This window comes from Eucyclogobius newberryi, unplaced genomic scaffold (genome assembly GCF_026437365.1).
Source record: "Eucyclogobius newberryi isolate DKJ021-1_F unplaced genomic scaffold, fEucNew1.0.hap1 SCAF_1, whole genome shotgun sequence".
Taxonomy (NCBI): Eukaryota; Metazoa; Chordata; class Actinopteri; order Gobiiformes; family Gobiidae; genus Eucyclogobius; species Eucyclogobius newberryi.
The window spans coordinates 49041931-49113486 of NW_027315723.1; the positions used below are offsets into that span (position 1 = coordinate 49041931).

The 71556-nt window shown below is 42.1% G+C and overlaps 6 protein-coding genes across 7 annotated transcripts; 3 read left to right on the forward strand and 3 right to left on the reverse strand.

Moving 5' to 3' along the window:
- Window positions 1–1099: 1099 nt before the first annotated feature.
- Window positions 1100–9250, reverse strand: LOC140361983 (sodium/potassium-transporting ATPase subunit beta-233-like). The gene is made up of 6 exons (XM_072447959.1): window positions 9074–9250; window positions 5992–6120; window positions 4289–4444; window positions 3535–3719; window positions 2947–3030; window positions 1100–2541 (listed from the first exon to the last, which is right to left on the reverse strand). Exons 1-6 carry the CDS (start codon window positions 9162–9164, stop codon window positions 2281–2283), a joined length of 906 nt encoding a protein of 301 aa, XP_072304060.1. The 5' UTR covers window positions 9165–9250; the 3' UTR covers window positions 1100–2280.
- A 14777-nt stretch (window positions 9251–24027) lies between these two features.
- Window positions 24028–27932, forward strand: LOC140361993 (DDRGK domain-containing protein 1-like). The gene is made up of 8 exons (XM_072447969.1): window positions 24028–24187; window positions 24681–24836; window positions 25507–25628; window positions 25705–25806; window positions 25979–26101; window positions 26175–26213; window positions 26997–27102; window positions 27715–27932. The coding sequence occupies exons 1-8, from the start codon at window positions 24100–24102 to the stop codon at window positions 27873–27875; spliced, it is 897 nt and encodes a 298-aa protein (XP_072304070.1). The 5' UTR covers window positions 24028–24099; the 3' UTR covers window positions 27876–27932.
- A 3671-nt stretch (window positions 27933–31603) lies between these two features.
- Window positions 31604–40959, reverse strand: cars2 (cysteinyl-tRNA synthetase 2, mitochondrial). 2 transcript variants are annotated; one of them, XM_072447983.1, is made up of 15 exons: window positions 40736–40959; window positions 40607–40657; window positions 40258–40375; window positions 40104–40175; window positions 39925–40030; window positions 39731–39808; window positions 39446–39575; window positions 38691–38824; window positions 38104–38171; window positions 37864–37930; window positions 37607–37745; window positions 34970–35093; window positions 32962–33060; window positions 32235–32444; window positions 31604–31698 (listed from the first exon to the last, which is right to left on the reverse strand). In XM_072447983.1, exons 1-15 carry the CDS (start codon window positions 40942–40944, stop codon window positions 31618–31620), a joined length of 1686 nt encoding a protein of 561 aa, XP_072304084.1. In that variant the 5' UTR covers window positions 40945–40959; the 3' UTR covers window positions 31604–31617. The 2 variants fall into 2 exon arrangements, with proteins under 2 accessions (XP_072304084.1, XP_072304093.1); XM_072447992.1 differs by having other exon boundaries at window positions 39446–39566; window positions 39722–39808.
- Window positions 40960–41582: 623 nt separating this feature from the next.
- Window positions 41583–50397, forward strand: atg3 (autophagy related 3). Its single transcript, XM_072448006.1, has 12 exons — window positions 41583–41807; window positions 44475–44516; window positions 44588–44637; window positions 45092–45162; window positions 45277–45384; window positions 45534–45586; window positions 46688–46775; window positions 46854–46888; window positions 47034–47186; window positions 48668–48795; window positions 48928–48996; window positions 49083–50397. The coding sequence occupies exons 1-12, from the start codon at window positions 41736–41738 to the stop codon at window positions 49162–49164; spliced, it is 951 nt and encodes a 316-aa protein (XP_072304107.1). The 5' UTR covers window positions 41583–41735; the 3' UTR covers window positions 49165–50397.
- A 1091-nt stretch (window positions 50398–51488) lies between these two features.
- Window positions 51489–60631, forward strand: slc19a2 (solute carrier family 19 member 2). Its single transcript, XM_072448018.1, has 6 exons — window positions 51489–51629; window positions 54198–54755; window positions 55796–56057; window positions 56485–56677; window positions 59633–59774; window positions 60371–60631. Exons 1-6 carry the CDS (start codon window positions 51507–51509, stop codon window positions 60527–60529), a joined length of 1437 nt encoding a protein of 478 aa, XP_072304119.1. The 5' UTR covers window positions 51489–51506; the 3' UTR covers window positions 60530–60631.
- Window positions 60632–62930: 2299 nt separating this feature from the next.
- arl6ip6 (ADP-ribosylation factor-like 6 interacting protein 6) lies at window positions 62931–71535 on the reverse strand. The gene is made up of 4 exons (XM_072451935.1): window positions 71224–71535; window positions 71108–71161; window positions 63244–63367; window positions 62931–63177 (listed from the first exon to the last, which is right to left on the reverse strand). Exons 1-4 carry the CDS (start codon window positions 71357–71359, stop codon window positions 63096–63098), a joined length of 396 nt encoding a protein of 131 aa, XP_072308036.1. The 5' UTR covers window positions 71360–71535; the 3' UTR covers window positions 62931–63095.
- Window positions 71536–71556: the final 21 nt, after the last annotated feature.

Genomic DNA, 71556 nt, shown 5'->3' on the forward strand with positions numbered 1-71556 from the left:
TGTTAGCGGTCACCTCCAGAGTCTCGCTCTAAAACCTACAAACCAAATTAGAAATCTGGGGGTAATAATGGACTCAGACTTGAACTTTAATAGCCACGTCAAATCAATAACATCAGCAGCTTTTTACCATCTAAAAAACATTGCCAAAATCAAAAATATAGTGTCAAAACCAGATTTAGAGAGACTTATCCATGCGTTTGTCTCCAGTAGATTAGACTACTGTAACGGCCTGCTCACTGGCCTCTCCAAACGAGCTGTAAAACAGCTGCAGTACATCCAGAACGCTGCTGCTCGGGTCCTGACTAGAACCAGGAAGTATGAGCACATTAGTCCTGTTCTCAGGTCTCTGCACTGGCTCCCTGTGGCTCAGAGAATAGACTTTAAAGCAGGTCTGCTTGTGTACAAGTCTCTCCATGGCCTAGCACCAAAGTACATCTTGGATATGTTAGTGCCATATGAACCATCTCGGACTCTGAGGACCTCAGGGACCGGCCTCCTGCTGGTGCCAGAGTCAGGACAAAACATGGGGAATCTGCGTTTCAGTTTTATGCAGCTAAAATCTGGAACAGTCTTCCTGAAGATGTGAGACAGGCTTCTACTCTGACAATGTTCAAATCTAAGCTAAAAACAGTTTTGTTTAGCTGCGCATATGACTGAAAGGATTTTTTCTTTGCACTTCTCTTTTGTTTGTGATTTTATTAGTTTAGAAAATCAGTTGGATTGATAATTTTTAATTTAGTTAATTTTATTGTAGTTATTTTTTTATCTTTGCACTAGTCTCTTTTGTTTGTGATTTTATTAGTTTAGAAAATCAGTTGGATTGATAATTTTTAATTTAGTTAATTTTATTGTATTTCTGTAATTTCTTTGTGATTTGAATGCATTTTTCCTGCTGTGTGAAGCACTTTGAATTGCCTTGTGTATGAAACGTGCTCTACAAATAAACTTGCCTTGCCTATAAAACCGCTGCTATTTAAGCATTAAAGTGGAAGGTGGATGGACTACAACACTTCCTGTTTACAATTGCATTTACAGCAGGTTATAATCGTGTAATCATTGTATCTGTTGCTCATTTGAATAAAGCAGAGGCCAAACAAGATTTTTTTTTCCTCAGTTTTTTTATTTGGGAATTGGAAGAGCTCATTTTGACGCTCTTATTCTTTTTACATGGACATGAAGTCATGGAAGATATTGCCGTCATAATTCTCATTGGACATCAAGAGTGTCTTGCATATATTTATTTAATGTGGGCAGAAATATCTACCACTGCCGCAGTACATTCAACATTGCCTAGGAAATGAAGACTTGAATGTTATAATGAAACGCTGTCAGACGTACCATTCTCCATCGTCAGCACTTTGGTTTGCAATTATACATCACAAAAGGACAAAAAAAAAAAAACATGTACAGCTGCATAAATATAAAATTCATGTTTAATGGCTAAAACAGTCAGAGTAAGACGCTGCGATGAATCCAGCTAAGGAAGCGCTAGCACCGCGGAGGCGGTGGCTAACCAGGCGGACGCGAGGCAGAAGAACCATTAAAACAGCACAAAATGAACACAAAAATGAGAAGGTTTTTCCCTGGAGTGTGGCCTGTTCAGATCGAAGAACAGTTTAGTGTGCGTTAGGGTCACTCAGAACTTACAATGTACACAGTGACACAGATAAAACATGAGGGGAAAAGAACACGTTTGGAAGGCAAGACGAGTTAAAAGTGATGGAATGACACTTGTCCCATGGCTTCAAGAATCATTTATCTAAAATCAAAGACTTTTTTTAAATTCAGAAATGTGCTGGCTTTATTTCCCACACGATTAATGATTTTTCTAAAAAATAATAATAAAATAATTATGTATCTTTGACAACCACATTAAAATTCGTTCTGCGAGTTACTTTTGAAAGAAGGAGGCCTTTGGCTGCATTCAGGTGGTCCTCTGAAGCGCTGATTTCATGTCTAACTACTGTCGAAGCAAAGTGAGAGATTAGGATACATACAGGTTCCTAAGGGTGGAGTGATTCTTCATTTTAAAACAGGGTTAATAAATAATTCAATAAATAATTACGGAGCAACGGGACAGTCCTGTCTCGTTGCCCTCAAAGAAACCGAGGACCGCGTGAATGCAGTTTTACTAAAACGCCTATCGCTACCTGGAAGCATCCGGAACAGACAAGCTAGAGTTAAAAGCTAAAGATTTCTCAGTGATTGACTTAGCCGCTACAGCTACTACCTTTAATGATTTCGGTTTTAATTAGTATTTCCCCACTGCTAGTGTCCGGGTCATAGGTTGTTGATGGTGAACTTGATGTCGAAGCGGCCCTGGTAGCGGTCCTTCTCGTTGTAGTGGATGTTGGCTCCGAAAACCTTGCACTCAATGCGCAGCTCGGTGTTTATGGTCAGGTTGGTGAACTGGAGGGCCACCAGAGGCTGCAGGTACTGGGGGTGCAGCAGCTTGCCGTAGTAGGGGTAGTACTGCAGAGGGAAGCCCCCGCCAATGCCGTGGTACTTGATCTCACCTATTTTACCGGCGTCCTCTTCTCTCTGTCGGGGGGACGCACGGGAAGACAAAAGTAAATAACAGGCTTTGTAGTCGTGTGATGCTACATAGATTTTTTTTAAAAATATTCATTAAAAAAAAAGTACCACAAAACTGAAAAGAACTTCTGCAAAATAAAGAGAAATTGAAAACTTATTGTAAGAATTATTATTATCGTTTCAAGTCAACATTTCAATTTAGCCTTAGTGCCATTGATATGTAAACATAAGACGCCCCAGAGCTGAACACACTTTTCTGAATTAGTCATTAGTACACACTCATTAGTACATAATACAATGTACTTGAAATATACAAAAGTCATAGTAACAACTAAATTGGGATTTGTAAATGTCCTTTAATGAGAGTGTCTATTGCGCCTTCTATTCAGACCACGCAAACGCTGTTGGTACCTTGTTTGTGCAGTAGAGGGGAACCACATAGGGCTGCACTTTGGACTGTGCGTCCAGCGGGATGGTCTCATTCGACGCGGGAGGCTGAAATTACAAAGTACACAGAAGTCATTCACTGGTTCTTGAAAGCGGCGCACTGACGGGCAGATTGACATTCTTTCCACTGCTCTGTCCCTCTTCCCCCCTCTCCTGGTGGCACGTCAGTCAGAGGTAACAAGAGTACAGCCGACACACAGAACACGAACCGGGACCGGCCCAACAACAGATCAACTTCCCCCCGCACGCGTCGCCTTCACTTGCCTTCTTTATGACGTCTGACAATAGCTGAAATTACCCGTCCCAATAGCAGTGGGTCTTACATCTCAGCTATCTCGCTTTGGGACTGTTACATTTAACATTTAACATGCACCTGCAGTTTATGTGTGATAAGAGCACCTCGGACTAAAAGGAAAAGGACAATACTTTAACTTGACCACTATATGGAGTCACAATCCACTGTACTCTCATGTGGCGGGTCAAGGTGGGCAGTGGGCACGACCGCGTTCCTGGTGACGCGCTCGACAACCTGTTCTGTGTCGGGACACTTACCCTGGGCCTGAAGTTGACGATCCTGTTGAGCTTGACGATGATGCAGGGTTTGCCATCCTGGAAGCCGAAGGTGCGGTCCTCGATCCCGGAGCAGGGTCCGAGCAGGGTGCGGGAGAACCTACAGGCCCTCCGGCTGCCCACGTCGCTCTCCAGGTCTCCTCTGTGCTTGTACTCCCCTGGTTCCACTGACAAACACAGCACGGCAACGGTGTCACTCATGGATTTGTACACGTCTTTACACACCTTTCACTCGTAATATCGCATCATACAACATAAAATAATGTAGAAATGGGTATAAAAAAAATATTCTGTGGTTGTTTGAGTTGAGAATCCTTTTTGCCAAAACAGCAAAAGGAAGCAGCACTAAAACTGACAGAATGAGTTTGGACTTTAAAGTTTGTCAGCAAATGGAATGACTTTAAATGTTCTGGACGAGGAGAGTTAAACATCTACATTTAGTCTTACTGTGTCTCCTTTAACACTAAAGAGTTCAATGTGACACTTTTGAACATTTTTATCCACGCATATATCAAATAAAACCTAAATGAGGCTAAACTCCTGCTGCTCAGTGGACAGCACACATGCTGTTGTGATTGCTGCATGTCCTTCCCCAGCGTCATCGCCATTTCAAGCTGCTGTCAATAATAATAATAATAATAATAATAATAATAATAATAATAATAATAATAATAATAATAATAATAATAATAATAATAATAATAATAATAATAAAGTAACAGTAAACCAAACTCACTGCCACAGTCCTCAAACTTGGTCTGGTCCAACTGTTTGTCGTCGTTGTAATTGGTCAGGAACTCCCTCAGGTCCTTGGTGTAGGGCAGGTAGGACTCGATGTCGGACAGGCTGAAGGCTAGTTCACCCTTTTCTGAGCGCGGCGTGTGGGAGAGACCTGCAAATCCAGAAACGGGGTCAAGGACGAGGGCGAAAACACCACCGCAATATGAAGTGTGAGATAGAGATAGAGATATATACACAAATGCAATGAACTACAAGTGAAATCTACTTCCCTCAATACACGGGACTATTCTACGATCAGAGTGTGTGAGGAGGGATGACAGAGGAAGGAACAGTGAGAACGATAGAATAATGAAGTCATTGGCTGGATTGGTTGTGCAGGAACTTTGTGTGAAGTTGAAGTTCTGTCCAAACCGTTGGTCACGCCCAAGGATCATCGCGTCTAATCAGATTGTTGCCGGAGCCTTGTCTTTCACATGAGTCCGGTTTGTGGCGGGCCAGTGAAGCTAGAGGAAGCTCCACACAGGCCGGACACGCCGAGGCCGGACAAGCAGAGCACACGTGACACGCGTGGTGGACATGTCACTGGGCCCTGCTCCGGCTCGGATCCGGGCGCATGCATTAGTAATGGCTCCGCACCAGTCAGCTGACCCTGATGCCGAACAGCAGGCTTGTAACACCAGTCTTCCTTCAGTAAATCCACTATGACTAATTTGCACATGCTCAGTGCGTCCCAGCAACCCCCACCTGGGCTTTGTCGCCGCGGAGACCAGGTGACGGTGTGTACATAAGGGACAGGACCGTCAGCTCTGCCATGGGACATTCACGGAGTCAAACAATGAGACCAAATTAAGCCACTTCCACCACTATTGATTATGTGACTTTGGACGAGGAGCAAATAAACACCGCTTTGGACGTGCGTTTGATGGAACGAGCTGCAGGGCCGCTACATGCTACTGTTACCCTCATAGATATTGATATTATGATGGATTATAAGCCTAATTCATTTTGCATCCTCACCCACTCCAACACAACACCTTTCACACTGATGCTTTTCAATTCCTCGTGTTTTCTTTTATAAAATTAGGATAAGAATTGGCGAATCCAATTATGTGTAATATCTCTAATTAAAAAAATGTTTTTGGTGGATATTAAAAACGCATATGAAGTCACATCCAAAGACATGCATGTGTGAGGCAAAATTGGCCCTAGTGAATGAGAGTGTGTCCGTCTCTGTCTCTGTCTCTGTCTCTGTCTCTGTCTCTGTCTCTGTCTCTGTCTCTGTCTCTGTCTCTGTCTCTGTCTCTGTCTCTGTCTCTGTCTCTGTCTCTGTCTCTGTCTCTGTCTCTGTCTCTGTCTCTGTCTCTGTCTCTGTCTCTTGGCCACTGCCCAAAGTCACTGGGATAGGCTCCAGTCACCCGCGACCCCTGACGGGAAAAAGTGGTAGAACATGAATTGCTCTTATACGAAAAGCTTTTGTTTGAATTGGCTTTACAAATATCCTTCATCATGAGAATGCTATAATTTATGTCCAAAGTGATCATCATTCAGCAGTTGAATGGAATGCCACAAATCTAAATCAACCTTGGTTGCATTTGTGACATGATGAATCCTGGATATTGAAATGATTACATTGTATTCATCTGCACAGACCCAAACACAACCTGCATTCACAGTGTGGTACACGTGTGCGGCCCTCACCGGGTGGGGCCACGCGGTCCTGCCAGGTGGGCTTGTAGCTGCTCAGCGTCATCAGCATGGCCTGGATGGTCCCGATGAAGATCCCAGCCAGGCATCCGTAGAAGATGATGTAGAACAATGTGATTTTAGCTGTGGAAAACAAACGATACAGAGGCACAGTCAGCATGTTAGAAAATCACATGTTTAGAGTCTAATGTCGTCTGCAAACGTTCAAAGTGTTCTTAAAGGCCTGGGACGCTTGTAGTGAAGCAGCAAACACATCTGTGCACAATGAACCATAGAGCAGCACAATATGGCACTAATAAACCCGGACAGTGCAATAACAGAAGGAGCTCCATCTGTTTTGAGCCAGGTTTCATTTTTATCATACAACAGCCTCAACACTCAAAAGGCGATTATTTTTTCTCATAAAGCAGTGGGTTTAATCTCTCTCGTCCAGGAGTGTTCCATCGTAGAAGATTCAGTTTTTGAAACTTAAGACAGTGTAAACAAATAGTTAAACAGAACATGCCATTATCAGGAGGCTCCGCCCAATGGGCAGGGCTTACTCAGAGTGGGATAAGTATCAGTTTCCGGACTAGATCCACAGAGTGAGAATGACAGATCCACAGAGTGAGAATGACAGATCCACAGAGTGAGAATGACAGATCCACAGAGTGAGAATGACAGATCCACAGAGTGAGAATGACAGATCCACAGAGTGAGAATGACAGATCCACAGAGTGAGAATGACTCTTGGATGAAAGTCAAAATATGATGATACAATTGAATCTTTTTCTATGACAAATCCTAAAGTCACAATACTTGATGTGAATGTGATTCTGATATTCTGTAATTAGACTATTCTCCTCTCAGTGTAGTTTACAGTCGGGTTTAATGTTACTGTAATGGGAACACTGGACATTAGTTATTCATCGCAACAGCTCAAAGACGCATGAGACGATTGAGGGGCGATGCCCTGTTCAAAAGGGCGCACTACTGTCAAATACTATCAGGTTTTATTCGTTTATGAGGCCCATATAGTGGTTTATAGATGGTTTAGTTGGTCGGCAGGATTCTCTCTACTTTATCTGACAAAATACAAGGCCATTTAATGGACTTGCGTCAAAGCAAGCGTTTTTACAAGCAGAGGAACAGAACACACAGACAGTGTTTTAGTTGACTTAGGAGCAGAAACGCAGCGAAGTACAAAATATGACTTTAAAATGTGGTCAACATTGAGAGAATTTGTAGAAAAATAACTTGTACCACAATAAAGATGGTACAGATTCTGAGACTTGAGGATTTTGTAGATGATTGACCCCTGAGCTAATCCAGAGCCATGAATCATTGAGGACAGTCCTGTGTAATACGCCGCAACAAACGCGTTCCATGTGTTCTCCTAAACAAGCCTCTTTAACTAGTTTGGTCATATTTTACAATCTCTACATTCTCAAAACTGAAATTGCATAAGTTCTGGCAACAACTATGGACCATCTATAGAAAAAGAACATCTGCCAACTATGAATGAACGCTTTTATGAATGTTTAAAAATAGTATTCATTGTCCTTGAGTCTCTTCCAGTAAGTGAGCACAGTTCACACAGTGGTCTGGTTGTTCTACCACTAAGTGCATGTCCCCATCTTCAAGGACATGAAGACACAATGCATCGGAGCAGACAGTGAGTGCATGTGACACTAGGAACCACAAAGGCAGCCTTCACATTGAGCAGAACACTGGGGCCCATTGTCTTAATCTGCTCCCAAGAATGTACTTGTGAGTAAGAGCCACCGTCAGGAGGAAAAGACACACATGGATATAGTTACAGGTAAAGAACACGACTATTAATAATGGATGCTCAGGGCCAGCGTAGCGCTTCAGTGGATTCTATGGGCTTCTGTAGCTTTGCGGACCGGGGGCCAAAACTGTTCTACCAGTGGTGGGCAGGAGGAACCACTTGAGTCACTGATGTAGCCCAAACTTTTCCATAACCCGCTGTACATTTTGAAGTGTTGACCTCTGTGCCAAGGTGGTCTGCCCTCTGACACTGCAGGTGGACGTCCCGGGCGTGTCGCAGTGTGCCAGCAATTTACTTTCATTCCATCATTAAGCCAAAGAACAACAGACATGAACAGTTTTTAATTAAAAAAAAAAAAGGTATAAAATCAAATCACTGGGCCAAAACCAGTAGATTGAAGCGACCACCCAAACCACTGCAAATCAGCCCCGTTCCACCAGAGAGTCCCGCGCAATGTCACAGGGGTCACGGTGTCATTGAGACTCTCCATCCACCTCTGCTGTAGAGACTGTACATGCCCCCGTCACAGCCCCACTGCGCATGCTCCAAACCCCACCGCATCAGCACTTTCTCATGACCCGAGAAGGGCGCGCGTCGCTCCGCTTCCAGGCACGCGCGCGCAGACCCCCCAGAACCATAAACGCCTTTTTCCTTTTACGCAGGAGCCAAAGTCTGAGGCCGGTGACGTTGAAGGAGCGGACATGCGCACAGGGGCCCGCCTCCGGCTCCAAACCAGGGGAGAAAGGTCGGAGCGAGTTAATGAGTGGTATTCCGCCTACATTACCAGCGACACCCGAGCGCGAGAACCCGACACGGATCGATTGGTTCTCTCCGGTTCCGCGCGGCCCCTTTGTCACCTTCGTGTCACCTTGAGCGTTGATGCAGTTTTAACCCCGCCGCTTCCCGTGCTGGGGAAAGCTTTGCCTCAGTCAAGCGCACGGGCTTTCTCTCAGCGGAGCGGGAAAGTTGCGGGATGGATAAAGTTTAGCGGGAGGCGGAGAGTGGCGCAGGTGTAGCGCAGCGGAATGCACCCAGACTATATGATCCGACATCCTTTGTAGCTCCAATTAGTACAAACGCGTGCGAAATCAAAACGCAAAACTGTTCATTTGTCACAGTGCTGCAGATAGACAAGTAGAAACGTGATGTTAAGTTTTTAAAGTCGTGCTCTTCACAATGATGAGGGATCATTTCGTCTTGCAAATTTTTTTTTTTTTTTTTTTAAAACTAACATATTATCGTTGGCAGAGATAAAAGCTTAATGGAAATAAAGCCGTTTCGCGGGTGCAACATCGGCGTACTCACCCCAGCTGCCTCCCGTGCGCCCCAGCAACTCGCCCCTGTCCGAATTCCACAGGAACTTCTTCCATCCGCCGTCGTCCTTGTCTTTGGGCATGATGTCGCGAGTGGGAAAAACAAAACCCTTCAAGACACAAAAAGGAAAGGAAAGAAAACGAGGTCCCCGGCGGCGGCTGCGGAGGAGACGAGCGGCGCGGGGTAATTGAAGTCCGCCTGATATAAAGCGCCGCAGCGTTCGACTCCGCCCCCAACTTCGAACAAGTTACCTACGGAGTGGGCGGGGCTGTTACGAGGCGACCAATCCGGGGGCGGCAGCGGCGTGCGTAAACGGGACGTAAGGGAGACGGGCGGGAGCTCAGTACTTGTACTCTCTGTGTGTATATTTCACCTGCAAACGTGTACCAAGTATTAAGCCATGACATTGTACATTTAAATGAAACATAAGAATAAAAAAGGAGGATGTACAGTATGTGTCTGATGATATTCACAGACTGGTGTGAGGTTTAAAATAGTTTAGATATTCACATTACATCGGTGGCATTAGAGTCACATTACTCAAATAATCAGTTACATTTACTCAGTTACGTTTCTGAGTAACTTCACGTTTACTTGTACTTGAGTCATGTTTTATTGAAGTAACTGTCTGAGTGTTGTATTTCTTGCACCGCTCCTTCATGTTATTGCTCAGTTGTTCTCATTTTTATGTCTAGCATTTGAAAATACCAGATTTTGGACATTTAAAACATTTTGTTTCTACAATTACACTCACTTTCAATTATGAATCAAATGTTTGGTCCTGAAAGTTACTCTACAGTTACTCGAGTCTCACAGTTACTTTTACTTGACTAAGAGTTTCTCCAAATACTTTTTACTCTCACTAAGTCATTTCTTGGACCACTTTGTACTTTTACTTGAGTAATATTATATTGAAGTAGTTTAACTCTTACTTACAATTTTTCAAATAATAGACCCTTTAAAAAAACAACAACAACAACATTCTAAATCCCATAATGGAGTGAAGAGGAACATAATGTGATTTCAATGGACAAACTAAGATTAACCCTAAAATCTAACAAAATAAAAAAAATCAAGATGGTTTTGTATCATCAACATTTGACATCAGACAATTTTACGTTTACATTTGTTTGTTTGTTTGTTTTTTTAATAGGAGATTATAGACTATTTAACACTAATATACATATTTTTAGATTTTACAGGACAAATACATTTGATCATTTCCATGACATTCTTTGACATTTCTATCTGTAAATTCATCATTGTATTTCTTACTTTTTCACTACAAAGACTTGCTCGACTTCATTTGGTCTCATTTCAGAAGTTTGAACGTTCTGATGACAAAGCATTTTAACGTCCAATGAAAGGTTTAAATACTTGTGGTGCAGTGGTTTGCAGATGTTTGATTCCCAGTCCAGTTCTTCTTGTTTCAACCATCAACTTAAATATATAAATATCATAATAGATCAGGAGAAAATCAGGAGAATATCAGGAGAAGATCAGAAGAAGATCAGAATAAGATCAAGAGAAGATCAGGAGAAGATCAGGAGAAGATTTGGAGAAGATCAGTAGAAGATCAGGAGAAGATCAGGAGAAAATCAGGAGAAGATCAGGAGAAAACCAGGAGAAGATCAGAAGAAGATCTGGAGACAATTAGGAGAAGATCAGTAGAAGATCAGGAGACGATCAGGAGAAGATCAAGAGAAGAACAGAAGAACAGGTGAAGATCGGGAGAAGATCAGGAGAAGATCAGGAGAAGATCAAGAGAAGATCAGGAGAAGATCAGAAGAAGAACAGGAGAAGATCAAGAGAAGAACAGTAGAAGATCAGGAGAAAATCAGGAGACGATCAGGAGAAGATCAAGAGAAGAACAGAAGAACAGGTGAAGATTGGGAGAAGATCAGGAGAAGATCAGGAGAAGATCAAGAGAAGATCAGGAGAAGATCAGAAGAAGAACAGGAGAAGATCAGGAGAAGATCAAGAGAAGAACAGGAGAAGATGAAGAGAAGATCAGGAGAAGATTTGGAGAAGATCAGTAGAAGATCAGGAGAAGATCAGGAGAAAATCAGGAGAAGATCAGAAGAAGATCTGGAGACGATTAGGAGAAGATCAGTAGAAGATCAGGAGAAGATCAGAAGAAGATCTGGAGACGATTAGGAGAAGATCAGTAGAAGATCAGGAGAAAATCAGGAGACGATCAGGAGAAGATCAAGAGAAGAACAGAAGAACAGGTGAAGATCGGGAGAAGATCAGGAGAAGATCAGGAGAAGATCAAGAGAAGATCAGGAGAAGATCAGAAGAAGAACAGGAGAAGATCAGGAGAAGATCAGGAGAAGATCAGAAGAAGAACAGGAGAAGATCAGGAGAAGATCAGGAGAAGATCAAGAGAAGAACAGGAGAAGATCAGGAGAAGAACAGTAAAAGATCAGGAGAAGATCAGAAGAAGAACAGGAGAAGATCAAGAGAAGAACAGGAGAAGATCAGGAGAAGAACAGGAGAAGATGAAGAGAATATCAGGTGAAGATCAAGAGAAGAACAGTAGAAGATCAGGAGAAGATCAGGAAAAGATCAGGAGAAGATCAGGAGAAGATCAAGAGAAGAACAGGAGAAGATCAGGGGAATCCAGGCTCTGCACTGCGGTGGTCCGCTGCTCCTGAGGTTGAATACATGCGACCAATTTTCTCACAAAAACTGTTAAAACATTTTGACATGTGCTGCACCAAGCCTGAGATGAATACCCGGCATTCGACAGTTAACTAAATGTCTCTCCCAACTCCTCGCCTCCTGTTTCCACCACCTGCCCTGTCCATTAAAGACAACAGGCCCAAAACAAACCTTTACCTGAAGTCATTTTACTGTTTAAAGGTGTCTACAGCGTGTGACTGTGCAAGGTCATTACGTCAGCGCGCGGCCCTCGCAGTGTCCAGGCAGTGTCCAGTGGCCATCCTCTTTGGTCAGTGCATCACATTTCACCCGCACACGCAGAAACACATCACTGAAACTATAGCGCCGTAGATTTTCAATAACGCAGCTCACGTTACTTTCATATCGGCAGTTGTGCTATTTTTAAGGTAACATTGCTCCTATAATTAACAGAACCTTTACAAATGAGTGACTTTGCTCCTCTGTGACTGCGGATGTAAATACTCCAGACGCACAAACGATAAACGGACTTCACACGTTAACGACAATTGTATGTTTTGCCAGTCACTGCACCTGAGCCAAACCTGCAATTTAAAGCCATCCGCGTAGTTCAAAACAGTGATTAAAGCGTGAACAATAAGTCGTCCATAATTCCACTTTCAGAGACGCGAGAGAAGTGGCTGGAACTTTAGCTCAGACTTTGGTAACCGGAGTAACGGCGGCGCGGGCCGCACGGAGCGTCTGCCCTCTGCGCCGCATTCAGGGGCGTTCGTACTGCACAGCCCCGTCACCACACAACAATACTTCAGTATTTATTCAGTATTTACTCCCCTGTAAAACACTGTCCTTTCTTTGACCCGTGGACGGCCGGATGAGTGAAAAGTAGAACGTCATTGTGTGACGTCGACATCGGTTGGTCGTGATGTCAAGCGTTCCGATCCCTGCGACTAAACTTACATCTTACATTTTTCAAAAGGCCCATGTGGTAAAGTACTTTCACTCACTAATCTGTCTCTGGGAAGATGTTCAATGGGATAGAACTTAATTGCTTTATTGTTTTACACTCACCCTTTGCAGCCCAAAGTACTTTGCTGCATCAAAAGCCATTTAAAGGATTAACCCTTTGTTCCTACATTATAGGGGCCCAAGTACATTGCTAAAACTATGGATAATTCAGCCTAAACTGGTTGCACTACTTGATCCATTTGTGCTGTTGTTATTGTTGTTGTCCTGTTTGTGTGTTGTGATCTGTCATTTGTGAAGTGAAAGCACACCTTTAGACGCAGACCTTTGTGGTGCTGTGTACACATGGCACAGGCGTGGGTGGCGCTGTGGGAGGGGCTAACCAGTGTTTACACCACAGCACCAGAGTCTGTGGGAAGAGCCTAAAGGCAAAACGCTGACGTCAGCCATTGTGCGAGCTAAGAAGAACATTTACCAGGAATTCTCTTTAGTTTATGGAATTAGGAGTTATATTTAGGAGTTTACGGGAGACAACTTTTCCTGTTAAAAATGGGATGATTTCTTGGAGTTTAAAAAAGATCTCCAAATAGATGAAATGCCAATCCAAATAGATATAAAAATAAAATATGATTTATTACTTACATGTCCTGATACTCGGCTTGTCTAAACCTGCTGAGACCTGCTGATGGTCTTCAGTGTTTAAACCAGTGGCTTCTTATTTCTGAGACAATCATGTGGAAAGACAAATCCCGGGGTCATGGAGGAGATGTCAGTGTGTTTGAGAAGAGTTAAATCATTGACATCGAGCAGAGGAAACATCAGCAGAGAAGAAGAAAGTGCTGTACTCCAGATCTGAACCTCAGAAAGAGAGTTTGGGACGAGCTGGAGAAGGCTTTGTGCAGTGGTCACTCTGTCATCAATACAAGATCTGTGTGAGGAACAATGACACACTGAAGATCTGTGTGAGGAACAATGACACACTGAAGATCTGTGTGAGGAACAATGACACACTGAAGATCTGTGTGAGGAACAATGACACACTGAAGATCTGTGTGAGGAATAATGACACACTGAAGATTTGTGTGAGGAACAATGACACACTGAAGATCTGTGTGAGGAACAATGACACACTGAAGATCTGTGTGAGGAACAATGACACACTGAAGATCTGTGTGAGGAACAATGACACACTGAAGATCTGTGTGAGGAACAATGACACACTGAAGATCTGTGTGAGGAATAATGACACACTGAAGATCTGTGTGAGGAACAATGACACACTAAAGATCTGTGTGAGGAACAATGACACACTGAAGATCTGTGTGAGGAACAATGACACACTGAAGATCTGTGTGAGGAATAATGACACACTGAAGATTTGTGTGAGGAACAATGACACACTGAAGATCTGTGTGAGGAACAATGACACACTGGAGATCTGTGTGAGGAACAACGACACACTGAAGATCTGTGTGAGGAACAACGACACGCTGAAGATCTGTGTGAGGAACAACGACACACTGAAGATCTGTGTGAGGAACAATGACACACTGAAGATCTGTGTGAGGAACAATGACACGCTGAAGATCTGTGTGAGGAACAACGACACACTGAAGATCTGTGTGAGGAACAACGACACGCTGAAGATCTGTGTGAGGAACAACGACACACTGAAGATCTGTGTGAGGAACAACGACACACTGAAGATCTGTGTGAGGAACAACGACACACTGAAGATCTGTGTGAGGAACAATGACACACCCTGTTCTGTGGCTGTAGCGTACATGGATTTCCCTAAAAACTGGTGTTAAAAGTTGACCAGAATTATGTTTTATGTAGAAAAACAAAATGCATTGAAATTGCATGTTCACGTCGTCCACAGTTTTTAAATTGTCCAAATGTCAGCTTAGCAGATTCAGCCTTAATGCAGAGGTCATTAGGTTTTTGAATGGATTTATAATGAGTTATACTTGATTAAGTGTAACTAAACCTAACTTAACTTTGCTTTCCCCAAAACAGTTTTGCTTCTTCTACATAAATATCTTGGATAACTTTGTTGTACTTCTAACACGTCTGTATCGATCCGTGTCTTGTCGTTTCAGTATCGTGAGTACTGTCCTACTGTTACCATGGGAACATAACCTGGAGTTCATTTGGTGCTTCTCATCAGTAACAGTGACAAATGAGTTGGGAACATGAAGCCTGAGGTAGCGGCAACTGACACTGTAGTACAAACTAATGTAGTCTCATACAAGAAATACTTAGGTTACTACGAGTAAATATTATTGCTCATTATTACATTATATTTTACGTTTGTGTGTTTGAGGCCAACAGGGTGATGGTTTCCCAGTTTGGGAGCAGGAAAATGGATTCTTGGAAACAACCTTCAGCTCCAGCGATCACCTTACGACCACAGAAGACAGAGTATACATTTTAGTTTGTGTACAAGTAGTTAACTAGAAAGCAGTAAAATATGACGTCAGAATAATCGTATGAAGTAGAGTGTTGAGAGGAAACTCTAAATGCAAAGGGATGATTATTTTTCTTGGTACTGTGGTCTCTGTAGGACGGACACCGTGGTCTCTGTAGGACGGACACCGTGGTCTCTGTAGGACGGACACGGTGGTCTCTGTAGGACGGACACGGTGGTCTCTGTAGGACGGACACGGTGGTCTCTGTAGGACGGACACGGTGGTCTCTGTAGGACAGGCTGAGGCGTGTCTTCAGTGTCCGTCAAGGTCCCTGAGGTTAATAACTCATTAACTCCTCGTTGTTTGCTGAAGCTGAAGCAGAGTTTTACTGCACTTCCTGGATTTCTTCACAGCAAATATCACACCGTCTACTCCAGGTATTTACTATGGTACTATAGTACCAGACGAGCAGTTACACACAGCAATGATGCACACAGACACACACAGACATACACACACATACTCATACACATGCACACAGACACACACACACACGCGCGCGTGCACACACACAGACAGACACAAACACACACAGACACACACACACATAGACACACACAAACACAGACAGACACACACATACACACTCACACACACACAGACACATACACACACACAGACACACACACACAAACACAGACAGACACACACATACACACACACACACTCACACACATACAGACACACACAGACACATACACACACACACACACACAGACACCACACACACACATACAACACACACACACACAACACACACACGCACACAGGCACAGACACACACACAACACACACACACTGATGGCATATTGTCATGGATACAGACTGATTGATCTTCAGTGTTCTACTTCTCTGTCCGTCTCTTTTCGTTTTGATCAGTTTTCTTCCGACTCACAGTGAAGCATTAACATTTACATTTACGTCACTTGTGTTTCACGTGTCAACAGCTTGTCGTACACCCATGTTTACAAAATTCCCACCCTGCATCACTACTCCATGTATACACCATAAACAGTGTCCTGCAGCCTGCAGGAGGCTCCGGTCACATGCAGAACCACGCAGCCTGTGGAAATCATAATCCATGTTCATATTAGTGTGTCATCATCACTGCACATAATCCATGTTCATATTAGTGTCATCATCACTGCACATAATCCATGTTCATATTAGTGTGTCATCATCACTGCACATAATCCATGTTCATATTAGTGTCATCATCACTGCACTTAATCCATGTTCATATTAGTGTCATCATCACTGCACATAATCCATGTTCATATTAGTGTGTCATCATCACTGCACATAATCCATGTTCATATTAGTGTGTCATCATCACTGCACATAATCCATGTTCATATTAGTGTGTCATCATCACTGCACATAATCCATGTTCATATTAGTGTGTCATCATCACTGCACATAATCCATGTTCATATTAGTGTGTCATCATCACTGCACATAATCCATGTTCATATTAGTGTCATCATCACTGCACATAATCCATGTTCATATTAGTGTGTCATCATCACTGCACATAATCCATGTTCATATTAGTGTGTCATCATCACTGCACATAATCCATGTTCATATTAGTGTCATCATCACTGCACATAATCCATGTTCATATTAGTGTGTCATCATCACTGCACATAATCCATGTTCATATTAGTGTGTCATCATCACTGCACATAATCCATGTTCATATTAGTGTGTCATCATCACTGCACATAATCCATGTTCATATTAGTGTGTCATCATCACTGCACATAATCCATGTTCATATTAGTGTCATCATCACTGCACATAATCCATGTTCATATTAGTGTGTCATCATCACTGCACATAATCCATGTTCATATTAGTGTCATCATCACTGCACATAATCCATGTTCATATTAGTGTCATCATCACTGCACATAATCCATGTTCATATTAGTGTCATCATCACTGCACATAATCCATGTTCATATTAGTGTGTCATCATCACTGCACATAATCCATGTTCATATTAGTGTGTCATCATCACGCACATAATCCACGTTCATATTAGTGTGTCATCATCACTGCACATAATCCATGTTCATATTAGTGTCATCATCACTGCACATAATCCATGTTCATATTAGTGTGTCATCATCACTGCACATAATCCATGTTCATATTAGTGTGTCGTCATCACTGCACATAATCCATGTTCATATTAGTGTGTCATCATCACGCACATAATCCACGTTCATATTAGTGTGTCGTCATCACTGCACATAATCCACGTTCATATTAGTGTCATCATCACTGCACATAATCCATGTTCATATTAGTGTGTCATCATCACTGCACATAATCCATGTTCATATTAGTGTGTCATCATCACTGCACATAATCCACGTTCATATTAGTGTGTCATTATCACTCTGCACATAATCCATGTTCATATTAGTGTGTCGTCATCACTGCACATAATCCATGTTCATATTAGTGTGTCATTATCACTCTGCACATAATCCATGTTCATATTAGTGTGTCGTCATCACTGCACATAATCCACGTTCATATTAGTGTCATCATCACTGCACATAATCCATGTTCATATTAGTGTCATCATCACTGCACATAATCCATGTTCATATTAGTGTGTCATCATCACTGCACATAATCCATGTTCATATTAGTGTGTCATCATCACTGCACATAATCCATGTTCATATTAGTGTGTCATCATCACTGCACATAATCCATGTTCATATTAGTGTGTCATCATCACTGCACTTAATCCATGTTCATATTAGTGTCATCATCACTGCACATAATCCATGTTCATATTAGTGTCATCATCACTGCACATAATCCATGTTCATATTAGTGTCATCATCACTGCACATAATCCATGTTCATATTAGTGTCATCATCACTGCACATAATCCATGTTCATATTAGTGTGTCATATCACTATTGGACCCCACATATCTTCTACCACAGCATCAGTGGCATGACTCCGCCCACTGGCATTGTGGTTCTTCTTGGATGTGATTGTGTTTGTGCGGCTCCCAGGACAGGGCTGCTCCACACCGCCCCCCGGGGTCAATAATTGATAAAGGGCGATTATGGGCAGTTTAAAGACTGTTCTCTGAGACATGAGTTAATGTGTAGATTATGTGGGGAAGGCGTCCAAGCTGTGGAGTTTAAATAATGCTCTCATTGAGAAAGCAACAATCAATAAGCCACACATTCTATCCCACTCCTGCTTGTCTCCATGGAGATGCTTTGTCTGGAATGTTCCACAGTATGGAGTCAAACGTATTCATCTTAAACATTGCGGGATCACCTCTCCACAGATATAACTAGGCCTGACGGTGTCACCCGCTTGTATCCATGGAGATATGTTCAGTGCCGTACTGTGGAACATTCAGCTAAACTTTGACCTCTCCATGGAAGCAGACGGGAAGAAACGTTACACAGTGCATCTTTAAGTATTTCCCAAAAACATAATTCTCCACTTAGTCCAATTTAAGTATAGTAACAGTGACACATATGGCACTGATGTTTAAGAGTACAATGAATAACTACTGCATTTGGATTTAATATTTAATGAAAGAAATGCAGCTTCTCTATGCAGTAATTATAATCAATACAGGGCTCAGAGTTAGCTCAGCCAATGCTATCTAATCTCTTCATGTGAAAATAATACAAGGGTTTATATCCGCTGTAAGAGGAAATGCAAGGTTAGCGGTGTGTGTCTTTGACTTGTCCTTTCAGGCCACCGTAGCCTCTTGCCACTGTCCTGGCCTCGTTTGTGAGAATTGTGAAGTGTTGCGAAAAACTGGTTATTGATTAATCCCATTGTGCCTTACTCTCAACAGGACAAAGTTTACATTCCCCCGTCCCGCAATCATTTATGTGGAGGTTAATATTTGAGCTCTCTCTGACACTAGACACTGTTTTCGTTAATATTCGCTCATTTGCATATCAGGAATATTAAGATATTAAGAAGAAAAAGAAAATCTTATGGTATAGCATCCATAAATGTCCTTATTGGCTGCAGTTCTCACTTTGTCAAACTATAACAAGAATATAGAATAATGAGAATTTACAGCTTTATTACACAAGAAGTACCAAGACTAACCACCAGGCAAAAATAACTAAATTAGGTCTAAACCCAAGCTCAAATCCAGAGCTAAATCAGGACTAAACCAAGGCTAAGTTGGTTTTTCGTTTGAACCATAATTAAGAAAATATCAAGCCCACAATAAACCAGGACTAACCCAGAATCAACCCATTTTAAACCAAACCAGGTCCGAACCAGGTGCAAAACATGACTAAATCATGAATATAGTTCATGTTCCAGTGGCTGTGATTTTCCTTGAATCGAAATATAAAAAAACGATTTGTTATGTAATGTTGCAGCCCGGTGACGTTACGACCGTGTTCTCAGATAGACCATAGACCCCTTCATAGATCACTTCCTGATAGGCACAGGGCGAGAGCGTTCTGGAGTGGTTCTTGTGCATGATTCAAATGAGCTCTTGTTGACAGGTAACAGTCCGAGGGGGCGGGGCCAGAGGAAACACAATGGAGGAAACGCCCCAGTGTCCTTCAGGCCAAGGTGAGCAGGTAGTGTGGGACACTTCACCCTCTACCCCCTCAGCCCCTCAGCCCCTCACCCCTATCCCCCTGCTCCCTGCCCCCCTGTCCCCTCCCCCCTGCCCCCTGTGAGAGGAGGGGTTAGGACTATTATTATTACTAGTATTTTTCCTCATAGCACTAGACTTTGTTCTTTAGTTATTTGGCATGTTTAGTGACATCTATGGTGATAACCCAAGTAACTTTTTCAAATATGCGTCAAAATAAATCAAATAAGTCCAAAAAGCGACTGTTTAATCCCATTATTCATGGATGTAAGCTTCTTGTAAAGCCACAGCGGCCCTGGGGCAGAGTGACGAAAGCCAATGCACCATCGGCCATGTTTCAGGCTTAAATAATTTTCTGAAATAAATTAATTTTATTTCCTCCTCTAAATGTCTGTACATATGTATTCTCCAGAAGGCAGTGGCTTGAATTGTCAGCCCACATCAGATGAAGAGGAGGGACAGAATGTGTACAGTAACCACAGCAGTGTGTGGACATGGATCACAGCCAACATACTGTCAACACACACAAGGACACTGGAGGCGTCTTGCCCTTCACCTGGACTACTACTAGTACTAAAGGTTCTAGTATTACTAGGACTATTAGTACTTCTAGTAGAGTATCACAGCCTCATGATATCACCTCCTTCAGTGTTCCAACAGTTCACACTGAGCTCGTGTCCTGCTGCTCATGCTTCAACAGGACATGAAGCTGTCCACTCTGGTGACACTCTGGTCATATATTGTTCATGAAATGTAATGTTTATGTACTGTATGTATTATACATAGATAATCATCTTAGTACTGTGAGGTTTCATGCAAAGGAGACATTAAGCCTCAAGAGACGAACCGGTATAAATAAAACAACTACCATACTACTTTCTTAGCTGTTCAAATCAATGACTGATTGTGGCCATATTACATGATCTTTTGCTCTCTCAGTGCAGTGCATCTTCTGAGCTCATGTTCATTTCCTTCTGCTCGCTTCAGAACACGTGTGTGATTGCTTTCGCTGAGTTGCTTCTCATGAGTTTGCCTCTTGATGGAGTGTGCTGCTGTGATGAATGAACTCCTGTCCAGGTCTCGTGCAGGAGTCACCTTGAGCTGGCGAGCGTTTACACCCACGCCGCCCTCACACACACAGACTCCGCCCACTGCCTTTTTTGGCCTTGACTGTCCCCTCCTCCCTCAGCACCTGAGCACTCCTCCACACCACCCACGGCACGTGCCCTCCCTGACCTCCAAAGGGACACTACTGTTTCCTTATCATAGCCTCTGTCGGGACACTTGCACACTGCAGTAGTAGCTGTAGTAGCTGTAGTAGCAGTAGTTGTACCACACCCATCCATGCAGGCTCAGCAATATGTTGGTAACACTTTATAATTACTACATTTTAATTGCCTTGATAAAGCGTGAACAAATAGGTTATTAATAAATGTGAAAGTGCACATGACAGATTAGACTATACATTTCACTCACGTACTGAACATGATTGTGCTGATAAAGGTTTATGATTGTACTTCCTGGTTGCTGAGTTCTAAAAGAGAATCCCTCATTCCATTGAAAACACTGCATCTGACGTCATCTGACAGTTTAACGATCATTCAACAAAATTAAAGTGTTATCAGGTCATATTTACTGTCAAATCATAGCCATTGGCTCTTGTTTACAGTATGGTTGCTAGGTAACAGTGGAGTTACCTCTACCTCTGTCGCAGTTGTACAATCATAAATTAACAAAAATTGTAAAACTGGAGAAGAGGCCAAATGTAAAGTCAAATGTGAAACACAGTAATGTTCACTACATTTGAGTGAAATGTGTCGTCTGACGTGTCAACTTTAACATGCTTTATTAAGGGTAATTAAGACATAAAGTGAGAACCAAATCCTACCAGTAAAATGACCCTCACACTGCTTCTACCTGTACTGTTACAACTATACTACTACTACTACTACTACTACTACTACTACTACTACTACTACTACTACTACTACTACTACTACTACTACTACTACTACTACTACTACTACTACTACTACTACTAAAACCTTGTCTATATTCCTTTACCACAGCCTTTGCTATTACTTCGATTATATAAACTATTAGTCCAATTCTACAGTCACCAGAACTACATTAAAATGACCAGCCTTCTACAACAACCACTACTACTACTACTACTACTACTACTACCACCACTACTACTACTACTGTTACTCTTCGTATGCAGCTCATGCACCAATGCTCCAGCGCTCCAGGATCCATCAGTCTGTGTGGGTCCAGGGTGCCCTCTGTCCTCTCTGTACTCAGAAGTTTGCATCGTTTTATGTGGGTGCTACGGGCGCACCTGGAGACAAGGATGTGACGCTGCTCCAGTTTTGCTGAGAGGAACAAACTGCTGATGGAGGTGTATTTTTGCAGAGGGAACAGAAATAGTATCATGTACGGTATATGAGAAGCGGGAGGAGGAGGCCTAGTTAGACTTACACTTTTTAGTGGACATTTTGTTCACGGGTCTCTTCAGTTCAATGTGCAAATGGATAAAGAAAAGAGTTGTTCATTTCTTCAACAGTTATGATCTATTCCAAAGATATATACAACATATTTAGAGATCTTTTTTCACCTCTATCTTCCCTGCTGGTCATTTTAACCTTGGGGTGGTGGGAAATGGTGGAAATGAGTGTGCGTGTCCATCGAAGCTCCCCCACACAATAGTGCAATTTAATCACACTTTCTTCTTTTATTTGTGCGTATTGGTGAAATAACTATGTATTCTTCACATGTTCTTGTTGTACCTTTAAGCTTGCAATATCGCAGTGACCGAACGTACAGCATCTTGTTCCTAAAATAGAGCGATGACTTTGACTTGTCCTTCCATGGAGACTGTCACTGATTAAAACACTGAGAATTCATGACTCAGCCCAAAAGAAAGCAAGACTTCAGCGTGACATACATGCACCAAAAATAGATTCATGTGAAGTGTCGTCTGTATTACTGCAGTCATGAACACACATGAGCGGTCGACCTTAAAGGCTGAATATTTGATTCTTTAATTCAGTTGTGAAGCTTCAATAGCCTGGCATATCTCTGTACTCAAGGTCACAGGAAGTCTATATTAAAAGGGACATATAATAAGCAAAATACTTTAATGACCTTGTTACAACATTATTTCCTCATCATTAGTTTACTCAAAGTTGATTTATTTCTGCTTGATTGAGTAATGCTGTATAGTCCTGTTTTCACCTACCCCTTATCCCCGCCCACATCCCTGTACTTAGCTGTGATTAATTAAAAAATAAAGACTCTGATCTCTGATACATGGAGGATCTAAAATGTCACATAGTCAAAAATAAAAACATGTAAATGTCAATCTGCTGCTTTTTACAGTCATTATCAAGACTGTACAGTTTTGAACAGGGATTCAATGGACCTGTTTCTATTATTAAGCTGTTTAAGGTCAATATTGCGGTTTACAATTAACATAAAATTATAATCTATTGATGTTATAGTTCAATACTAATATCCTGAGAGAGAAACAATCCAAGCTGCTGTTTCCTATTGGAAATGATGGAAATTACAATGGTTATTGTAGATGGAACTGGGGAAGTGTAGTTTGCAGTTCCAGTGCTTACTCAGCAGATGGAGCTGTCAAAACATGTCTGACATCTTGTGGAGGCCAATGGTACTGCAGGTATCAATAGCATGGACTGCAGCTTATCTCATCAAGACATATTATATAATAATATATAATGTCAGTGTGATCCCTCATTCGTCCAGGCGTGTTCCATCGTAGAAAAAGCTTCAGTTGTTTCATCTGGACTCAGTTAGAAAAAATATATTTTTTCTAACTGAGTCCAGATGAAACAACTAAAGCTTTTTCTACGATAATATATAATAATAATTTGATATATGTATATATATATATATATATATATATATATATATATATATATATATATATATATATATATATGTATAAATTATTATTATATATTCTCTCTCTCTCTCTCTCTCTCACACACATACACATACATATATATATAATATGAGTATATATGTATATGTATACACGTATTTATATATATGTATATATATAAATATATACACACACACATATACGTGGAGAGATGTATATATTGTATATTATACACATGAGACTTGAATGTGATTCTCCACCGTTAGAGGGCGATATTGCGTTTCTGGTCTGTGTGCGACGGAAGTTGTCACGCATGCGCAGTTTTACGTCACAATAGCGCGCCGGTGTGTTGCCGTGTGACTTAAATAAAGTACTTTTCTTTTATAAAGTACCTTTCCTTGGACCATGGAGCCGGTGTTGTACATCGGCGCTGCGCTCATCCTGCTCGTGCTCATCTTGTTCGCGGTGAAAGTCCGGGGTAACACGCAGCAGGGTATGAGCTTCTGCTAACATGGATTATTATATACTTTTAAGAACACTGGTTATTCTCCTGCAGGATCAGACCCACAGACCTCCACGTTTACTTAAGTGTAGCATAGTAAGGCTGTAGTTCAACGTGCTGTATTATAATCTTCTTTAGTTTAGCTTTTGCAGAGCTAATGCTAATGCTACGTCACCAAAACAGCTGTCAAAATCACAACATTACCAGCAATACATTATACAGTTAATCAGCTTTTACCTGTGAAAGCTTTACCCACGAAGATAATATTGCCCTGTTCTGTGCAGCAGTTTACATTAGAGTTTTTTATTATTATACAGTAATAAGTCATGTATATAACCTTATTCAGAAGTAAAAGTATTTTGTGTAATGTATTAATAATATAAATCATTACAGTCATGTTTTCACAACAGTAACAATAGTAATGTTATCATATTATCTTATATCTTGATTAAAAACATTGACAGTGGTTCTGCTTTTGATGCAGCTGATGTTGAGCGACAGCGTGAGGTGGTCCAGGCGGCAGTGGCTCGTCCGAGGGTCCCAGAGGAGAGAGGGGCCGGGATGCCCCGCAGGAGGAGGGGCATGGCCTCTGTGATGGCCAACAGACGGACACAGGCAGAGGAGAGAGAACCGGAGCAGTGTAAGGGAGGACACATCATCAGATGTATTATGATAAACATATATAAAGATGAGCTCTGCTTCAGGTGATGTAAGAGGGAAAGGTCACAGATGAAAAAAGATCTGGATGTAAAAGTGTTGTTTTATAGCTCCTTGCTAAGCACGCTTGGGCCTGGGTAGTACTTTGATGGGATACTGCTGGGGCCCGGGGCCATAGAGGTTCAGCTGTGGCTCTAGAGCAAATATTACCTAGTGTGAATCTGGTGTGTGGGTGATTTGTGGTGGTCCCAGGGGCCGATGGCCCAGATTGGCCTCGCTCTGGCTACATCACCAGCTCTCCACAACCACACGTGGGCTGAAAGAATAATCCACACAATTGTAAAGTGACTTTGAGGTTGGAACTGTCATTGGAGTGGTCAGAGCCGGGTTTGCACTTCTCAGATGCACAATGTGCCCTTGAGCAAGACGCCTCACCCGGCTCACCCTCAGTGTCTGTGGTGTGTGGATGTGAGAGTGGCTCCTTGATGTAAAGCGCCTTGAATGTGGGAAAAGTCCTACGTATATCAAAATTGGACCTTTTACTACTATGACGTTATCTCAGATTTACATTATACTTTTCACCATACAATAATTGAAATACAAATATATTTATGCACTTTTAAACTCACTTATGTGTCCTGTTTTTGTTACAGATGAGTCTGAGGATGAAGAGGAGGAGAGTGCAGAGGCACAAAATATTCTGCCCACTGCCAAAATTGGAGCCAAGAAGCAGCGTAAACTGGAGGAGAAACAGGCCAAGAAGGCTCAGAGAGAAGTAGGATTATATCTGCCCTCAATCACAAACAGCTGATGGTCGGTTGCTCATGAGACGTGTCTGATGTTTTCTCCAGGCTGAGTTAGAAGAACGTGAGGAGAGGAAGAAGATGCAGGAGCTGCGAGACCAAGAGAAGCGACAGGAGGAGGAGAAAGAGAGGCAGATGGAACTCAAGGAGGTCAGCACTAACGACTTATTCACTCAAATACTACACATGTTATTCTTTTACTTACACTGATTATTGCACTAATTATCCTGCTCACAAATGTAAACTGATGAGCATACGTTTATCATGAGATTTTGATTACAATGCTGCAGTTTTGAATGTGTTTTGATGTGTTCTTGAACAGGAGGAAGCGGTGCGACGAGCCAAAGAGGAGCAGGACAAGAGAGAAGAGGAAGAGTATCAGAAACTGAAGGCGGAGTTTGTCATCGAGGACCAGGGTGAGGCGGAGCAGCTCACCGAGGACCAGGTACAAACCGCACGGAGACGTACGGCGTTGAAAGTACTTGTATTCATTTTGCACCATTTGTTTGTTCCCACAGTCTCGTAACCTCCTGCAAGAATTCATCCAGTATATCGAGGTAACAAAGAATACATGTTCAAGTGACTTCATTTGGTGCGTTAAGACCCGTTTTAAATTTAAATGATTGTTTTATGCCAATAAAGTAGCGGTTTATGAGGAAAGTATGAAACATTACAGGAAGTAGAGCTATAGATGAGATCACACGAGGAAACCAAAGTTTGGATTTTTACAAAGTTTGGCACAATTTACAAAATTTTACTGACATTTCAAGCATAAATTTGACTAATAAATTATGCTTTTATATACCGTATTTTCCGGACTCTAAGTCGCACCGGAGTATAAGTATAAGTCGCACCAGCCAAAAAATGCATTATAGAGAAGAAAAAACATGTACATTGCACAGGAGTATGAAATAAGGTTGTAAGTGTGAAAATAATATCGCATAAGTCGCTCCGGAGATAAGTATAAGTGGCACCCCGGCCAAAACTATGAAAAAAGGTGCGACTTATAGTCCGGAAAATACAGTATTTGGATTTCTCTACTAGGTTGCTAGGAAACAGGAATGTCCTAGTGTGATGTCATAATTTACAGGAAGTTAAATTATAAACTTGGCCAAAAAAAATGCCAAATTGGGATAACATTTTTACAAATTCCAGTGTGTTTTAGTAAAAATAGTGTAGTCCAACCTGTCAAACTCACTTAAATGATGTAAATGGAAACGATGTCTACCCTTCTACCAACTGCAGTATGAAAAGAGCACAAAGACGGCCTAATAATGCATTCCCTTGTCTTCAGTGTGTTTGCATGAGATTGTAGTGTCACTGATGTCTCGTCCGCACAGAGCTCAAAGGTGGTGCTGTTGGAGGATCTGGGCTCTCATTTTGGGCTGAGGACTCAGGACGCCATCAAGAGAGTCCAGGACCTGTTAGCAGACGGATCACTCACAGGTGAAAGCTCCTTTCCCTGTTCATGCATGACACTAAATCAAATATTGAATTGGTCAAACTTTAAAATCAAGATCCAGTTGTGTCGAGGTTGTAAATGATCCGCTTGTGGTTTTTTAATGAGGTTTAAAACATGCGGTTGAGTTCAGATCGTGGAAGAATGAATTGAACTGTTTGTTTTTTTTATGAAAGAGACATGCTATGCAAAATTGACTTTTTAAAGAGATTTTAACCAATCTTAAAGTTTTCTCCGATTTTGTTTTTTCATTTTCGGTGTACGGGTCACATGGAAAAATAACTTTACATTAGACAACGCACTGAACGTAGGTCTTATGCTTTTGGTCTGGGACTACATTAATACTGGCACATTTACACGTTTATGAATGTGCGTTGTCCCCATTAAAATAAACTAATAATAATTGGAGAAATAATAAATTAGAAGTTGTGATTGATCAACATGAGCCATGAGTCAAGTGTAAATGTCATCCATCGTCAAGATCAGATGATGGATGAAACGTTAGAGGTCAAAACTCAACTGGCCACTACTGGAACTGCAGAATATTCTGAATAGTCCCTAATGTCTGGTGCGTTTCTTACTTGTGGCTGTTCCTGCAGGAGTTATAGACGACAGGGGTAAGTTTATCTCCATCACCCCCGAGGAGCTGGAGTCTGTGGCCCAGTTCATCCGACAGAGAGGCCGAGTGTCCATCTCCGAGCTCGCCCAGGCCAGTAACAGGCTCCTCAGGCTGACACCAGAGGGCGCTGTGGCCGTATGAACCACATGGACTTCTCTTATTTATACTGGAGGAAATGGATGGATTTGGGGGAAAAGAGTAAAAAATATGAGCATTTTGTGTTGTTATTGTGACGATTGTATTCAAGATGCAAATGGCAACAGGAAGATTTAGGTGAATTTGGTTTATCATGAGAAATGTTAACTGTGGTACCTATTTCCAGATGATATGGCGATTGTTATATTGAGTTGTTAAAACTTAAACTTGAATTCATAAAATGTGACAAAAGTCGACCTTTTTAAAGAATACAATATCTTCTTTATTAAAACAAATTTTCATGACAATAAACCATTTTATTGAGAGGCTGAAGTATGAGTGAATACATAATGACTACACTGTACTGCATTTTCAGGGGAATTCCAGAGACGCTTCAAGGGTTTAAGTTCCTGGTCCTTTATGCAACGTTTTGAGGTCTTTTCTCATTCTCATGAGCTGATTTACCTGTCTGACCTCCTCAGGCTCTGCTCCTGAGGCCGTAGTTATTTCATTACTTGGTTTACAGATCCGCCGCACTTAGATTATTGATTTGTACAATATAAATAAAATAAATTATCCTTTTTTAAGTAAGTACCACCGACAAAGCAAAATAGCATTCAATTAAATGTAAAAAAAACTTCAGTTTCGAATGATCATTAGTCTTCATTTAAAATGCATTATTGCTCAGGTGTAGATACAGGATACTTTCAGGAACTTTTCAGACCCAATCAAATCCTTAATTAGGTTTGCATTTCATTACGCATAGTAGAAAAAGCTTCAGTTGTAGTCATCTGGACTCATTTTGAAAAAGTAGACGTTTCGACTCTCATCCAAGAGTCATTGTCAATAACAGAATTTAGGTCGAGAACTCCGATATTAATACTGTTCTGTGGTAAGACCCGCCCATTGGGAGGAGCCTTCCTGAAGTAGAAAGAGTTGTTTGTTTCAACAGAAACTCCCCCCTTGTATCTACCGAGCCTATTCAGAATCTTAATGGGCTATTAGAATGCTCTTTGTCTTTGTGAGACCCTGGCTCAACCACCCTGAGTACCTGATTAGCATCTAAATGTCCTGGTCCTGGTCCTCTACCTTTCCAGGGGTTCAGTAACCCATTATAAATAACAGGAAGATTAAATCTTAGCCCTCCATTTCTGTTTAAAGAAGGTCTTTCTTTTTTAACAAAAATAGCTTCCTTGACTCCTCTTTCAAACCATCTTTTCTCCCTGCTTAAAACCTTCACCTCACCGTCTTCAAACGAGTGATTAGAGGCTTCAAGATGGAGATGCACGGCACTCTGAGGTCCTGAACTTGTATTTCTTCTGTGCTGATAAAGCCTCTTGTGTAGAGGCTGTTTAGTCTCACCTATGTACCGTTCTTTACAGCTTTCTTCACTGCATTGGATCGAATAAACTACATTGCTCTGTTTTTGAAAAACTGCAGAGAATTTTTAGACAACACGAAGTCCCTGTTTATTTTAAACCAGGAAACACTTTAAGACAAAAACTGGTTCACTCTAAGGACAAGTTGCCGACTCAAAAACAGAGCTCAAAAACAGGTACTCAGGGTGGTTGAGCCAGGGTCTCACAAAGACAAAGAGCATTCTAATAGCCCATTAAGATTCTGAATAGGCTCGGTAGATACAAGGGGGGAGTTTCTGTTGAAACAAACAACTCTTTCTACTTCAGGAAGGCTCCTCCCAATGGGCGGGTCTTACCACAGAACAGTATTAATATCGGAGTTCTCGACCTAAATTCTGTTAGGAGACCTTGCTCAACACCCGGTCTGGAGAGACGGGAGATGGCGGAGGAGAGTGGATCGGGGATGGAAGACGTTCTGGACGGCGTGGAGGAGCAGCCTTTTCTGCCTGCACGTGCCCGGAAACGTAAAAAGTCCCTTAGCTCGTCCGAGGGTTCTGGGAATGAGCAGCAGGATGAGGCTGAAGCTATTGATGTCCGGGGTGAGAGCAGAGACTGTAAGGTGATCATAAAGCTTGCACAGGATAGTGCATCCTTTAAGGAGTGGAATTCAGTGGCATTGTCAAAGAGCCTAACTGTAGCTGTGGGAGTGATCAAGAGTGCGAGTGTCCTTAGAGATGGCTCGCTGCTGGTCGTGTGCAAGGACGCGGCTCAGCAACGGAAGGCGATTGGAACTAAACGTCTGGGTGGAAAGGACATTCTTGTGTCTAATGCTGAAAGAAACACGGTCAGAGGGGTTATCGTAGGTGTCCCTACGGCGACGTCTGTGGATGAAGTTAAGGAGAATTTGACGGGAGTTACTGTGGTGGACGCTAGGCGTTTGAAGGTGACCCGGTTTGGGGTAAGATGTGACAGCTTGTCGGTAATGGTAACACTTGAAGGGAGGTGCCTGCCTAGTAAGGTGTTCATTGGGTACATGTGCTATAGCGTCAGGCCATATGTTCCGCCGCCCCTGCGTTGCTTTAAGTGCCAGCGCTTTGGGCATATTGCAGCGGTCTGTAGAGGGAGGCAAAGATGTGGTAAATGTGCAGGAGATCATGAGTATGGGAAGTGTGACGTGGGTGCAAAACTGAAGTGCTGTAACTGTGGGGAAGAACATAGCTCTGCCTACGGGGGATGCAGGTTTAGCAAAAGAGCTGCTGAGGTGCAGAAAATAAAGGTCTCTCGAGGTATATCCTATGCAGATGCAGTCAAGAAAGTTTCAAGTAACGAGTTTAGAGTAAATACAGAGAGAGGAGCCAGCGCTGCTTCCAGCCAGGGCGAAATGAGAAAGGCCAGCGTGGCTCCCAAGAAGTGTGAAGGTTTCAAGAGTGGAGGTCCCATGTGTGCAGGTTCCAGAATTAATGAGAATACCCTGGTTGTGGATAGGGAGGATTTTGTACTCTTTATGGTGGATGTTGTAAACTGTGCTGCTCAGACTCAAAGCAGAACTGAAAGGATCAGGATCATTGCTAAAGCTGCAGGGAGATTCCTTGGAACAAAGGAGCTTGATTGGGCAGATATAGAAAACAGGCTAAAGGCGCTAAATGGGAGTCGGAGTGATGGGGGTCTGCTTGTGGGGAGTCAGAGTGATCAGAGTGACGAGATGGGGGTGGGGGTGGTCTCCTGTCCTCGCCCAGTCTCGTAGACGCACGGCTACCAAGCGGCGACATCAGTGGACATATTAAAGCCTATAGAATGAAGCCTGAAGAATAAAGCTGTACGGTGGAAGCACCGAACGTCAAAGAAGGAGAGGAAGATGAAGAAGAGTCTCCCTGGAATAAAGCCGGTCACAAAGACATATCATGACCTCATGGGCTTTGTAACACCAAAGCAATGGAAGGAGTACTTTTACGGACTACGACAGAGTCTGAGGACTACGACGACAGAGTCTGAGGACTACGACAAAGTCTGAGGAATAAAGTCTGGCGGTAATGCAACACTTGGATGCCAACCGCCATAAAACAACAACAACAACAACATAAATTCTGTTATTGACAATGACTCTTGGATGAGAGTCGAAACGTCTACTTTTTCAAACTGAGTCCAGATGACTACAACTGAAGCTTTTTCTACTATGGAACACGCCTGGACGAATGAGGGATTACACCGATTTCATTACGCAGCCTTTTTAATCCACACGGGGCGAGTCGGGAGCCGCGCATCACTAACAGACCCAGTGATGATGTCATTAAAAGGACTAGATCTGAGCGACTGTAGAAAAAGATTCAGTTGCAGTCATCTGGAAACACTCCTGGACGAATGAGGGAAAACACCGACAGATCTGAGTGAGTTTAACAGGGCGTGTCCTGGCTGTCCTGGGGGCCTCTCGGGCCCCTGTGGGTGATCTCCCAGGTGGACGAGGCTCCTCTGTCCTGTAAAAACACATCCACGTACACAAGAGTCAAACACGTCTTCACAACATGTTTGAATATTTCACACCTTTTTGAGAACAATCACATGTAAGAACAGAGCAGTGGGCGGAGATAGGGGGTAGGTGAAGAGCTGTCGAGGCAGGATGACTCAAACATGCATGCATCAATCAAAATACAAGTCAGAGAAAACTAATAAAGACGGAAAGCTGTTAAAACATGGTCCAAGTTGCATTTCCATAATAAAATTGTACTTGGATCGAATAAAGAGCTCATAATATATTAAAGTCTCGGGGAAAGTGAGAATGTGTACGTTACGTTCATAAAGGCAAAAGTGAGAATGTGTACGTTACGTTCATAAAGGCAAAAGTGAGAATGTGTACGTTACGTTCATAAAGTCAAAAGTGAGAATGTGTATGTTTCATAAAGTCAAAAGTGAGAACTTGTACGTTACGTTCATAAAGTCAAAAGTGAGAATGTGTATGTTACGTTCATAAAGTCAAAAGCAGTGACACAAATGTAACAAGGAAAATAAATACCTTAATGACGAGTCCCAGTGCGGCCAGTTGGTCTCTTAGTGTGTCACAGGCTTCGAGCAGGGCGACTCTGTCCGGGTACAGCCCGGGTTGACCGGGTTGAGCGCTGCTCTGCTGTCGGCTGAGAGCGAACGCCCGCACCTCGCTCCTGAACCGGGTCAGCTGGTCCACAATGAGCTCCAGATTCTGTGCCCTCTCCACTGCCTGACCCTCCTGCAATCAGAAAAACACTTCAAACATTCAGAAAAATGTGTGTGTGTGTGTGTGGGGGGGGGGGGGTGTTGCCAGGTATGTTTCCCCCATGAGTCATTCTACAGTTTTATCATCTATGATCCTCTTTATCAGGGTCCCACTGTTTCAACCTGAAGGGGGCGCACTTTCGTACAGACCACTGTTCTGTGCCACGCAAACGTCAGCAGAGCTTTCTAGGCAGAGCATTAACATCTCCATGGAGACAAGCCAACAGCTCACCTTTAAATGATCTATCATCAATGTGTATAAACTACAGTATTTATTGTATGTAGCTTTAAATGACACTGATGTATTTCTTTAACATGAGTTTAAGTATGACCAGGGTTTAGTGCGCTGACCTTTGTGCCAGCTGTCTTCATATTATTACAAAATATTATTTACAATACATTGCACTTTCCAATGACCCCTGACCCCTGACCCCTGACAGGTAAAGCAGCCTCATCTTCGCCCTTTACACGTCCGGTCCTGTGACACTGACCGTGCTTTTGAACGTGTCGATCCCAAACATGTCAAAGACCTCCTGGATGTAGCTGACCAGTGCCCCCACCACTGCAGGGCTGCGGGGGCCTCCAGCACTCTGCACACAACACGCAACACACAACATACAACATGCAACATACAACACGCAACATACAACACGCAACGCACAACACGCAACATACAACGCGCAACATACAACATACAACGCACAGAGCAACACACAACGCACAGAGCAACACACAACATACAACACACAACACACAACGCACAGAGCAACACACAACATACAACACACAACATACAACGCACAGAGCAACACAACGCACAGAGCAACACACAACATACAACACACAACGCACAGAGCAACACACAACATACAACACACAACGCACAACACGCAACATACAACACAGAGCAACGCACAGAGCAACACAACATACAACACACAACATACAACACACAACACACAACATACAACACACAACACACAGAGCAACATACAACGCACAACACGCAACATACAACACAGAGCAACGCACAGAGCAACACAACATACAACACACAACATACAACACACAACATACAACACACAACACACAACATACAACGCGCAACATACAACGCACAACATACAACACACAACGCACAGAGCAACACACAACATACAACACACAACATACAACGCACAGAGCAACACACAACATACAACACACAACGCACAACACGCAACATACAACACAGAGCAACGCACAACATACAACACAGAGCAACGCACAACATACAACGCACAGAGCAACATACAACACACAACGCACAGAGCAACACAACACACAACGCACAGAGCAACACAGAACACGCAACACACAACATACAACGCACAGAGCAACACACATTATCCACAAGTGTTGGACAATCAAGTGTTGTACCATATTATCAGTCTGAATGTAATAAAAATATGGTAAATAATGACCATAATGCAGCACCATCATATTTCGTTACGGGCAATATCAACACAAATTAATATCTCAATTTTTCTTGACATGATCTCAACAACAATTGCTACATTATCTGTTTTATCGATATATCGCCCGCCTCGATCCACTCGAGTTGTGTTTTTTACAGACTTTGTGACAAACATAACTCTTCTTCATAATACGCAGTGACTTTTCTACCATGTTTCCTGCTTCTTGACAAACAAATCATTAGTTCTTGTGTAAAAAGTGATTACAAATGTTGTTTCTATGTGATTGCCTGCATAAGCATTAGCAGCATTAGCATTAGCATAAGCATTAGCAGCATTAGCATAAGCATTAGCAGCATAAGCATTAGCAGCATAAGCATTAGCAGCATAAGCATAAGCATTAGCAGCATAAGCATAAGCATTAGCAGCATTAGCATAAGCATTAGCAGCATTAGCATAAGCATTAGCAGCATAAGCATTAGCAGCATAAGCATTAGCAGCATAAGCATAAGCATTAGCAGCATAAGCATAAGCATTAGCAGCATAAGCATTAGCATAAGCATTAGCAGCATAAGCATTAGCAGCATAAGCATTAGCAGCATAAGCATTAGCAGCATAAGCATTAGCATTAGCATAAGCATTAGCAGCATAAGCATTAGCAGCATAAGCATTAGCAGCATAAGCATTAGCATAAGCATTAGCATAAGCATTAGCAGCATAAGCATTAGCATAAGCATTAGCAGCATAAGCATTAGCATTAGCAGCATAAGCATTAGCATTAGCATAAGCATTAGCAGCATAAGCATTAGCAGCATAAGCATTAGCATAAGCATTAGCAGCATAAGCATTAGCATTAGCATAAGCATTAGCAGCATAAGCATTAGCATAAGCATTAGCAGCATAAGCATTAGCATAAGCATTAGCATTAGCATAAACATTAGCATTAGCATAAGCATTAGCAGCATAAGCATTAGCAGCATAAGCATTAGCAGCATAAGCATTAGCAGCATTAGCATTAGCAGTGTGCTCTGTAGGGAGGGAGCACCTTGGAGACGGGCTGGAGCTGGCAGTTCCCATGATGCATCAGGTTCAGGAGAGCGCTGGAGGCTCTGGGCGTGTCAAAGTCGTCTGCGAGCGCTGCTGACACGGCGACTTTAGTCTGCTCCAGCCTGAACGACACAAACACAAACACAGCTCATGTCAAACGTCTCTCCAAATGTCTTCATGTGTTTATGATTTATGAGCTGCTACTTTTACACTTCGCCCCAGCTCACCTTTGATATATAAAATATATAATATATAATCATAATATATATGTATAATCATATAGAATATATAACAATATATAGGGATGCAGACCTAAACCCACGTTCAGGTTCAAGTCCGGATTCGAATCCAGAGGTTTAGGTTCAGGTCCGGACCTAATGAGTCCGGCTGAACTCATGCCATTTTTGCATAATGTTATAACAGCATAACACAAGACACTTGGCTCAATTAAGTTGAAGACACATGAACAAGGACGACTGTCAAACACAAGACTTAACTGCAGACTGAAATAAACTCAACTTGTCTGGTTTATTCACTGTTTTTAACAGAAGTTACAACTTACAAATCACAAGCTGCTAACACACATTCATGTGTTTTACAAGAGGAACAAGAGCATGTTGAGTATTGGTTTTGGAGCAGCTGTTTCAGCTGATACTGTGTTTGTCAAGTGTGTTACTGGTTTGACTGGGCTGTTCCCCACACCTGAAGTTTAATGCTTTAGATACATTTCCACTCTTTAATTTTGCAGATCCAGTGGCAACAGTCAACTAGAACCACTATAAATAAACCATAAACCACTATAAACTTAGCAGTATTAAAAATAGAATATGAAAATATTTTACACTACACACAATACATCACATTAACAGCATTAAACACCAGACCATATTTAACAACTGTAGAATACAAATACTATTACAAAATATAAGCTCCAATTAATGAATCCAGCAATTAAACAATATTACTTTGACTTAGTATTTACTTAAATGTATAAATATGTATATTGCACATTAACCCACTGAAATAAATGCTACATCACACCACAACATAAGTTATTTTATTCATATTGTAGATTCACAAATGTCTCATCTCTCATTTTCTATTTCTGTGTCAATAAACATCATTCTATAAAAATGTAATTCTAAAAAAAATAAGAAAAGAGCAAAATGGGGCATTTGTAGTATTGATGAAAAAGTAAGTAGAGCTGTCAATGTGATGTATGTGTGTATAGACAGTACACAGTACTGCATGTAATACTGCATGTAATACTGCAGGTAATACTGCAGGTAATACTGCAGGTAATACTGCATGTAATACTGCATGTAATACTGCAGGTAATACTGCATGTAATACTGCATGTAATACTGCATGTAATACTGCATGTCATACTGCATGTCATACTGCATGTAATACTGCATGTCATACTGCATGTAATACTGCATGTCATACTGCATGTCATACTGCATGTAATACTGCATGTAATACTGCAGGTAATACTGCATGTAATACTGCATGTAATACTGCATGTAATACTGCATGTAATACTGCAGGTAATACTGCATGTAATACTGCATGTAATACTGCATGTAATACTGCAGGTAATACTGCAGGTAATACTGCATGTAATACTGCAGGTAATACTGCATGCAATACTGCATGCAATACTGCATGCAATACTGCATGCAATACTGCATGTAATACTGCATGTAATACTGCAGGTAATGCTGCAGGTAATACTGCATGTAATACTGCAGGTAATACTGCATGTAATACTGCAGGTAATACTGCAGGTAATACTGCATGTAATACTGCATGTAATACTGCATGCAATACTGCATGCAATACTGCATGCAATACTGCATGCAATACTGCAGGTAATACTGCATGTAATACTGCATGTAATACTGCATGTAATACTGCATGTAATACTGCATGTAATACTGCAGGTAATGCTGCAGGTAATACTGCATGTAATACTGCAGGTAATACTGCAGGTAATACTGCAGGTAATACTGCATGTAATACTGCATGTAATACTGCATGTAATACTGCAGGTAATACTGCAGGTAATACTGCAGGTAATACTGCAGGTAATACTGCAGGTAATACTGCATGTAATGCTGCATGTAATGCTGCATGTAATACTGCAGGTAATACTGCAGGTAATACTGCATGTAATACTGCAGGTAATACTGCATGTAATACTGCATGTAATACTGCATGTAATACTGCAGGTAATGCTGCAGGTAATACTGCATGTAATGCTGCATGTAATGCTGCATGTAATACTGCATGTAATACTGCAGGTAATACTGCATGTAATACTGCATGTAATACTGCATGCAATACTGCAGGTAATACTGCAGGTAATACTGCATGTAATACTGCATGTAATGCCGAGTGTACTCGAGTTCACCTCAGTCCTACACTCAGAAGGTCACATGATGTCTGCAGTGACCTCTGACCTTAGACAAGTGAGTTTGACAGATAATAAATCATTTCACTACATAGATACTTAAAATATATATTTTTAAATTATAAAATATTTATTGACATATTTAATAATTTCCTCATGTATTTAAATAATAATTTAAACATTCAATGTCTGCATTGAGGTAGGTGTGTGTGGACTCACTTGTCCCAGAGCACAGCCTCTTGTATGGGCGGGGTGAGGAGCTGGCCCTTCATATAGGCCTGAGCACTGTTGATGAACGTGGACACGGTCTCCAGCGATGCCCTGGCCTCCTGCATGCTGCCGTCACTGTAGTCGACGCCTGCACACGCCACAAACACGCCACAAACACGCCACAAACACGCCACAAACACGCCATTGAGACACGGGCGGAGTCATCATTGCACGTAAAGGAGGTGAGAATAATGAATATTTCACACCTGATCTGTATTTGGTCAAGAGGCAAAACATCCTGAACTCAGAGGCAGAGTAAGACTTCAGGAAATCCTGCAGATACAGAGCGTGAGAACCACCACAACTACACACACATGTTTAAAACACACACAATACTGTGGAGCGTTCCAGGCAAAAGCATCTCCATGTTTCGTACCTTTACATTTCACAGATTTCACAGACAAAATATTCAAACTGAAATGACTGAAACGTAAAGCAGGATTTACTTTGATAGTGATGTAATTCTTCAGCGACTTGGACATCTTTTCTGCTCTGCCCTTCAGGTGTAAGTGACCTGTAAATGTGACCAGCACCAAAAGTCATTCACATTTACTTTATTGAGCTGTAGAAAGAATAAATAATAAGAACAACAAATAATTAACACTTATCAATTATTATAAATATAAACTAATACCAACTTTTATGTGGTTTGTGGTGTTATTTAGTTATATTACAAACAGACGTTCACTGGGATTATCATGCTTTAGTTTAATACTGGGTTTGCAAACTTCAAAAATCTGATCATTATCTGATTTACATAGTAACAACTGATGTGAGTAATCTGATTTCTCTCAGGAAACAAGGGCAAACTAATGTAACAAAGACTAAAAAGAGAAAATGTTTCAAGATTGAAAGAGTTATTTTGAAATCCATTGTACTTTGTCTTCCAAATACAACAGTTACTGTAAAAAGCCTTTGATTAACTGACACATGTCATTAGGTGTTTCCAATCGAAACACTGAGTTATGTGATTATTCTACGACTCTTTCTCTGGCCATGTGAATGTACCGGCTGCAGGTTTAAGTAGTAGTACCTGAGTGGAGGAAGTAGTTGCACCACTGTCCGCACTGGTGGTAGGCCTCACTCTGAGCGATCTCGTTCTCGTGGTGAGGGAAGGCCAGGTCGATGCCTCCTGAGTGAATGTCCAGCTGACGGCCAAACACGGAACTACAGCAACAACAAAGCTCTCGTGTGACTGAAGCTCAACAGAAACATCTGATCACAGCATTAGAACCAACACATTATATTTATTACAGTTTAGAACTTCTTTATAAATAGTAAAGGGCTTTTTTGACCTCCCCGGACACATTTTGGCTTGTCTGGACCACAATACCAAATCTTTTCTCTACAAAGTTCTGGCGTCCACATGTTGTGTCATTATACTGCCACCTAGTGGTGACAGAAGTTTTTAAAGAGTTTAGAGTGTATGTTCTGAATGTTTTTCTATTACTTTGTTGAAGGCATACGTCCTCCTGCAGCTGTTAGAAGCACTTCAAAAGACCTATTCCAATAAATATATTATATATATATAATATGTATATAAATAAAAGATGTAGATAGTATTTTTAGGTTAGCTAAAGTAAGAGCTAAAGTGAAATGGAGGCATGTTACCTTTTACAATGCTCCTGTTAGGCCAGTTTAGCATATTTAGAGTGGATGGGCAAAATAAAATAAAAAAAACATTGCTTATTTCTTTATAATTATGATTGCGTATTGATCCTACTGACCAGAGAAATACTATTCATTTTAAAAACAGTTCAGTATAGAGTGTAAAGTTCAGATCATGACCTGGCCACAGTGGAGCACTCGATGTGCCAGCCTGGTCGGCCTCGGCCCCACGGAGAATCCCAGAACGGCTCCTGGGGCTTGAACTTCTTCCACAGGGCAAAATCTCGAGGGTCACGTTTCTCTGAACTGCCTTTAAAACAATCAAAATGTTCCCGTGTAAAACAAATATACTACGAGCATTCATCTTCTTCTACCGCTTGTTCCTGTTAGGCGGGTACGCTACTACTACACTACATAACCATTATTAGAGGAATTATATTAGACAAAGAACAAAACTAAAATCACCAGTTTCTTGGGACTCAATCGCTCCAATAAATCTTCCGTATCGATCCCCAATGGACTGAATGTCAAAATACACATCTCCTGAAAGCAAAAGGAACCGCAATAAATTCATTGTCTCTGTGAAATATGTATTTGGTCTTTGTGTCTTTGAATAGTGGAAAAAATGCATTAAATGTCATTGTATACGTTGGATTTACCATCACTTGTGGCATACGCGTGTCCATTTCTGATGATCTGTTCAATGAAAGTGACAATGTGCTGGACGTTCTCTGTGACTCTGAGATACACAGTGGGAGGAACCACCTTAAACACACACACGTTAAGATAGTACCAAATTAAAGTATATAAACTACATAAACATGCATAATGAATTCACCTTTAACAAGAGCATATCTCTCTTGAACTCATCTTCAAACATTCTTGACAGAACAGACGGAGAAATGTTTTCCTGTGACATAGACAAGGCCAACAATCAAACATAAAACTTGACTCTGCAGAATAAACGCGGCGTGAGTGTGTCGTGTTCTTACCTCCCGACTCCTCCGGATGATTTTGTCGTCTACGTCCGTGATGACCATGGCGTGAATGACCGTGACCCCAAACAGCCTGGTCAGAATCCTCTGGACGATGTCAAACCTCACATAGGAACTGTAACACGACAACAAGCCACAAGCACGAGGTCAGATCTGTGGAGAGGCCGATCGGCTCACAGTAAGACCTCTGCACCTCTCTGACCGGTCCACTGTGTTGACAACCAGTTCATGACCTTCTCCTCTTTGATGTCCATGTTCCATAATGCGGCTCTTGAGTAAATACATTTGGACGTCCCGATTCATCTCCATCACCGCAAAAGTTACAAAGTGCACCTTTAAAACTTACCATGCGTGACCAAGGTGTGCGTGATCGTAGACAGTAGGACCACAGCTGTACCTGGAACCCAACGTCAATTCATATTCCTTCTTATTACACAAATTATGAAATAGAAATGATGCACAATATTCTTCATACCAGGTGGCTATCTTCTCCCTGGCCAATACGAGAGGCTCCTTCTGCTTGGTCAGACTGTTGAACACCTTTATCCCCGTGTCATAGCCATCAGGTTTGGTCCACTTCTTATTTGCAGCATTGATACAGTGATTATGACATGTCCTGAAGTGCTTAAAGTCAATGGAAAGAGCAGCACGAGGCGCGTGCGCAAACATGCAGGTTCTCCACATGACGTCAGCAGCGGCTCACGGCCCGTAAAGCTTGTGCTCCTACATCTATCATGCAGTATAAAAGAGAAATATGATCATTATTAGTATAACATTCACCTGACCGCGCACGCTGTTTCGCTTGTGTTTTTCAGCCGGGGTTGCCAGATCTGACGGGAGAAACAAGCAACGAGGCTGTTTGGAAAATAACAAATGTTTAAGTCAAAACCAGTAATGAGGGAATACTGACAATAAATCTTAAAATTAAGACAATTCAATTATATTTTATTCTTAATTGACTAAACGTGACTAAAAAAATCGGTCATATTTTAATCATTAAAAAAATGTTGGCATTTTATAATAAGACAGTGGCATTATAGATTCCAAATGTTTAAAATAATAAACAAGTTCCGATTTCCCTCAATAATTCTCAATCTAGAAGCCTTCAGGTACAAAATATTTAAACTTTTATTCGGTGACAAATGGTTTTAAAAAGTTACGAAGTGCAACATAATCAAATATGAGGGACAGTAGGTCACATAAATGTATGTTTTGGATGTTTTAATTCAGTCATACTCGTGTTTAAGTCTCAGTGAAAAATACTCTTAAGCTCAAATGATATAAACACACAGACATGGCAACTAGGATTTCACTCTCGCGAGATTCTGCGAGATTCTGAGACCGGAAGAGTTTTATTGGCGAATCATGTGATATTTTCATGGATTTTTCTTCCTGTCTGGTGTAGCAATGTCCACATAATCTGACAGCACAGTTTTTAGGGTAATTTTGGAGACGATTGACCGAAGCCGGACGCGATGCAGAACGTGATAAACACCGTGAAAGGCACCGCTCTCGGCGTGGCGGAGATGTTCACGCCCGTGCTAAAGGTACACGACACGGAGCCGATGCGTTTACTGGCGCAACCAGTAAACATCTGCAAAAGCACCGCACAGCACCGCACAAAACACCGCACATTACTACACATAAAGCACTGCACATTACGTACAAAGCACTGCACATTACTACACATAAAGCACTGCACATTACGTACAAAGCACTGCACATTACTACACATTAAGCACTGCACATTACTACACATTAAGCACTGCACATTACTACACATAAATCATTGCACATTACGCACAAAGTACCGCACATTACAATAACAAGTCACATAAAAAACGAACTATGGATTGTATTGATCCATGTGTTCGCCCTGCGGTTGTAAACAAGAAGTCACGACACACATCCACACTGTAGAGGGGACCTTTAACATGCTAAAGACACACACACACACATACATACACATACACACTGTAGAGGGGACCTTTAACATGCTAAAGACACACACACACACACACACTGTAGAGAGGACCTTTAACATGCTAAATACACACACACACACATACATACACATACACACTGTAGAGGGGACCTTTAACATGCTAAAGACACACACACACACACTGTAGAGAGGACCTTTAACATGCTAAAGACACACACACACACACACACACACACTGTAGAGAGGACCTTTAACATGCTAAAGACACACACACACACACACACACATACACACACACACTGTAGAGGGGACCTTTAACATGTTAAAGACACACACACACACTGTAGAGGGGACCTTTAACATGCTAAAGACACACACACACACACTGTAGAGAGGACCTTTAACATGCTAAAGACACACACACACACACACATACACACAGACACACTGTAGAGGGGACCTTTAACATGCTAAAGACACACACACACACACACTGTAGAGGGGACCTTTAACATGCTAAAGACACATACACACACACTGTAGAGGGGACCTTTAACATGCTAAAGACACACACACTGTAGAGAGGACCTTTAACATGCTAAAGACACACACACACACATACATACACATACACACTGTAGAGGGGACCTTTAACATGCTAAAGACACACACACACACACTGTAGAGAGGACCTTTAACATGCTAAAGACACACACACACACACACATACACACAGACACACTGTAGAGGGGACCTTTAACATGCTAAAGACACACACACACACACACTGTAGAGGGGACCTTTAACATGCTAAAGACACATACACACACACTGTAGAGGGGACCTTTTAACATGCTAAAGACACACATACACACACACTGTAGAGGGGACCTTTAACATGCTAAATACACACACAAACACACACACTGTAGAGAGGACCTTTAACATGCTAAAGACACACACACATACACATACACACACACTGTAGAGAGGACCTTTAACATGCTAAAGACACACACAAACACACACACTGTAGAGGGGACCTTTAACATGCTAAAGACACACATACACGCACACTGTAGAGGGGACCTTCAACATGCTAAAGACACACACACACACACACACACACACATACACACACACTGTAGAGGGGACCTTTAACATGCTAAAGACACACACACATACACACTGTAGAGAGGACCTTTAACATGCTAAAGACACACACACACACACATACACACTGTAGAGAGGACCTTTAACATGCTAAAGACACACACACACACACACACTGTAGAGAGGACCTTTAACATGCTAAAGACACACATACACGCACACTGTAGAGGGGACCTTTAACATGCTAAAGACACACACACATACACATACACACACACTGTAGAGGGGACCTTTAACATGCTAAAGACACACACACACACACATACACACTGTAGAGAGGACCTTTAACATGCTAAAGACACACACACACACATACACACTGTAGAGGGGACCTTTAACATGCTAAAGACACACACACACATACACATACACACACACACACTGTAGAGGGGACCTTTAACATGCTAAAGACACATACACACACACACACACTGTAGAGGGGACCTTTAACATGCTAAAGACACACACACACACACATACACACACACTGTAGAGAGGACCTTTAACATGCTAAAGACTCATCAGAAGAACATATCTTTTATTATACTGTTTCAGTATTGGACTTTACATTAGAATTTCATTTTCTGTGTCTTCAAAGAGGAACAACAATGTAAATTGTATGATGAGGTGGTGAAGTTAAACTTTGCCGACCCTGCTACAATATAAAAATGTGGGGGGAAAGAATATAAAAAGTCAAAACTGTTGTTACTAATGTGTGGTTAGTTTAAATGTTGGCTCCAGAAATACGTCACTATAAATACTACTGATAACTTATGCTGTCATTTAAAGCAAGAGTAAATGTTTCATAGCCATCTAACGTTAAGTGACGGGGTGATCAAAATCAAGCAACACCAATCATGATCTTTGTACAGTAAACCAGAATTAATTGTCAGCAAATGTACAACATGTGTTCATTGTTATGCAAAATAAAAAACACACAAAAAGCTTGATTTAAAAAGCTGACCACCTCAGATAACAAACCTAAACTTGAATGCACATATTTTGACTGAATTAGTTTTTTCTCAAAGTCAAAGTCTGAGCACTCAAATGGCATCGGTTTTATAGAATGACCCAGTAACATGATCTTTTCTTGCAGGAATCCAAATTTAAAGAGACTGGAGTCATCACACCCGAGGAGGTAAGGGAAACGCAAGAAACTGATCACGATAATGAAACGGAGGATGTCATTTGTGTTGTGCTTTGGGTCAGTTCGTTGCTGCTGGAGATCACTTGGTGCACCATTGTCCCACGTGGAAATGGTAAGTCAATCATGTCTCCTAAGTCCACCTTTTGTGTTCAGTCTGGCTTCTGCATTCCGTCTGTTATGTTCGTGTCGTCACATACCAGCGCTGTGGCAACACTGGAAACAAATGTGCTCAGCATTTCCCGATTAGGAAAGACGTTTCTCTATTCTGATGTTATGTGAGTGTAAATGAGATTACAGGGCTTGTGAAAGTTTGTTGAATCTGATTAAAATCTTGTATATGAAATAATCTGATTACTACTACTACAGATATGTTTTACCCCTGGGCAAGACCTTGGACCAGTTAAAATAGACCAATATTAGACTAGTTCATCGGCTGCTGCCATTTCTCTGCTTCATCTAGAATGTCACATATTAGTGTCCGCTCATTCTCTCTTCCTGTTACACTTTTTGAACATGCAACTTGTCTCTGAAATGGAAATCGTGTTTGTTTTTGATGTATATTTCAGGGCATCAGGAGAAGAAAGCAAAGTAAAGCCTTACCTGCCCCCAGACAAACAGTTCCTCCTGACACGCAATGGTACGTGTGCATTTAAACAGATACATGTTACTTTATGGGTGTAATCCTTTAATGTGACAGTGTTCAGTAATGGTTGGCTGTGGAACGGGTTGTGTAAAATGTGGTGTTTCTCAGTTCCTTGTTATAAGCGCTGTAAACAGATGGAGTACTCGGATGAACTGGAGGCCATCATAGAAGAAGATGATGGCGATGGAGGCTGGGTGGACACGTACCACAATGCAAGTAAGTCCTTCTGTTTGCTACGGGAAAACTGGAATTCAAAATACTATTCTTTAATCTATGGAACTGATCCGATGTTCTTCATGTTTTATCATCAATGATTAGTTATTCCCGATCAATAACTCTTCCTCTTTGCTCGTGTGGTGTGTCAGGTACATTAGGAGTCACTGATGCCGTGCGGGAGATCTCCCTGGACAATAGTAAGGTATGTCTGTGTCACGTGACCGCGCCTGTGTCATGTGACCGCGCCTGTGTCATGTGACCGCGCCTGTCATGTGACCGCGCCTGTGTCACGTGACCGCGCCTGTGTCACGTGACTGCGCCTGTGTCAGGTGACCGTGACTGCGCCTGTGTCGCGTGACCGTGACTGTGCCTGTGTCGCGTGACCGTGACTGCGCCTGTGTCGCGTGACCGTGACTGCGCCTGTGTCGCGTGACTGTGTCGCGTGACCGCGCCCGTGTCGCGTGACCGCGCCCGTGTCATGTGACCGCGCCTGTGTCATGTGACCGCGCCTGTGTCATGTGACCGCGCCTGTGTCATGTGACCGCGCCCGTGTCGCGTGACCGCGCCCGTGTCGCGTGACCGCGCCCGTGTCGCGTGACCGCGCCCGTGTCGCGTGACCGCGCCCGTGTCGCGTGACCTCGCCCGTGTCGTGTGACCGCGCCCGTGTCGCGTGACCTCGCCCGTGTCGCGTGACCTCGCCCGTGTCGCGTGACCTCGCCCGTGTCGCGTGACCTCGCCCGTGTCGCGTGACCGCGCCCGTGTCACGTGACCGCGCCCGTGTCACGTGACCGCGCCCGTGTCACGTGACCGCGCCCGTGTCACGTGACCGTGACTGCGCCTGTGTCGCGTGACTGTGTCGCGTGACCGCGCCCGTGTCGCGTGACTGCGCCCGTGTCGCGTGACTGCGCCCGTGTCAGGTGACCGCGCCCGTGTCGCGTGACCGCGCCCGTGTCGCGTGACCGCGCCCGTGTCGCGTGACCGCGCCCGTGTCGCGTGACCGCGCCTGTGTCACGTGACCGCGCCTGTGTCAGGTGACCGTGACTGCGCCTGTGTCAGGTGACTGTGTCGCGTGACCGCGCCCGTGTCGCGTGACCGCGCCCGTGTCGCGTGACCGTGTCGCGTGACCGTGTCGCGTGACCGTGCCCGTGTCGCGTAACCGCGCCCGTACCGCGTGACCGCGCCCGTGTCGCGTGACAGCGCCCGTGTCGCGTGACCTCGCCCGTGTCGCATGACCTCGCCCGTGTCATGTGACCACGTTGGCAAAGCCCACAAACCCGCCCACCTCTCCCGTCTCCCGTTGCAGGACAAGAACATGAACGCCACTTCTCCGGACTGTTGTGACAATGGTGATGAAGATGACGACGAAGAGGGAGAAGCCGCAGATATGGAAGGTATTCTTTATTCAAATATTTTAAATTTACGGAACAGAAGAATGTACTTTGAATTTTGATGATTTGATTTTCGTCCAGAATATGAAGAAAGTGGTTTGTTGGAAACGGATGAGGTAAAGAAACTTCAAATCTAAAATGTCCTTTGCAGAGGCCAGTGATTTACTGCTGACAACATAATATTCAAATATTTGTTTTGAAGATGTAGCAGAAGGACAATATCAAGAATATTGTCACGCATTGTAAAATCTATTTATTCAGGCAACTTTGGACACAAGTAAAATGGTGGAAACGAAGCCCAAAACAGAACCAGGCAGTGAAGACGCCATCCTCCAAACCCGCACGTATGACCTGTACATCACATACGACAAGTACTACCAGACCCCGCGGCTGTGGCTCTTTGGCTACGACGAGGTGCGTACACAGCGGCTACACTGCGTCTGGTTTGTTAGACCAATAGTAGCCAGAAGGACTTCTGTCCTTCCTGTCCTGTCACCTTCTCCTGTCACCTCCTCCTGTCACCTCCTCCTGTCACCTCCTCCTGCCACCTCCTCCTGCCAGAACTCTGGGGAATTTAAGCCTCTTTAAAGAGCCACCAGGCTGAATGTCTCTGGGAATAGGGAATGCAGTGTGGGAAACTGGTTCTGGAGGACCAGGCTAGGCTCACCCCGAATTCACACCATGTACACATTATATAAAGTATATATTTGATTTAAAATCCTAAATTTACACCAGAGAAGGTATAGCTTTAAAATGCCAGGTCTCCTCAGCTCTCAGAAGCTAAGCAGGACAGGGCCTGGTCAGTACTTGGATAGGAGAATGCTGGAACACCAGGTTCCACAGGGGGCGCTAGAGGGAACGTTCTTAGACAAGACACTTCACCCACACGGCCTAGTAAAGTGCTTTGAGTGCCTTGAAGCGTGAAAAGCGCTATAGAAATACACTGTAATAATAATATTAAAAAGTTAGTCTGTGTATCTCCACTGTTTAGACACAACAGTTAGAATAAGCCATGGCTGCTGTGCTTGTATTAATTAACCTACTTACCTTAGGGTTAGTGAGGTTAGGGTTCTACACATATGCTGCACGTCTGCGCTGTTTCTACACGTCTGCGCCGTTTCTACACGTCTGCGCTGTTTCTACACGTCTGCGCTGTTTCTACACGTCTGCGCTGTTTCTACACGTCTGCGCTGTTTCTACACGTCTGCGCTGTTTCTACACGTCTGCGCTGTTTCTACACGTCTGCGTTGTTTCTACACGTATGCACTGTTTCTACACGTCTGCTCTGTGCTGTTTCTACACGTCTGCTCTGTTTCTACACGTCTGCTCTGTTTCTACACGTCTGCCCTGTTTCTACGCGTCTGCGCTGTTTCTACACGTCTGCGTTGTTTCTACACGTCTGCGTTGTTTCTACACGTCTGCGCTGTTTCTACACGTCTGCGCTGTTTCTACACGTCTGCGCTGTTTCTACACGTCTGCGTTGTTTCTACACATATGCACTGTTTCTACACGTCTGCTCTGTGCTGTTTCTACACGTCTGCTCTGTTTCTACACGTCTGCCCTGTTTCTACACGTCTGCTCTGTTTCTACACGTCTGCTCTGTTTCTACACGTCTGCCCTGTTTCTACACGTCTGCACTGTTTCTACACGTCTGCTCTGTTTCTACACGTCTGCTCTGTTTCTACACGTCTGCTCTGTTTCTACACGTCTGCCCTGTTTCTACACGTCTGCCCTGTTTCTACACGTCTGCTCTGTTTCTACACGTCTGCTCTGTTTCTACACGTCTGCCCTGTTTCTACACGTCTGCACTGTTTCTACACGTCTGCGCTGTAACTGCACATATGCTGTTACTGCTTTGGGTTAAATTGGGTTTTACAGGGCAGTTGTCTCCTCAGGAACGGCAGCCCCTCACAGTGGATCAGATGTATGAGGACATCAGTCAGGATCATGTGAAGAAGACTGTGACCATAGAGAACCACCCAAACCTCCCTCCACCCGCCATGTGCTCCGTCCACCCCTGCAGGTAAAAACTATATTTGTTCTGTGGGGAACTATAGGCTTGCTTCAAAATACATTTTGTGACTTATTCCTCCCATGGATTGTCTTGTAAATGTTGTTTTGTTGTGTTCATGACTGGTCTTGTGTTCTCTCGCAGACACGCAGAAGTGATGAAAAAGATCATTGAGACGGTGGCAGAAGGAGGAGGAGAGCTCGGTGTCCATATGTATCCTTTAAACCCAAACAACAACAACTTTACCTGTCAAAATGTTTAAACTATATTTACATGTTCTCCCTAACTCTGGTTTACAGGTACCTTTTAATTTTCCTAAAGTTTGTGCAGGCTGTCATTCCTACAATAGAATACGACTACACGAGGCACTTCACCATGTAGCTCCTGAACTCCTGAACTCTTCTGTGTCTTTGTCAACATTCTTTACCCAGGTTCTTTCCCGCCTCTGTGTGCAAACGACTATAAGCAGCTACTGTTACTACAGCTACTGTGCAAAGTTAGAAATGAATGTTAAACTCACACTTTTACGTCGGTCTACTGTTTAGGAAAACCATGTTCGGGAAGTCTGTTAAAAGTACTATTAGGACAACATCCAGTAGGATTATAGATATATGGCATATTTATTTAGTCAGAATTTAGTGATATGTATATTTATCAAATAAAGTGGTTTTCCTATTCAAAGGCGGGTTATATCAGTGGTGTGCGGTCAGGTCAATCAATGCAAGCAGTGATTGACCAATCAAATCTTAAAAGACCATGTGCCACAACTATATTTAAATTGCTCCAAAATGTATCCAAATAAGCCTGTTTTCCCCTCACTTCTGCAGCTGAAGCTCTACAGGCCGCTGAGCAGTACTGCAGGAAGCTTGGTTCTTCTTCTCCTGCAGCTGCTCAGTCTGTGAGCGTGTTCAGAGGCCCGTTCATGCTCCGCCCTCTGACATGAGCTTTTAGAACCAGAGCGGAGAACAGCTTGTGTTAGAGCTCTGCACATGTGCTCTGAGGACAAACTCAAACCACCTGAAGAAACCTGTGTGGGAATGTTTACTGGTACGGTTTTCCACTTTTGTGTGCACATTTTGTCCACCACAAATCTGCTATTCCATCCATAAAAGTCACTGCATGCTACTGGGTTATAATGACTGTATACTTCTAAAATGTAATTGTAATATTAACTTTGGTATTCTGAATTAAACTAAACCAAAGAGGGAGAAGTTTTAATTAAAAAAACCTCATAAGTCTCTGTAGATTACATTTTCTGCCTAAAAATAACTTCCATAAAAAGTATTATTTTGCTAAGATAAGTGGAAACCTGCAAACTCTTTGATTTAATACTAGATTTCTGAGGTGGTTACAATTGTAGCAGATCTTGGCACAAAAAGTTTTATCGTTGAACTTAACAACAAAATAGAAATGTACCTAAAATTGACACCGTTGGTATTGTGGCTGTGGTTTGCACTGAACAGCCAGTGTGCGTCTGCAGCAGCTCTTCAGCCTGTTCACTGTGCAGTGTAGTGGGCTTTCCTGCAACACACTCGGACCACCGTCTTGTCTTAACCTCCATCTGAATGTGTCACAGGAGGAGACTTACTTTCTTTACATTTGCATCTGGTTTTATTGTCACATCTGGGTGTATCAACTGTCTAAATAAATTACTTTGACGTTTGTTTGTTTGTTTGTTTGTTTGTTTCTTGCGTCATCTTAAGACCAATTCAATTTGATCAATAATATATTCTATTAATCTATACATTATTTGTATATACCTTTTGTGTATTTTGACAATGTTCGAACCAGAAAAGTCGAGTTGGTCAATGGATCCTTGGCTATTACTGGTCATTTTCTGCAGCCATTGTGTCCATCTGCCACATATTATTGCCTTTGTACAATACGATATAATGCCACAATAATTGACCAAAAAATTGCAAAAATGATGCCCATTAGAATCTACACAATATCGGTCTGGTTTAAGAACGTAATATTTTGCATACTTTATGTTTCATTTAATAGGTGATTGAGATAGACACAGCATGTTTGATGAGAGCAAAATCTGTTCTTTAGTTTTGATTTATTGGACAAATTGATATTTTAAAAAATATCAAATGGCAATCATCCCTGGTGCAATATATTCTGTCCATATTACATTCACTAAATAAGAGTAAATAATTAAATTAATATTATTCAAGGACATATTTTTCAATTTTTATTTGCATGTATACTAGATTTAGATATATTTATACAGATTTAAGTATACTTTCAAGGAAGTCTTTTATTATTCCACTTCTGTTTCTAATCTGTTTCTGTGCCTAAATAAGATAAGATATGCCTTTATTGTCCACACATGGGGAGATTTGGTGTTACAACGCAGGTAGATACAGAGGAATGGACAGATAACTTTAACACTTTTTTAGGAAGTTTAAAAAAATATGTCGCAACACTGGGATTTCCCCAGTGTGAGACAAATACGGCTTATCTTATAATATTATACGATAAGATAAGAGCTTTTTAGTTAGAAATACGTAAAACCATTTTAATTTAGATCTGTTTTCAGTTCAACATTGAAATTGTAAACTCCTTCACGCTCTCCAGACCAGTAGAGGTCGCTGTCGGCTCTGCCTCTTCCCGCGTCAGCAGCAACAGTAGAGACCGCAACACCTGGATCTCAGCTCTAGCATTAGCATTATCAGCAGATATAACAGCGCTCGGATGGCGCGCGTGGAGGTCGTGTCATGTCTGTCCTCGGTCCCACGCTGCTGCTCTGCACCAGCGGGTTCTTCTCCAACCTGCGGCCGTCCGAGCCCTTCCTCACCGCCTTCCTCATGGGCCCGGACAAGAACCTCACCGAGATCCAGGTGAGACCCCAGACCGCGCCGGACCGAGCCGTGCTAAAGTCACGCTGGCCCGGGTGCGTGTTGTGTTGTGACAGCCGCAGATGAGGAGGAACCTGGGCAAACTTCACATAACTTCATTCTAAAAGCTCGTTTTAAGTCGGATTTGTTTTATAATGACTGGTTCCCGGTGACGTAGAATCAAGAAGACGTACATAATCTAAATGTTATTAGTTTTATATTTTCCCACCATGTTGACCTCTCACAATCTAAGAGTCTTTTGACCACATTGTTTAACACACTCTATGGCTTTAAATATATCCATCTTGTCTATATTATTTATGATGTTTGTTTTTTTTCCAAGTGCATTCTTACAGTGAGGGGGGGGGGCTCACCTCCACAGATCTGACCCGTAACTTTGCCTGATGGGGTCACATGTTGAGTTTAATGCCATACTGTGGGATATTTCAGGCAGATGCTGCACAACCACGAGAGTAGTAGTAGTAGTAGTAGTAGTAGTAGTAGTAGTAGTGGTGGTGGTGGTGGTGGTGGTGGTGGTGGTGGTGGTGGTGGTGGTGGTGGTGGTAGTAGTAGTGACAGTGGTAGTAGTAGTGACAGTAGTAGTAGTAGTGACAGTAGTAGTAGTAGTGACAGTAGTAGTAGTAGTAGTAGTAGTACAGACAGTAGTAGTAGTAGTAGTAGTAGTAGTACAGACAGTAGTAGTAGTAGTACAGACAGTAGTACAGACAGTAGTAGTAGTAGTAGTAGTAGTACAGACAGTAGTAGTAGTACAGACAGTAGTAGTAGTAGTAGTACAGACAGTAGTAGTAGTAGTAGTAGTAGTACAGACAGTAGTAGTAGTAGTACAGACAGTAGTAGTAGTAGTAGTAGTAGTAGTAGTACAGACAGTAGTAGTAGTAGTAGTACAGACAGTAGTAGTAGTAGTAGTAGTAGTACAGACAGTAGTAGTAGTAGTAGTAGTAGTAGTAGTAGTAGTAGTAGTAGTACAGACAGTAGTAGTAGTAGTAGTAGTAGTACAGACAGTAGTAGTAGTAGTAGTAGTAGTACAGACAGTAGTAGTAGTAGTAGTAGTAGTAGTACAGACAGTAGTAGTAGTAGTAGTAGTAGTACAGACAGTAGTAGTAGTAGTAGTAGTAGTACAGACAGTAGTAGTAGTAGTAGTAGTAGTACAGACAGTAGTAGTAGTAGTAGTAGTAGTAGTACAGACAGTAGTAGTAGTAGTAGTAGTAGTACAGACAGTAGTAGTAGTAGTAGTAGTAGTAGTACAGACAGTAGTAGTAGTAGTAGTACAGACAGTAGTAGTAGTAGTAGTACAGACAGTAGTAGTAGTAGTACAGACAGTAGTAGTAGTAGTAGTAGTAGTAGTAGTAGTAGTAGTAGTAGTAGTAGTAGTAGTAGTAGTAGTAGTAGTAGTAGTAGTAGTAGTAGTAGTAGTAGTAGTAGTAGTAGTAGTAGTAGTAGTAGTAGTAGTAGTAGTAGTAGTAGTAGTAGTAGTAGTAGTAGTAGTAGTAGTAGTAGTAGTAGTAGTAGTAGTAGTAGTAGTAGTAGTAGTAGTAGTAGTAGTAGTAGTAGTAGTAGTAGTAGTAGTAGTAGTAGTAGTAGTAGTAGTAGTAGTAGTAGTAGTAGTAGTAGTAGTAGTAGTAGTAGTAGTAGTAGTAGTAGTAGTAGTAGTAGTAGTAGTAGTAGTAGTAGTAGTAGTAGTAGTAGTAGTAGTAGTAGTAGTAGTAGTAGTAGTAGTAGTAGTAGTAGTAGTACAGACAGTAGTAGTAGTAGTAGTACAGACAGTAGTAGTAGTAGTAGTACAGACAGTAGTAGTAGTAGTAGTAGTAGTAGTAGTAGTACAGACAGTAGTAGTAGTAGTAGTAGTAGTAGTAGTACAGACAGTAGTAGTAGTAGTACAGACAGTAGTAGTAGTAGTAGTAGTACAGACAGTAGTAGTACAGACAGTAGTAGTACAGACAGTAGTAGTAGAGACAGTAGTACAGATAGTAGTAGTAGAGACAGTAGTACAGATAGTAGTAGTAGTAGTACAGACAGTACAGACTTCATTGATCCTGATCGTTTGAGTTTGCGCCACCAGGGTCTTCTCAGTCATTCTGGAACCTCCACACCAGCACTGAGTCCTGATTGGTGCAGGAGCTGGGCTTTAGGTTGTGACCATTCACTCAGATTACACCTTAAAAATACAGTTAAAACAATGGCTCATTGTTCTCACACTACCCCTGCTCTCTCTGCTGCCCTCTGCAGGCCACCGGCCGTGTGTGTCTGTACTGGATGATTTATGTGTTATAATGTACATAGTTTATATATTTCTAACTTCTGTGTAAAATCCTTGCTTGTTTCCTTCAATCCGACTGTAACAGCGGCCATGGAACAGATGATTACTCTGTCATATTTATAGAAATGTTCATTAAAATGTGTTCAGATCAGAGCGTGAACAAAACGAGGCTCAAACACTCTGGATCTATAAACTGTCATTTCCTGGATTCCTGTGACTCTTGGATGTTTTGTCGTTATATCTTGACTACTGCTGAGTTTGTATACTATGGGCTCTAACCCTCTTTTCTGCAGGTGGTCAATGAAATCTTCCCCATCTGGACCTACTCGTACCTCTTCCTGCTCTTCCCCGTCTTCTTGGCCACAGACTTCCTGCGCTACAAGCCCGTGCTGGTCCTCCAGGCCTGCAGCCTCGTGGCGACGTACGCCATGCTGCTGGGGGCCCGCGGCGTGTGGGCCCTTCAGCTGATGGAGTTCCTCTTCGGCCTGGCCTCTGCCTCCGAGGTGGCCTACTTCTCCTACATCTACAGTGTGGTGGAGCCCGCGCACTACCAACGGGTGACCGGGTACTGTCGGAGCGTGACCCTCTTCGGGTCGGCGGTCGGGTCGCTCCTGGGTCAGCTCCTGCTCTCGCTGGTCCGGGTCCAGTTGTATTCTCTGGTGGTGATCACGCTGGCGTCGGCCGCCGTGGCGTTCGTGGCGCCCTGGTTTCTGCCCATGCCCAAGAGGAGTCTGTTCTTCCATAAGAGTCCTGCAGGGGACAGAGAGGGGCCAGAGGTCAGCACCGGGCTCATGCAGGGGGCCACGGGCGGTAAAGTGCCCCTCAGTGAGAACGGGCAACAGGACCCTGTGGTGAGTGTTTTATAAATATAGATTATTTTATACTTGCGTAGTCTTTAAATGACGAGATATGAATCTGAAACTTCTGTTTACTGTCATTAATGTGTTTCATCTTTCATAAGCTCATATTTAAAACATAAACATCTATTTTAAAAAAAACTATTAGTGCCAGGTTTACATTTCTTTCTTTATATTGTTGACATATTTAGATTTTTAACAATGTGGATATTATGGATGATCTTATTTTGGACTTTAAATCTGACTAATGTTGCCTTGATTGTAATAAATCAGATGTAGAAATAAATAACGATTTACAAATCTAGTCACAAAACAAGTCAAACTTGTATTAATACAGAATTGTAAGGTTTGGTTTAACTTCAAGGTCTGATCTTTGTTTCTGTGGGAGAAAACCACTGACGTCCCAGAGAAAGTGCATTAAGTACATTTAAAATAATGTCAGCTTTCACTCTCAGGGTCTCGGGTGCTTTCTCGGGGGCTTTAAGTGTCTCGGGGGCTTTAAGTGTCTCGGGGGCTTTAAGTGTCTCGGGGGCTTTAAGTGTCTCGGGGGGGCTTTAAGTGTCTCGGGGGGGCTTTAAGTGTCTCGGGGGGCTTTAAGTGTCTCGGGGGCTTTAAGTGTCTCGGGGGCTTTAAGTGTCTCGGGGGCTTTAAGTGTCTCGGGGGGCTTTAAGTGTCTCGGGGGCTTTAAGTGTCTCGGGGGGCTTTAAGTGTCTCGGGGGGCTTTAAGTGTCTCGGGGGGCTTTAAGTGTCTCGGGGGGCTTTAAGTGTCTCGGGGGGCTTTAAGTGTCTCGGGGGGCTTTAAGTGTCTCGGGGGGCTTTAAGTGTCTCGGGGGGCTTTAAGGGCCTCGGGTGCTTTAAGGGCCTCGGGTGCTTTAAGGGCCTCGGGTGCTTTAAGGGCCTCGGGTGCTTTAAGGGTCTCGGGTGCTTTAAGGGTCTCGGGTGCTTTAAGGGTCTCGGGTGCTTTAAGGTTCTCGGGTGCTTTAAGGGCCTCTTTTCCCTTGCAGCCAGTGCAGTGTTGTATTTTCTGGCCGCAGGAGTCCAGTCCAGCCGAGTCGGTCCGTCCCAGCACCCATGGTCCCGGCGGGGGGTTGCTGGAGGTTCTCCGGCTGCTAGTCTCAGACCTCCTGTGCTGTTACCGCTGCCGGCCCCTGCTGGCCTGGTCCCTGTGGTGGGCCCTGGCAACGTGCGGGTACTTCCAGGTCATAAACTACACCCAGGTCCTGTGGGAGAAGGTCCGGCCGTCCCAGGACTACCACATCTACAACGGCTACGTGGAGACGCTGTCCACTCTGCTCGGTGAGGACGGACACATGTGTCCCATAGTCTGTCCACCGCATAGTCTGTCCACCGCATAGTCTGTCCACCGCATAGTCTGTCCACCGCATAGTCTGTCCACCGCATAGTCTGTCCACCGCATAGTCTGTCCACCGCATAGTCTGTCCACCCCATAGTCTGTCCACCCCATAGTCTGTCCACCCCATAGTCTGTCCACCCCATAGTCTGTCCACCGCATGACCCTGACACCGAAATCTTTCTATTAGTCAGTTATTTTCTTTTTTTAAATACATTATCAACCAAATAAAGGTTGAAATCTGGTGACTATAGAAAATCTATACAAATCAAGGGTTACATTTCTTGGTCTTTTAGTATTCTTCTTAAATCTCTGCTGGTGTATTAAACTCTCTGGTCCGTCTGACCCGTGATGGCTGGTGCTGTGCTGCAGGGGCGCTGGCTGCCCTCCTGGTGGGGCTCCTCCCCGTGTCCTGGGCCGTGTGGGGAGAGCTCATCCTGTCCCTCCTCTCGCTCCTCATGACCCTGTGTGTCTTCGGGATGGACCTCCTGGAGAACATCTGGACCTGCTACGGCCTCTATGTGCTCTTCAGGGCCATCTACATGCTGCTCATCACCGTGGCAACGTGAGTAGGCCAGCGCTGGATTGTGGAGTATCCGTGGGTTTCGTTCACGTGACTTATTAGTCGTCACTATGTTAAAGACGTCACACGCTGTTCGAGAGAAAACCGAGCATAGAAGAGATTAGTGAAAGGGTCGATGGCGAGTTCACCTTTTATCCCTTTTAGAGATATAATGTGTTACAAGTCCAAGAGACGACCTTTTCAGTGCTATACATGCGTTCGCACATCCACTTGTGCAGTGGCAACCGAGTCCGCCATTTTGAAAGGGGCACAACAGCATGTCTACTACATACGAAATCCAGGAAATATGAGGCCAAAATGCCAAAAACCTGCGTTCTGTCAGGACATTGCTGTGTTGACTGACCAGGAAATGAGAGCTTTGTCGTGTACCTTAGTTATCGCCGTTATCGTCTGAAGAATCAAAGTATTTGTAGCTCATTATGCCGTAGAAAAGGATACAGTCGTGTTGGGTTTTATATATCGCGTGCCCCTTTTAAAATGGCAGCTATGGGGAAGTCCCGGCTGTATGACGTCACCGCAAACGCATGTGTTCATTTAGTTGGCACTTTACATTGAAGAACTGCAAGTATAAAACACAAAATTGTATCGTGCACGATCCATCCCGTTTATCTCGTAGTTTTCTCTGACTTGGCTCTGGTTTTCTTGTTTCATTTAATGCAGTTGAAGTAAATAAAATGTGTAAAAAGTACATGAAGAGTACTTGCGTGAGAGGAAGGATGAGAGGATGTGTCAAACCAGTAATTCAACAGTGACTAAACTCCTGAAGCAATTCAAACTGTCACTGTGTGTTCTTTGTTTTGTGTGTGAGGAAACGCACCGCGACCTTCAGTGTCTTTCACAATAGTGTAGTTGTTATTTTTGTTTTTGTTATTTTTGTTCTCGTAAGTTTCGAAAAGTTTAGATTCATACAATTTACCTATTTAAAAATGAATACAATACAAATATTTACAATTCTTCAAACATTAGGCTACCCCAAATAAATTGTGTTTGCTGTAACCCGAGTCAACATTTTTCAAGTGGCTCAGTCGGTAGGCAAATTCGTATTTGTTTTTACTTTGAAGGCAAAAAAAAAGATCCAAATTTTGTCATTTTTTGAGTCTGAGTGACCACCAGGGGTCAGGCTTCAACAGTCAATGACGGAAAACGTCTCGATCAACCCGATCGGGAGACTAAATCTCACGATTTTAAGACATTTCAATCAACCTTTTGTACGCCGCTATCCTTTATTTTGGTAGCTAAGGCGAGTGGGGGGAACATGCGGGGGACATGGGCGCCGCCATGTTTGTTGTGATGACGCTGCTGGGCGTGTTTCAATCCCAGAAGGCATTTGCTTAAGTCAAATTTCACACCCTGACAGAGGCTCACATTACTATGGACATGTCAGTGGCGCCGACAAGGGCAAATCAACTTGTTAAAGGCAATATGACATCCCTTATGCGCGTTCTGTTTGTTACAGAGGCATGTGGAGGACTGAATATGAAGATGCGCATGTGTCACGTGGTGCGTAATCAGTCCTTTGAGATGAAAGACAGGTTTAATAGCGTGATAAAAATATTCAACACGGTGGTTCAGGAAAGTCCGGTTGGTGAGTCGGCGAATTGAAAAATAAAAGATTTTGACTTTTTTTCAGCAAAATGCATTTTTTTTTTTTTTTTTTTTTTTTTCCCAGTCTGCTAGTTTCATAGCGGGTCGGTCGGGTTACGGCAAACAGACATATTATTTTGCTCAGCCTTATAGAAAAATATTGTCTAAATCTATGTATTTACAATAGATTTTAAAGTCGATCTAAAAGAACAGGTTCAAAATGTTCTTTTAGTTTTATAAGATAAGATAATCCTTTATTGTCCACACATGGGGAAATTTCATTGTTGCAACGCAGGTAGATACAAAGGAAAAGAACAGATCACTTATAGGAAGTTTGAAAAACACTCTCAATAGAATAAACGAAAAACTCCTATAGACAAAACCTCCCATTTTCCAACAAAGGATGGAGGGGAAAATAATAAAGATAAAATAAATACATAAATACCATTGCATGTGATCACGACAGTAATTGCACATGGTTAGGTCAGTATTACGAGTGTTCAGGACTAATAGTGTTTGTTATAAAGTCTGACAGCAGCAGGAAGGAAAGACCTGTGAAATCTCCTTCACACAGCGAGGGTGGATCAGTCTCTCACTGAAGCTGCTCTCCAGAGCGGACAGAGTGTCCTGCAGGGGGCGACACTCATGGTCCAGCATAGATGTGAATCTAGCCAGGACCCTCCTGTCCCCCACCTCCTGAGTCCAGAGCACAGCCCAGGACGGAGCTGGACTTCTTGATGACTCTGTCCAGCCTCTTCCTCTCCCTCTCTGTGATGATGCTGCTCCAGCAGGCCACACCTACAGGAGCTGATGTCACCACAGAGTCGTAGAAGGTCTTCAGGAGTGGCCCTGTCACTCCAAAAGACCTGAGTCTCCTCAGGAGGTAGAGCCGACTCTGGCTCTTCCTGTACAGTCTGTGTTATGAATCCAGTCCAGTTTGTGGTTCAGATGAACACCAGGTACTTGTATGAGTCACTCTCTCAATGTCCCGTCCCTGGATGTTCACTGGTGAGGGGGGCGTGGCCTCTGACCATCACCATCTCCTTGGTCTTCCCCGCGTTGATGAGGAGGTGGTTCCGCTGACACCAGTCCACAAAGTCCTGCTCCAGTCCCCTGTCCTCCACATCCGTGACCCTAGAGGGTTAGAAGGGTTAGGGTCCGTGATGAGTCCGATGATGGCAGAGTCGTCAGAGTACTATAATATTACTATTATTGCAGTATTGACTTTCCTGTCATTGGTTCTTAAAGATAAGAACCATAAATGTAAAGAGGAAGGCCGCCACATTCTGGTTTGTGTGGTCCGTTATCACACACGCCAGACAAGTGCTAAACGGAGTGACTTTGTGTTTCCAGGTTCCAGATCGCAGCCAGTCTGAACATGCAGCGATACGCCCTGGTGTTCGGGGTCAACACCTTCGTGGCCCTGCTGCTTCAGTCTCTGCTCACAGTGGTGGTGGTGGACTCTGTCGGCCTGGGACTGGACGTCTACACTCAGGTCAGCAGCGCACAGGGAAATGTTTCAGTGACTTAACCCTAATGTGTAAAGAAAGTCACTCAGGACACGGCGTAAGGACGGTTCATACAGCCATGGGATCCACTCAAAACTAAAAATGTGCTAAAGAAATGTCCGCAAAAAGGAAAGATGAGACTCTAAAAGGTGCATTGCATAACTTTTCTGGGGGAAAGGGTCTTTACACTCAGTGGTCATGTTATTCCAGGCCCCACAGCATGGCACATGGTCAGAGGGAATGAAATGTGATCAAATCAAACAAAGAAGGGGGTTTTCCTATATTTAAATGTTTTTTTACAACATAGTATTTTTGTTTTACACATTTTGTACTGAATTGTGATTCAGTTGTAATAGTTTTGAGGCAGTGAGTTTGTTAAATTCACATTTAGTAAAGATATTCTTAGTCGACTAAAGGCTTGTGTTGTGCATCAATCACTGGACAAAATGTCTCCACTATCTTTATGGTCTGTATGGATCCAAACTGCCCTGACAAGAGAAAAGTAGTGAAATGAACTGACTGGTGGTTGAGATGTCTCACCAGAAGTTACAATAATAATAATGATCTGTTCCTTTACCCACAGTTCCTCATCTACGGCGGATACTTTGCCTTCATCTCCGTTGTCTTCCTCGTGGCTGGACTTTACAAAGTGTCCAGCAGGAGGCGCTCTGAGGTGAAGGGCTGCAGTGAAGGAGAGACACAGTCCAATGGTTCACCAAGAGGTCACATCAGCTCATCCTGACCGCACAGCGCCCCCTGCAGGGGGCTTCTGTTACTGCACAAGGCTGCGCCAGCACAGTCTGATGTGTGAAACCTGGACTTGGACCTGGATGAGTTTATTGAGCTTCCAGGAGCCGTGGCAGAAGGCTCCATCGAGCCCTCCGTTATCTCTACTAGAGATCTAAACCAGGTCTAAACAAATACTATAACAAGCACTAAAGCAGAGGCCGTAGATGAATATTCCTCCCGTTGCCTTGAATTACACTGCAGGTCAGATCTGTGGAGAGGTGACCCCGCCCATACTGTTGAGCGATAAAAACACTATAAATACAAGATGGATATATCTAATGTCCGACTGTTAAACATTCCAGACAAAGCGATAACATCGGCTTGAGAAGGGCCGTGTGATATTGACCAAAATGTCGATCTTGTTTTGGAGAATGCCGATGGTTCAGAGTTAAAACATGTCTTTAAACACATTTGTTGAGGTTTAATTAGTAGACAAATGTGAAATGTCTGTCTGTGAAATGAATCACAAAAGTGCAGAAATATCACCTTGGACACCATTTGAAAATAAAAAACAGCTCTTTTTGTAGCATTTTACAATAATAGACTATATCTTCAAAACGACATTCATGATATCTTTATTTTCTTCTAATCACGACTAATCGACTGTAAAAGAGAAGTCATAATATAGCGTTTAAAAAGTCTAAATGTACAACAGAAATGGCTGTTTGAGAAGTCGATCAAAAGATAATGATGACTACTTCTGGGCGACTAGAACAATGACCAGCAGGTGGCGCCTCCTCCATCGGAACCTCCATGTTCAGACTCTTATTAACGGTTTAACTGCTTTCACCCGTAATGTGAGACGTTTCTTCTGAGCCGCAGCATAAACGTGGCTTCGTTTGCCTCTCAGCCCGTCGCTGCACACGTGCTCAGTCACCCCAGGCCTTTTCCTACACACGAGTCATATTTAATACTTCAAAGTGACTGGAGAACGCACAGTATCAGTGTTTAGACAATCCAACAGCAGCTTGTGACTCTACATTTAAGTGACATTACCTCAAAACGCTGATCAAAGCGGCTGGCCTCGTCCGTTACATTAAACTTAGGTCAAGCTCAGAAGTGTCGAAGGTCAAATGATTATTTTAAGCCTTATTTTTTAGACTACTGGCTGTCATATTTTTGTATTCACTCTATTGCATTCATACTCTTGTTCCTTTTAATGTGGAAGATGCACTTATTTGTTGCTTTATAACCCAAAAATGAGCATTTATCTATAAGTATGACATTAATATAGCATAGTAATATATAAGTTTGGATCTGGTGTTATGAAGAACTGTATTAGAAGTAAAGGCAGTACTTTATCTGTAGAAGTAGAAAGTTATAACTAGAAGGTAGTTTACACCATTTCAGAAAGCGTTTCCTTTTCAAAATGACCAGGGTTTATAAAACATTTGCTCTGTCTGATAATAGAAGTGGCTCTTATAAAAGGGTCATAAATAATCCTTTTGTACCAGCATAATTGGCCTTGAAAAGCAATAATTATAGTTGAATTAGAAAAAGCCGAGAGTGTTCTGTGCTGCATTGAACTGAAGTTCCTGTAAAACCTGACGACACTTGATTCATGACTTTTGTTTTTGAAATGACTTTGTTGTGATTTAGTTTGATTAAATGTGTCGGGTCAGAATGCTGTTGAATGTATTTAATAAATGTGCAGAAATGAATCAAATCGGCTGATGTTTTTTATGGTTTATAAGTATATTTCACATTTCACCACAAAACGTGACACATCAAGACCTAAGGTGGCCTCCTGCTGGTGCCAGAGTCAGGACTAAACATGGACCGGCCTCCTGCTGGTGCCAGAGTCAGGACTAAACATGGACCGGCCTCCTGCTGGTGCCAGAGTCAGGACTAAACATGGAGTCAGGACTGAACATGATGTGGTCGTTGCTAAGCGTGTGTTTGGACGGTGGGAGGAAGGACCAGAGATCATGTGACATTGGTCTGGCCCATGAGCTGCAGCTCTAACTGCTCTGCCACCGCGCCGCACCCTAAACCTGCACAATGAATGTCATTGTTTATACTTTTATTATTTTTGTAATTTTAATCACTGTATTGTGACGTTTGATCTTTTTGTGGTTTTGTAAAGCACTTTGAGTTGCATTTTGTATCATTTGTTTTGTAAGAATAAATGTGATTAATATGTTTCCATTTTAATCCAGGTGTTTTCTACAGGCCACAACCAAGCATTTCCACTGAACTGTTTTTAACACAGTTATTTATAAATGCTAGAGATGAACACATGTATGTTCTGTTATCGACTGGAGCTAACAAAGAGAGTTAATGTTACCCAATGTTATAAATCATAAGTTGATCGTAAACACATTTACAAATAGTTAAAAAGTCTGAACAAAATGTGCTTGAACAAACATTTTATTGCAATACATTCGCATATTGTGTACTTTTTACTTTTTAGCAGTGGTAGACCTCAGTTTGCAGTAACAGTCCTCAGTATTTTTCGGCTCTTATCGGTATCGCCTGGACATTTAGAAGCATCAAAGAAACGAGGTGTCATTCATATGTCAGCTGAGGCTCCACATGACCGTGACCATCGCCATGGCGCCGTTCAGCACAGCCATCCCATAACCCAGCCGCGCCCCGTCACTATGGAAACACACATATTAGTACTAAAAGATGTAAGAAAGCAGAATAAGGTGTTTTGGGCGTTACCTGTCCTGGGGTGAACTGTGTGGGCGGGGCCTGCAGTGGGCGGAGTCCAGGTGAGTCAGGATCCAGGAGGAGGCTGAGCAAAGACCGGCAACAACCAGAGAGAGGGCGGAGACACTCCAGAAACCTACAGCACAATGACTGTGTACATTATGACAACTTACCAGAGGTGGGCGGAGTTAAGATAATGATACTCAAGTAGAAGTACAAAGTAGTAAGTACAAAGTAATAAGTAAGTGAATTATGATTATCTTGGGAACTTACAGGTAATTACTCTAACTTAAACTTAACTGTTCGAAAGTACAGTGAGTAAAGAAATGACATGCTACAAGAATGACAGGACGTGATGGGGGGAAATACATGATTTATATTTCAGTTTAACCGCACATGTCTTTAATGTAAAAGACAATTTAAAAAGACATGCTCTTTATTCCAATGTAGAAAAAGATTCAGTTGTTTTGAAGATTAGGGACACTTATAGAGTATTATGGACACTCACAGAGTATTAGGGACACATATAGAGTATTAGGGACACATATAGAGTATTATGGACACTTATAGAGTATTAGGGACACTTATAGAGTATTAGGGACACAGATAGAGTATTATGGACACTTATAGAGTATTAGGGACACATATAGAGTATTAGGGACACTTATAGAGTATTAGGGACACATATAGAGTATTATGGACACTTATAGAGTATTATGGACACTTATAGAGTATTAGGGACATTTATAGAGTATTAGGGACACTTATAGAGTATTAGGGACACTTATAGAGTATTAGAGACACATATAGAGTATTATGGACAATTATAGAGTATTAGGGACAATCATAGAGTATTATGGACACTCACAGAGTATTAGGGACACATATAGAGTATTAAGGACACATATAGAGTATTATGGACACTTATAGAGTATTAGGGACACTTATAGAGTATTAGGGACACATATAGAGTATTATGGACACTTATAGAGTATTAGGGACACATATAGAGTATTAGGGACACTTATAGAGTATTAGGGACACATATAGAGTATTAGGGACACTTATAGAGTATTAGAGACACATATAGAGTATTATGGACAATTATAGAGTATTAGGGACACTCATAGAGTATTAGGGACACATATAGAGTATTAGGGACACTTATAGAGTATTAGGGACACATATAGAGTATTAGGGACATTTATAGAGTATTAGGGTAGGGACATTTATAGAGTATTAGGGACACATATAGAGTATTATGGACACTTATAGAGTATTAGGGACACATATAGAGTATTAGGGACACTTATAGAGTATTAGAGACACATATAGAGTATTAGGGACACTTATAGAGTATTAGGGACACATATAGAGTATTATGGACACTTATAGAGTATTATGGTAGGGACATTTATAGAGTATTAGGGACACATATAGAGTATTATGGACACTTATAGAGTATTAGGGACACATATAGAGTATTAGGGACACTTATAGAGTATTAGAGACACATATAGAGTATTATGGACAATTATAGAGTATTAGGGACACTCATAGAGTATTAGGGACACATATAGAGTATTAGGGACACTTATAGAGTATTAGGGACACATATAGAGTATTAGGGACATTTATAGAGTATTAGGGACACTTATAGAGTATCATGGACACATATAGAGTATTAGGGACACTTATAGAGTATTAGGGACACTTATAGAGTATTATGGACACTTATGGAGTATTAGGGACACTCACAGAGTATTAGGGACACTTATAGAGTATTAGGGACACATATAGAGTATTAGGGACACTCACAGAGTATTAGGGACACTCACAGAGTATTAGGGACACTTATAGAGTATTAGGGACACATATAGAGTATTAGGGACACATATAGAGTATTAGGGACACTCACAGAGTATTAGGGACACTTATAGAGTATTAGGGACACATATAGAGTATTAGGGACACTCACAGAGTAATAGGGACACTCACAGAGTATTAGGGACACTTATAGAGTATTAGGGACACTCACAGAGTATTAGTGACACTCACAGAGTATTAGGGACACTTATAGAGTATTAGGGACACATATGGAGTATTAGGGACACTCACAGAGTATTAGGGACACTTATAGAGTATTAGGTACACTTATAGAGTATTATGGACACATATAGAGTATTAGGGACACTTATAGAGTGTTATGGACACATACAGTATTATGGACACTTATAGAGTATTAGGGACATATATGGAGTATTAGGGACACTTACAGAGTATTAAGGACACTTATAGAGTATTGTGGACACATATAGAGTATTATGGGCACTTATAGAGTATTAGGGACACTTATAGAGTATTAGGGACACTTATAGAGTATTAGGGACACATATAGAGTATTATGGACACTTATAGAGTATTAGGGACACATATAGAGTATTAGGGACATTTATAGAGTATTAGGGACACATATAGAGTATTATGGACACTTATAGAGTATTAGGGACACTTATAGAGTATTATGGACACATACAGTATTATGGACACTTATAGAGTATTATGGACACTTATAGAGTATTAGGGACATATATGGAGTATTAGGGACACTTACAGAGTATTAAGGACACTTATAGAGTATTATGGACACTTATTGAGTATTATGCACACTTATTGAGTATTAGGGACACATATAGAGTATTAGGGACACTTATAAAGCATTATGGACACTTATAGAGTATTAGGGACACTTATAGAGTATTAGGGACACTCACAGAGTATTAGGGACACTCACAGAGTATTAGGGACACTTATAGAGTATTAGGGACACTTATAGAGTATTAGGGACACATATAGAGTATTATGGACACTTATAGAGTATTAGGGACACATATAGAGTATTAGGGACACTTATAGAGTATTAGGGACACATATAGAGTATTATGGACACTTATAGAGTATTATGGACACTTATAGAGTATTAGGGACACTTATAGAGTATTAGGGACACATATAGAGTATTATGGACACTTATAGAGTATTAGGGACACATATAGAGTATTAGGGACACTTATAGAGTATTAGGGACACATATAGAGTATTATGGACACTTATAGAGTATTATGGACACTTATAGAGTATTAGGGACATTTATAGAGTATTAGGGACACATATAGAGTATTATGGACACTTATAGAGTATTAGGGACACATATAGAGTATTAGGGACACTTATAGAGTATTAGAGACACATATAGAGTATTATGGACAATTATAGAGTATTAGGGACACTCATAGAGTATTAGGGACACATATAGAGTATTAGGGACACTTATAGAGTATTAGGGACACATATAGAGTATTAGGGACATTTATAGAGTATTAGGGACACTTATAGAGTATTATGGACACATATAGAGTATTAGGGACACTTATAGAGTATTAGGGACACTTATAGAGTATTATGGACACTTATGGAGTATTAGGGACACTCACAGAGTATTAGGGACACTTATAGAGTATTAGGGACACATATAGAGTATTAGGGACACTCACAGAGTATTAGGGACACTCACAGAGTATTAGGGACACTTATAGAGTATTAGGGACACATATAGAGTATTAGGGACACATATAGAGTATTAGGGACACTCACAGAGTATTAGGGACACTTATAGAGTATTACGGACACATATAGAGTATTAGGGACACTCACAGAGTATTAGGGACACTCACAGAGTATTAGGGACACTTATAGAGTATTAGGGACACTCACAGAGTATTAGTGACACTCACAGAGTATTAGGGACACTCACAGAGTATTAGGGACACTTATAGAGTATTAGGTACACTTATAGAGTATTATGGACACATATAGAGTATTAGGGACACTTATAGAGTGTTATGGACACATACAGTATTATGGACACTTATAGAGTATTAGGGACACATATAGAGTATTATGGGCACTTATAGAGTATTAGGGACACTCACAGAGTATTAGGGACACATATAGAGTATTAAGGACATATATAGAGTATTATGGACACTTATAGAGTATTAGGGACACTTATAGAGTATTAGGGACACATATAGAGTATTATGGACACTTATAGAGTATTAGGGACACTTATGGAGTATTATGGACACTTATAGAGTATTATGGACACTTATAGAGTATTAGGGACATTTATAGAGTATTAGGGACACATATAGAGTATTATGGACACTTATAGAGTATTAGGGACACTTATAGAGTATTATGGACACATACAGTATTATGGACACTTATAGAGTATTATGGACACTTATAGAGTATTAGGGACATATATGGAGTATTAGGGACACTTACAGAGTATTAAGGACACTTATAGAGTATTATGGACACTTATTGAGTATTATGCACACTTATTGAGTATTAGGGACACATATAGAGTATTAGGGACACTTATAAAGCATTATGGACACTTATAGAGTATTAGGGACACTTATAGAGTATTAGGGACACTCACAGAGTATTAGGGACACTTATAGAGTATTAGGGACACTTATAGAGTATTATGGACACTTATGGAGTATTAGGGACACTCAGAGAGTATTAGGGACACTCACAGAGTATTAGGGACACTTATAGAGTATTAGGGACACATATAGAGTATTAGGGACACTCACAGAGTATTAGGGACACTTATAGAGTATTAGGGACACATATAGAGTATTAGGGACACATATAGAGTATTAGGGACACTCACAGAGTATTAGGGACACTCAGAGAGTATTAGGGACACATATAGAGTATTAGGGACACATATAGAGTATTAGGGACACTTATAGAATATTAGGGACACTTAAAGAGTATTAGGTACACTTATAGAGTATTAGGGACACATATAGAGTATTAGGGACACTTATAAAGCATTATGGACACTTATAGAGTATTAGGGACACTTATAGAGTATTAGGGACACTCACAGAGTATTAGGGACACTCACAGAGTATTAGGGACACTTATAGAGTATTAGGGACACTTATAGAGTATTATGGACACTTATGGAGTATTAGGGACACTCACAGAGTATTAGGGACACTTATAGAGTATTAGGGACACATATAGAGTATTAGGGACACTCACAGAGTATTAGGGACACTTATAGAGTATTAGGGACACATATAGAGTATTAGGGACACTTATAGAATATTAGGGACACTTATAGAGTATTAGGTACACTTATAGAGTATTATGGACACATATAGAGTATTAGGGACACTTATAGAGTATTAGGGACACTTATAGAGTATTATGGACACATACAGTATTATGGACACTTATAGAGTATTATGGACACTTATAGCGTATTAGGGACATATATGGAGTATTAGGGACACTTATAGAGTATTAGGGACACATATAGAGTATTAGGGACACTTATAGAGTATTATGGACACTTATAGAGTATTAGGGACACTTATAGAGTATTAGGGACACTCACAGAGTATTAAGGACACTTATAGAGTATTATGGACACTTATTGAGTATTAGGGACACATATGGAGTATTAGGGACACTTATAGAGTATTAGGGACACATATAGAGTATTAGGGACACTTATAGAGTATTATGGACACTTATAGAGTATTAGGGACACTTATAGAGTATTAGGGACACTCACAGAGTATTAGGGACACTTATAGAGTATTAGGGACACTTATGGAGTATTATGGACACTTATGGAGTATTAGGGACACTCACAGAGTATTAGGGACACTCACAGAGTATTAGGGACACTTATAGAGTATTAGGGACACATATAGAGTATTAGGGACACTCACAGAGTATTAGGGACACTCACAGAGTATTAGGGACACTTATAGAGTATTAGGGACACATATAGAGTATTAGGGACACTCACAGAGTATTAGGGACACTCACAGAGTATTAGGGACACTTATAGAGTATTAGGGACACTTATAGAGTATTAGAGACACTCACAGAGTATTAGGGACAGTCACAGAGTATTAGGGACACTTATAGAGTATTAGGGACACATATGGAGTATTAGGGACACATATAGAGTATTAGGGACACTTATAGAGTATTAGGAACACTTATAGAGTATTATGGACACATACAGTATTATGGACACTTATAGAGTATTATGGACACTTATAGAGTATTAGGGACACTTATAGAGTATTATGGACACATATAGAGTATTAGGGACACTTATAGAGTATTAGGGACACTTATAGAGTATTATGGACACATACAGTATTATGGACACTTATAGAGTATTATGGACACTTTTAGAGTATTAGGGACATATATGGAGTATTAGGGACACTTACAGAGTATTAAGGACACTTATAGAGTATTATGGACACTTATAGAGTATTAGGGACACATATGGAGTATTAGGGACACTTATAGAGTATTATGGACACTTATAGAGTATTAGGGACACATATGGAGTCTTAGGGACACATATAGAGTAGTAGGGACACTCACAGAGTATTAGGGACACTCACAGAGTATTAGGGACACTTATAGAGTCTTAGGGACACATATAGAGTATTAGGGACACTCACAGAGTATTAGGGACACTCACAGAGTATTAGGGACACTTATAGAGTATTAGGGACACATATAGAGTATTAGGGACACATATAGAGTATTAGGGACACTCACAGAGTATTAGGGACACTGACAGAGTATTAGGGACACTTATAGAGTATTAGGGACACATATAGAGTATTAGGGACACTCACAGAGTATTAGGGACACTCACAGAGTATTAGGGACACTTATAGAGTATTAGGGACACATATAGAGTATTAGGGACACTCACAGAGTATTAGGGACACTTATAGAGTATTAGGGACACTTATAGAGTATTAGGGACACTCACAGAGTATTAGGGACACTTATAGAGTATTAGGGACACTTATAGAGTATTATGGACACTTATAGAGTATTATGGACACTTATAGAGTATTAGGGACACTCACAGAGTATTAGGGACACTTATAGAGTATTATGGACACTTATAGAGTATTATGGACACTTATAGAGTATTAGGGACACTTATAGAGTATTAGGGACACTTATAGAGTATTAGGGACACTTATAGAGTATTATGGACACTTATAGAGTAGTATGGACACTTATAGAGTATTAGGGACACTCACAGAGTATTAGGGACACTTATAGAGTATTAGGGACACTTATAGAGTATTATGGACACTTATAGAGTATTAGGGACACTTATAGAGTATTAGGGACACTTATAGAGTATTATGGACACTTATATAAAAGTATTATAAAACTTTGGGAGACTTTTGACTTGTATAAAGTTTATGACGAGTTCAGCTGATGCTGCACTGACTAAACTCACTGCACTGTGTTTTCTCTCACACAAACACACACACACACACACAAACACACACACACACACACACAAACACACACACACATAAACACACACACACATAAACACACACTCACACACACACACACACACACACACACACACTCACACACTCACACACACACACACACTCACACAGACACACTCACACACACACACACACTCACACACACACACACACACACACACACACACTCACACACACACACACTCACACACACACTCACACACACACACACACTCACACACACACACACACACACACTCACACACACACTCACACACACACTCACACACACACACACACACACACACACTCACACACACACTCACACACACACTCACACACACACACACACACACACACACACTCACACACACACACACACACTATTTTCTCTAAATGTCTTGTTTGTAAAGTTTCTATTGCGTTGTTGTTCTGAATGGATTTACCCAGCATCCTTTGTTCTGTCCCATCCGCTCCTTTGGCCCTCAGGCCCCTCAGTTCTGAAAGAGCCATTACGTCATGAGTTAGAATCAGTCCAGGGAGAAACCTGCTCGTGCTTTACCTTTGAGGACCGGGTAGAGGAGCGCGGCCACACAGCCCACCAGCGCCAGGACCAGCGCAGAACTGACCAGTGACAGCACCAGGCCCAGCGCGCGCCCGGGGGGCCCTCTGGAGCCCTCCCTGCGGCGCCCGGACATCCTCACGATCCACTGGCCCAAAATCTCACCTTTACTTCGGCCTAGTTTTGGAAAGTTTCTCCATAAATTACAACTTTTGCAGCCGAAAGTTTTGCCTCGCCATTTTGTTTGGTGCCTGCAGGTTACTTCCGCACACAGAGCTGCACAGACGGGTCGGTGCAGGTCCTAGTGTAGGCCCAGTGTAGGCCCAGTGTAGG

Coding starts and splice junctions, on each gene's coding strand:
- LOC140361983 (XM_072447959.1), bottom strand. CDS start 9,164: ATGCCCAAAGACAAGGACGACGGCGGATGGAAGAAGTTCCTGTGGAAT. Junction 4,445..5,991: donor GGACCGCGTGGCCCCACCCG/GTGAGGGCCGCA, acceptor CTGGATTTGCAG/GTCTCTCCCACACGCCGCGC. Junction 3,720..4,288: donor CAAGTTTGAGGACTGTGGCA/GTGAGTTTGGTT, acceptor TGTGTTTGTCAG/TGGAACCAGGGGAGTACAAG.
- LOC140361993 (XM_072447969.1), top strand. CDS start 24,100: ATGGAGCCGGTGTTGTACATCGGCGCTGCGCTCATCCTGCTCGTGCTC. Junction 24,837..25,506: donor GGAGAGAGAACCGGAGCAGT/GTAAGGGAGGAC, acceptor TTTTTGTTACAG/ATGAGTCTGAGGATGAAGAG. Junction 27,103..27,714: donor AGCAGACGGATCACTCACAG/GTGAAAGCTCCT, acceptor CTGTTCCTGCAG/GAGTTATAGACGACAGGGGT.
- cars2 (XM_072447983.1), bottom strand. CDS start 40,944: ATGTGGAGAACCTGCATGTTTGCGCACGCGCCTCGTGCTGCTCTTTCC. Junction 39,809..39,924: donor CGCGTATGCCACAAGTGATG/GTAAATCCAACG, acceptor TTTTGCTTTCAG/GAGATGTGTATTTTGACATT. Junction 39,576..39,730: donor GATTGAGTCCCAAGAAACTG/GTGATTTTAGTT, acceptor ATTGTTTTAAAG/GCAGTTCAGAGAAACGTGAC.
- atg3 (XM_072448006.1), top strand. CDS start 41,736: ATGCAGAACGTGATAAACACCGTGAAAGGCACCGCTCTCGGCGTGGCG. Junction 41,808..44,474: donor TGTTCACGCCCGTGCTAAAG/GTACACGACACG, acceptor CTTTTCTTGCAG/GAATCCAAATTTAAAGAGAC. Junction 44,638..45,091: donor CATTGTCCCACGTGGAAATG/GTAAGTCAATCA, acceptor TGTATATTTCAG/GGCATCAGGAGAAGAAAGCA.
- slc19a2 (XM_072448018.1), top strand. CDS start 51,507: ATGTCTGTCCTCGGTCCCACGCTGCTGCTCTGCACCAGCGGGTTCTTC. Junction 51,630..54,197: donor AGAACCTCACCGAGATCCAG/GTGAGACCCCAG, acceptor TCTTTTCTGCAG/GTGGTCAATGAAATCTTCCC. Junction 56,678..59,632: donor CTGCTCATCACCGTGGCAAC/GTGAGTAGGCCA, acceptor TTGTGTTTCCAG/GTTCCAGATCGCAGCCAGTC.
- arl6ip6 (XM_072451935.1), bottom strand. CDS start 71,359: ATGTCCGGGCGCCGCAGGGAGGGCTCCAGAGGGCCCCCCGGGCGCGCG. Junction 63,368..71,107: donor GACAGAACAAAGGATGCTGG/GTAAATCCATTC, acceptor ATTGTGCTGTAG/GTTTCTGGAGTGTCTCCGCC. Junction 63,178..63,243: donor CACAGTTCACCCCAGGACAG/GTAACGCCCAAA, acceptor GTGTTTCCATAG/TGACGGGGCGCGGCTGGGTT.